The following is a 64629-nucleotide window of genomic DNA, read 5'->3' as shown; positions in this document are numbered from 1 at the left end:
ACCACCACCCCAGGTCCCCCTGCTGGTGTAAGCCAGGTACTGACATCTCTCCCGTTTTTACTTTATTGATGGGGGGGACACACACTGGGCCTGTCTTAGGTTGTGGCAGTCGTACTCACGTGCTTACCCGTCATAGCCACCCACTACCAGGATCCTAGGTAAGGTAGTGGAGCTGTCTTAGGTTGCTATGGGTACACCACCATCTTACCCGTCATTGGCCTACAGGTGGTCAAGGGCAATGTTTATCCACACCCTGGGATTTTCAGTGGGCTGTAATGGAGAAAAGCACACGTTTTGGAGAGCTACTTGCAGATTTTTCGTCTATTCCACTGGCACCACGTCTATTCCACTGGCACCACAGGATGTAGAAAATGATTTCCAGGCAGAAGAGGATTGTACCTAGGAGTGATATTGCTTCCCCCAAGGATTTTGTACTGAAGCACGGATCTTGTTAATGGTTAGAATTTGATTAGCCAATTGTGCAGTAAAATTGAGAAAGGTTTGGTTCCACGGGCCACGCAGGTTGGCATTAAGGGTATGAACTTGAAAGGAATAGTTGAAAAGGATGGCAGGTGTAACACACGTGAAGGCATAGGTAGGAATACAAGGAACATGAGCAGTTAAAGTCAATAAGTCAATTTCTTCCTGTATTAAGGAAACTTGTGGATTCAACTGGAGTAGTCCGACTGCGAGATGGTTGTTGATGGAATTTTGTAAGAGAAAGGTGCTGGAGACTCTGGAGTAGTCCAACTGCAAGATGGTTGTTGATGGAATTTTGTGTGAGAAAGGTGCTGGAGACTCTGGAGTAGTCCAACTGGAGATGGTTGTTGGTATCTGCGTTGAGTACGAAGTTGGATAGATCTAGGCCGCCGACCACTGCGGCCGCAGCTGCCAGAGTCGAGAAGACGGAGATCAAGGTGCCAACAACCAATGCCGGATCTGCTTGTTGATTTCAGATGATTACCTGAGAAGTAGACTCAGACACATTGACAGGCATAATAATGACCTTAGGGAAACGCATGACAACAAAAGAATTGCTGAGGGTTCTGGACCAACAAGAGGAAAGGTGACAGCTACAATTGAGGGAGGATTGATTGTTGAACGATAGATTGAAAGACACTATAGAAGGGAGTCCAGTGGTGGAATTGGTAGACAAGAATGACAGGAGAATACCCCCCTTTCTGGAAACCGGCAGAAGGAAAGGGGGATTATTAACTATTGTCCAATGAATCATGTTGCAAAGGAGGGGGGGTGCTGGGCTGATGGCTGCAGAGCTGCCGCCATGATGGTGCCTGTAACGGTAGCCCCGTCAATATCCTTACACAAGCGAATGTACCCAGAAATATCCTGTTTATCCTTCCATGGGCGAATGGCCTCCTGGCACCATTTGTTAGCATTTTCAAATGCCAATTGTTTGACTAGTATAGAGGTAGGCTCGCCCTCACCCATAATTCGAGAGGCTGCTGTTAGAAGGCGAGCTACAAAGTCAGCAAATGGCTCTGAGGGGCCCTGAAGGATTTTTGTAAGGGATTGGTGAGGCTGTCCCCTGGATCCCAGTGCCTTCCAAGCTGATTTTGCAGCCAAGGCTACTTGTGCAAAAACAACAGGATTATATAAACATTGTTGCTGATTAGTCCTATAATTGGGACCCTCCCCGGTTAACATTTCTTTAGTTTGTTGGGGAAAACCTCTTTGAATATTGGTTTAAGCATACTGGTCACAGAGTTCTGTAAACTGACCCTTCCACAAAAGATAATCCCCCGGGCTTAAAACCGCATGGAAAGTGTCCTTCCAGTCATTGGGTGTCATAATAAAGGTTTCAAAGGTGTCTAACATTTGGTGAACAAAAGGGCTCTGAAGTCCATAGTCTCTGATAGATTCTTTTAAGAGCTTGAGGTCTTGGAAAGGCAGTGCTGAATGTTGCCGGACCTGCTGGCCCTGATCATTTTGAACAACTGAGACCGGGCAGGCCAGAAGGGATTCCCGAGAATTTTCAGAGTTGGAGGGTACAAATCTTGAAAGAACAGAAGTTAACTGTATAAGCCCAGGAAGGTCTGGGTCAGAGCCATGGGAGTTGAGTGGAGGGGCAGAGGGGAGAGTGGTGGGTTGGTGGGGGGGATGCCGCCGATTTTTGGTTGATGGGGGTGGTCTATCATAGGGAGGTGGATAGTCTGTATTGTCCTCCACATTCCCCTCGTCTGAAGAGGAATCTCCCCCTGGATTTGAGGATTGAGAAGGGGGAGTTTCTGTGGCTGAGCTTGCTGCGGCCGAGTATGTGGCAGGCTTTTTGCTTTCGGACTGAGCTGCAGAGTGCAATACCTCAGCCACTAGTTCATAAGCAGCTGCTCCCCCATCACTAAGGGCATCATGGACTAGCTGCCACACAGAAAAAATACGGGGGGGAATAGTTTGGGGTCCATAAAAGTCCCTGTAAAGAAGGAAGTCTGCTTTGACCTTTTCCCAGTTTCTTACTGAGACAGTGTCCTGCTGAAAGAACCATTTGCTGGTATTTGCGAGGACTGAGACTAGATCATGAAGGGTCTGAACCTTAATGGGAGTTCCATAATGTTTAAGCAGAAGTTGTAGGGCTCTAACAAGTTGGCCCTTGGACATGGTATTGCCCATGATGCCGATCACTTACCTAATCCTTACCTTACTGATTGATCGGTCCCTCAGAGGATCCCTCGTACTCATGCCCCACGTTGGGCGCCACTTGCCGGTCCTGCCTGCAGGCCGACGGGGTTCAGGAACATGGCGGAGGGGCTGGGGATGAAAAGACGCGTGCACTCTCTTGGCTGGAAGCAGGAACTCTCTTTATTCGAGGGGAGAGGCTATATCTCAGAAAGCCTGCGCATGCTCTTTACGTGGATTTTCAACATCCGGTTACTCTTGCATCAGCCTCCGCTTTGGGCGGAAGTGACTCATCCTTGGGCAGAAGCGACCACCACCCCAGGTCCCCCTGCTGGTGTAAGCCTGGTACTGACAGGGAGGGAGTTAAGTGGCCTGCAATGTAGGGTTTTTGGGACTTTGGTGGTGGGTGAGGTTTGATTACACACACGAGGAGGTATGAACTTGTACTGGTAAAACATACACGTAAGCTTATGTTACCTCACTTTAAATTTAAATAAAGGTGTTTGCCTCAGAGGACTTGAAATGCTAAGGAGCTGTGGCTGTCAGTATACTTTTTAGGGGTGGCCATTCCAGGTGCCTAAAGAGTCAGCCAGGTGAGTGGGCCTCTAATGACACCAGATCCTCCATATCCAAGTCAGGAGTTTGTATATTTTGGGAGGTTCTAAAGTTTTCAACCGACTTTCATTTTCTTTTGCATATGGTTTATTTCTTGTTGACTCATATAGTAACTTTGTGTCAGGATTTAGTGTCCCAAAGGGTTTTTGATTGTGAAACTGGGTGGAGGGTGCCAGAAGCAGGAAACTGCTTTTAGCCAGAAACAGTAACACTTTTCATACTTTTTGCAGTAGGACGGATTTTTGAAAGATTTGCATTTTGACCTTTTTATCTCTTTATCAAAGGCACATGCTGACAGCAGCATCAGAGCTCAGGCAGGCACTGGAGCTCTGATGCTGACCTCCTGACTCTAGGGACGGTCAGTGCAAAAGAAACACTGAGTTAGGAATAGCTCTGGATTCTCCAAAATGTGTACGCGACAAAAACGGTACCCAGGCGTGTACTCCCCTTTTCCTTCCATACCTCCAGTGCTGATTGCTGAAAGTGGCAGGACTGGAGTTCCCTGAATCTTCATCCTGCCATTCCAGGAGGGTGATCAAGCCAAGACCAACGTGTCCTATATTTGTCCTTCTGAATGTGGCCACCTGAAGAACTCTGCCCAATTCCTTACTGCTAGGAGCTTTCTTTAATTAAAATTATGAGGGGAGTCTGGCAAGAGGGTGGCAGAGTGAAGGTGTTGGGCTTGCCTTCTTCAAATGAGGACAGCAAAACTGATGTAAAACGAACCCAGAAGACCTCTGAGAGAAAAACTGATTAGCATCATACATAATAAGAGCATCGGCCCAATGGAAAGGGGTAGGAAAAACCTCACGTGAGCCCTGTTTAGAGTGATAACAGGGCGGGACAATCCCCAAGAGATGAAAGTAGCTCCTGTGCAGCACTCTACAGTTGTTGATTCAGATACTTGCCAACATCAGGGCTCCTAAGGTCTGGTACTGCATTGAACAAGGGGGTGTGTGAGTGGTAGTCAGGATGGATGGTGCATTGCAGGAGAGCTGGGGATGAGGGAACAGAGTGAGGACTCCTGACTTGAGTCTAAGGCTCATACAGAGCGCTGTAGCCTGACTCAGGTCAGAGCACCTGCATTCCCTATGAAGAGGCTAATGATACACCGTTCTGGGGTAACTAGATCATCTGCGGCCCCCACAAAGGAAGGTGTCACCCCTGGAGGTGATCCTTTGATGCCTGTTGCCCTGCTGCTCTTCTGTACCTACTGCTCTTCACTGGTGCCAGTCCCCTGACTACCCTAGCAGTTGGAAAACAGCAGCGGAAAGTTTGTTCCTACTGAAACCCATACAAAATCAAAAATGAGGAGGCAGAAGAACACAGTCCAAATGCCAGAACAAAAGATCCCTGACAAGAGCCTTGATTCAGCAGAGTTGCTGAGCATGACAGAAAGCGAATTCAAGGTAAGAGTCCTGGCAATGCTGATGGGACTTTAAAAACAAACAAACAAACACCCAGAGTACAAAACAAGAACAGAATAAAGATAATGAAAATAGGAGGCAGCTCCATTCAGAAGTAATGGACTTAAGAAACACAATAGCTGATTTTTAAAATACAGAAATGGAAGGGATCATGCTCAGCAAAATAAGCCAGCAAGAAAAAGAAAAATACTGGATGGTCTCACTCGTAGCAGGAATCTAGAAAACTTAAATAAGGGACCAGGAAAAATAATAACTATAAGAAAGAAAATATCAAAATCAACAAACAGCTATGAACTGGAGACACTCTATGGGGGGTGGGGGGTGGGGAAAGGAGGGCTTGGGATCAAAATAAGGGGGTTGCAATTGTTAGGGGAATATAAAAATAAAATTTAAATAAAAAATACAATGCAGGGCCTCACCAGCCAACGGAAGCAACAGAAAGGATTGATGAGCTTGAAAACACAGTGTTGGAGGACACAAGAACTCGATAGAGTGAAAAAAGAGTGAGGAAATGAAAACAGTGTAAGCTTTCTGGGACAACTTAAAAAGAAATAGTATCTGTGTGCCAGGGCTCCCGGAAGGGGAAGTGAAAGAGAAAGGCATAGAAACCTGTCCCGAGAAGATGTGGTGCACACACCATGCAGTAGTGCATTGCCGTAAGAAAGGATGGTGGGAATTTGAGAGAGTTCTGTGCAGCATAGTAAATAAGAAGGGTGAAAACAAAATATTAGACATTCACAAAACAACGTTCAACTGTGAAATACTGAAAGAAATAATAGACATCAGTAAACCTTCTGAAGCTGAGAGGGAGGGAAAGGGACAAGAGGACACAAGGGACGGGGGGTGGAGGTGGTGGTAAAATCTTGAGGAAAAACTAGAGGGAAAAGAAGTCCACCTTAAGCATTCCATTCCAGTTTTCTGCAGGGATAGGTAGGCTTTCTTCTAAGTTGTCTCCAGAGAAGTCACGGTTGTGTTGTATCTTGCTCTTGTGACTCCATTCTTGACAGCTTGTCCTGTGCGAGTGCTCACTGCTGCACAGGGTGGGCCCCTGGGGAGGGGAGGGCCCCTGCGGGGTGGATGGTGGGCCTGCGCCCATGGCACCCCTGGGCCTCCACGTGGCGAAAATAAAGGCGTCAGCGGAGAGCAAGCAGCAGAGGAGGACCAGTGAGCACGGCCTCTGCAAACAAGATGGGGGATGTGGAGGGCCCCGGGGGAGAGGGTGGGGGGTGGGGGAAGGGTCCAGGGGGTAGAGGGTCCGGGGGGAGGGTCTGGGGGGAGGGATGAGTGGGTAGAGGGTCCAGGGGGTAGAGGGTCCAGGGAGGAGATGGTCGAGAGGGGGAGGGTCCAGTGGGGAGAGGGTCCAGGGGGCAGAGGGTCCAGTGGGTAGAGGGTCCGGGGGGGAGAGGGTCCAGGGAGAAGCGGCTCCAGTGGGGAGGGGTTCCAGGGGGGAGAAGTCCTCTGGGTAGAGGGTTCAGGGCATCCCCGTCAGAGGGCTTGGCCTGGGGGGATCTGGCGCCCCCTACCGAAGCTCCTGGCTTCTCAATTTCCGTTCCAGCAGGTGTTGACCATGGGGTGGGCAGGGTCAGCTGTTCCTGGGGCTGCACCTGGTGCTTCTCAGCTCTGCTCCATCAGGTGTGGGCTTTCCCCCCACAGGGAGGTGCCTCATTTGTGCTCTTTGGGTAGACCCCTCAGAGCGGAATTGCTCGGCCATTTGGACGACCCATTTTCAATCTCTTGAGGGGTGTCCATCCGCCTTTCCATAGTGTCTGGACTCATTCCCTTGCCCGCCAACACTGTAAGGGCGGCCTTTTCTCCATGTCTCCAGCATGTTCTCCTTTTTATTTATTTTTAAAGATTTGTTTATTTATACAAGCACTGGGTACAGTCAGAAGCATGGGAGGGTGAGAGAATTCACCAGAGCCAGAGAGGGGAACAGAACAGGCAGACTGATGAAGTACACTGCTGAGGGGATCAGTGGGTGGCAGGAGAGGTCTGTGCACCATGTGGGGCCCTCACAGTGGCTGGATATTGATCCAGCGCTGCAGAGGCTGAGGCCAGCTTTGCAGCCCAGCGCTCAACTGCTGTGCCACCAGGGAGGCCCCCTGTCTCGTATATTAATTGTCTATAAAGGTGTTTTTTCATCTGGGCTCTCCATTCCATTCCATTAGTCTGTGTGTCTGATTTTGTTCCATTGCCGTGCTGCTTTAACTACTCTGGCTTTATAGTATAGTGGAAATCAGGCATGTGATACCTTCATTTCCCCCCTTTGATATCAGGAAAGCTATGGCTATTTGGGGTCTTTTGTGATTTCTTATGAACTTCAGTAATCTTTATTCTATTTCTTTTTTTTTGTGGGACCCTCGCCAGTGACCAGGGATCTAACTGGCGCTGCAAAGTCTGTGGGCAGCCTCACAACCCAGCGCTCAACCGCTGTGCCACCAGGGGAGGCCCAGTAATCTTTACTCTATTTCTTTTAAGAATGCCATTGGGATTTTTATTGGGTTTGCACTGAATCTCAAAATTGCTTTAGGTTGGATGGCCATTTTGACAACGTTGATTCTTCCACCCATGAGCTGGGTATATATTTCTATTTATTTAAAGGAAGCAGGATGGAGTACAGATGTTCCAGGGTCTGTGGGCCAGGCTAAATTTCATTCTTTGTCCTTAGAGTAATGGATAGCAACATAATCCTTGTTGTTAACTTTCACAGCATTTACAGGATGACACTGAGAGTTTCTTTTGTTTTTTTAATAACTAAGAATGTCTCACCCCTTGCCCTACCCACCAAAAATCCTCTTTCCTCATATGAATTACCTCTGCATTCTGGCAGTAACTTTCATATTATGCATAGGAAGATAATAAAAATGAACATGAAACTCTGCCTGACAGGCATAAAATAAAAGAAAATATTTGGGAATGTAATTTATTTAATAAATGAGACAAACTGAATGTTGATGGAAGAACAGTTAATAGTTTAATGAAAAGTATATTATATAGGGCCTCCCCTGGTGGCGCAGGCAGTTGAGCACCGCGCTGTGAAGCTGTCCACAGCCTCTGCAGCACCAGTTTGATCCCGGCTGTCTGGCGAGAATCCCACATGGCACGCAGACCTCTCCTGTCTCACTTGCTGCTCCCCTCAGCAGTGTACTTCGTCAGTCTGCCTGTTCTGCTCCCCACTTTGGCTCTGGTGAATCCTCTCACCCTCTGGCCTGTACCCCAGTTCTTCCCAGTTCTTGTATGAATAAATTAATCTTTTTAAAAAAATTTATATTATATGAGTGTCTGTATGTATATGTGTGTGTGTGTGTATATATATATATATATAATATATATATATATATATATAGAGTCTGTTTTCTTCTGAATAACTTTTAAAGCATGCTGACCAATCTCATATATAAACATAATTATGACATTTATAAAAGAATCTGAGTGTAGTGTCATTCAGAATTCACAGTTCTTGAGTTCATGGGGTTATATCTTTCTAAGTCTATTAAAAATATCATGAATTGTGTACATCGTTTTGGTAAGGTCTTAGAGAAGTCATCACATAGATATCATTGAGCAAATCTGAATCTATTACAAACAGTATTTAGCAAGGCATTCATATTTCTGAAATGCCACATTAGATATAAGAAAATTATCAATATTTATATACAAAGAAAAGTGATAGAATTTGTGATTACTGAATAGTCTAAGTCGTCAAACTTATCCAGATACTTCTTTTAAGTCTGAGAGAGATGTGTGCTGTTATGGAGCATCAGACAAAACCCAGCTGTACTTCAGTCCCATTTCAATCTATTATCACAGAAAATATTGACTATTTCCTGCAGTCATGCAGCTGTCAGCTATACAAATGTGGGTCTATATTTGCATTATAGTTTTATTTCATACCTGTTCATTTTCATCTAAAACACTTTTTCCATGAAACAACTTTTGCTATCTGAACAAGGAAAGCATGAAGTGCGGTCTCATCAAACCTGTCAGTGAATGTTCATCGGCACAGCAAATAATATTGGCTAAATTTAAGGGGATGCAGTTCTACTTTTAAGAAGTGGTAAAATCACTACTTATCTACACACATTGTTGATGTCATGGTTATCATTCCAGTAACAATTTCGTTTTTTCCAATATATATGACCATCTGCCCACGTCCCCATTAAATTCTATTACACATCGAAATACCCACAATGTATGTGCACGCGATTGAAAATAAGTGAAGTTACAGAATTTCCTAGGGAGGTACGTAGACTGTGATCTCTGAAAATATTAAAGATTTGTAAGCAATAGCAGAAAGTATATACATTGTAAAGATTAATGAAGACCCACAAGATTGTGGTGATAATTAAATCCAAATGCAACAGTTCAACAGAATAAAAACATTCTTTCTTATAAAATGATTCTTTCTTAGAAACAATTGTGATGGAACCATTTTTTTCCTGTGTGGTCTTGCAAGAATACTATCTCCCTCCAGACCACAGATCGACTATCTAGAAAATATCATAGTATATAAAATCAATTCTTTGGGGGTGGACTAAGAGGTCATTGAGAAGCAACATGAGTTTCTTAACATGTCCAGAGATAACATGTCACATTCGTTCACTTTGTATTGGGTAGAACTAGTCACATGATCACTCAGAGCTCTGGGGGAACTGGGAAAGCTACTTTTTCCTCATTAATTTCTGGCTATCACTATATTATGGAGTTGAAAAATGATTTATAGGTAGCTTCTTGTCTTTAATATAGAGAAATGATGCTATGCAGTTGTTCTGAATATAAGAGGTTGTGTTTTGTTTTGTTTTGTTTTTTGTCTGTTTATATTTAGCCTGCTCATGTTTCTGGCCAACTAGGTACATATAAAGCCCAAAATACAAAGTAACTCTTCTTGGGAACTATAGTATGATATAAATCCACAAAAATGAGATCAGTATAGAGAGCTCATCTTACTAACAGAGGAAAGAATTGAGCTCAATATTTTGTATCCACGTAGAAAACACTCTAATTTCTGTGAATAAGGTAAATAGATTTTAGACTTTGAGATTAATGTAACATTCACAGTGATGATATACAAAAATATCCCTTTATATTTACTACATTATAAAGACCCATTTTATTTTTGTGTACAGTGAATAACATACTTTTTTCTCTCTCTTGGCTATATTACCTTTTATTTGTTCTCACCTTTATTTTACATATGTGGTTTTTTTATTTTTTAAATAAATTTTAATTTTATATTCCCCGTACAATTGCACTCCCCTTATTTGGACCCCAATCCCTCCCCTCCCGCCCCCTCCCCCAATAGAGTGTCTCTGGTTCACAGTTTTTTGTTGATTTTGATTTTCACTTTCTTATAGTTATTCATTTTTCTGGTCCCTTATTTAAGTTTTCTAGATTCCTGCCATGAGGGAGAACAGCCGGTATTTTTCTTTTTCTTTCTGGCTTATTTCGCGGAGCATGATCCCTTCCAGCACCATCCATGTTGCTGCAAATTGCATGTGTTTATCTTTTTTGAATGCTGAGTAATATTCCATGGCATATATGTACCACATCTTCTTGACCCAGTCATATATTTTTGGGCATTTGGGTTGTTTCCAAAGCTTAGCTATTGTAAACAGCGCTGCTATAAACATAGGGGTGCAGGTGCTCTTTGGAATTGATGTTTCTGTGTCCTTTGGGTAAATACCTAGGAGTGGAATTGCTGGATCCTATGGAAGCTCTATGTTTAGTAGGTCCAGAAATCTCCACACAGCTCTCCATAGTGGTTGGACCAGTTTGCACTCTCACCAGAAGTGCAGGAGAGTTCCTTTTTCTCCACATCCTCGCCAACATTTGTTGTTGCTAGTTTTTTTTTAATATGTGCCATTCTCACTGGTGTAAGATGGTATCTCATGGTAGTTTTGATTTGCATTTCCCTGATTGCAAGTGATGTTGAACATTTTTTCATATGCCTGTTGGCCATTTGCATTTCCTCTTCAGAGAAGTTTCTTTTTAGCTCTTCTGCCCATTTTTGACAGGATTATTTTCTTTTTTGTTGTTGAGTCTCATCAGCTCTTTGCAGATTTTTGTGATCAGTCCTTTATCATTAGTGTTATATGCAAAAATGTTCTCCCAATCAGTGGGGTTTCTCTTTGTTCTTGTAGTCCCAGCTGTTTATCTTTGCCTTCACTATCACTGCTTTGGGTGATGTGTCTGTAAAGATGTCTTTGATGTGCATATCATGTAGTGTTTTGCCTATATTTCCTTCTATGTATTTTATGGTTTCAGTTCTTATGTCTAGTTCTTTAATCCATTTTGATTTGATTTTTTGTATGGTGTGAGGTAGTGGTCAAGCTTCATTCTTTTGCATTTAGCGACCCAGTTTTCCTAGCACCATTTATTGAACAAACTTTCTTTGCTCCAATGCATGGTCTTTGCTCCTTTGTCTACAGTGAATAATATTCTATACTGTAAATCGTATAGGAACTTCCAGGGAAATGAAATAATGCCCCAAGCAAACATGCATGAAATGAATTAGCTTCATAGAGTAAATGCCACATTTGGCCTTTTATGTAGCAGCCCTGTATGAGTCTCTGAAATGGCCTTAAAATTGGCAATGTTTGCTGGTAGCCCCTGATCTATTCTTTTCATCTTTTTCTCCCAGCAGAAATACTCCGTGAGTACAAATTAGATTACTTTATAATTTTATTTCACAAACTAAAAGGAAAGTAAGAGGGCTCATTTGCATGTCTGGACCTAGGATTTCTTGTTTAACACTCAACGATATGCATGGCTCTTGCCAGGTCCCATACCAAAAGCTTTCCCTGTGATCCTTGTGCTCCAGAAAATTGTGATCTTGGCTGTCTTTTCCTTATATGATATTTTTTTCTTTTCTGTATTTATTGGCCTGCTTTCTATTTAAATTTTCATCTTTCTCAAATCTCTCTCTCTGGTCTATAGGTAGAGTGTACTGATGATGAGCCGATGATGGTTTTCATGGAAAGCCTTGTAGATTATATCTATGGCTCTAGTTTTCTGAGTTATCCTTTCAGAACCCTCAGGTAACCACTCCAGGATGAGGTCCATCAGCACCTCTTAACATGTTACTGTTATGGCCGTGGGTATGTGGGGATGGACCCACCTTACATTCCTGGAGGACAGTCCAGCACATACTTCAGCTTCAGGTGGGGGAACTTGTCTCCTGGCCCCATTTTTGTGGTACTTAGGAGATTCCCATTACACAGCTCAGGATCAAAGAACAAATTGATTAGTGATTTGAGCAGTTTATATTCCATATATCTCTATACTTGCACTCCCCTAGAATAAACCTAAAATTTCATTAAGATTTTCACGTGAAATAATTAATTCAGGGCCTGCAAATATCCTCTAGGCTGATTGTAAGATAAGGTTTGTCTTTAAGAATAAATGGAAAATGTGTAAATCAGAGTATTCTATGTATATTAATTATCATTATATGGAACATTTATTTAATCATAAATTAAAATGATAGAATTTCATCCTTCTTTGTAAATCAAAGAGATCATTGCCATCATTTCTTTTTTAATGTCCAGCAGTTCTTAGTGATGAAAAATGTGGTCATCCCAATAGCTAAAGTTCAAATTTAAATTTTAGGTTACTTGCTTATTTACTATAAAGTCTTGGGAAAATTAGTTTTTCTTAGGATACGAAGTTCAAAATGCAGCATTACAAATGAAACAAATTCATATACAAGAGGTTTTTATGGTTATTTTTTTTTCTAGGACAAGGGGAGGAGAAATCAATGAAGGTGCTCACCAGTGCTTTAATTAAACCATTGCATTTTGAACTCGTTTATGTGGTGGACTCCCTGGTGGTGCAAGGGGTTAAGCACCACACTGTGAAGCAATCTACAGCCTCTGCAGCACGAGTTCGATCCCCAGCCGGCCAGGGAGAAACCCACATGGCGAGGCAGATCTCTCCTGTCTCACCTGCTGCTCCCCTCAGCAGTGTATTTCAGTCGATCTACCTGTTCTGCTCCCTGCTCTGTGTCTGGTGAATCCTCTCACTCCCCGCATCTCTGGCCTGTATGCCAGCTCTTGTATGCATAAATGAATAAATCTTAGAATATATAATGGCACCATTTTAACCTGGCAAACTTCTGGAGACAAAAGACACAAAGGTGAAAACAGACACAGAGATCTCTCATTTAGAATTTGGGCCATTTGCACTAATATTTAGAGATAGTTATTTTACCAGTATTTGTGACAACAATTATTAATTTACTTAATTTTTTTTTTTTGGTGGGACTCTTGCTGGTGGCCTGGGAATGAACCGGCACTGCAGAGGCTGCGGGCAGCCTCGCAGCCCAGCGCTCAACCGCTGTGCCACCAGGGGAGGTCCTTAAATAATTTTCAAGTAACTCCTTCAGATAAGAAAACATTTCTCAAGTTTTATTTGTAAGAATGCCCTTAGGTTCTAAAGAAAGTGGGGCATATTCCCTATGAGTTTTTTTAAGGCCACTTTTTCCTTAAATTCCTAGAAGAGATTTTGGATGGGTTGTCAGTTTCACCAAACTATATACCTTTTCAAGACAAAGCTAGAGTAATTCCTAAAACAACTTAAGTTTTTCAAGTTAAGTCGATATAGCCATTTAAGTTTTTTTTTTCATACAATTGCAAACCCCCCATTCTGACCCCAATCCCTCCCCTCCCGCCCCCCACCCCCAAAAAGTGTCTCTGGTTCATAGTTTTTTGTTGATTTTGATTTTCACTTTCTTATATTCATTTCCTGGTCCCTTATTTAAGTTTTCTAGATTCCTGCTATGAGTGAGACCATCCAGTATTTTTCTTTTTCTTTTTGGCTTATTTCGCTGAGCATGATCCCTTCCAACGCCATCCATGTTGCTGCAAATTGCATGTGTTTATCTTTTTTGAATGCTGAGTAATATTCCATGGTATATATGTACCACATCTTCTTGATCCATTCATCTATTTTTGGGCATTTGGGCTGTTTCCAAAGCTTAGCTATTGTAAATAGTGCTGCTATAAACATAGGGGTGCAGGTGTTCTTTGGAATTGATCATTTAAGTTTTTTTTTTGTTTGTTTGTTTGCTTTTTGGTAATCAAGGAGGTTTCTAATTCACAATGGAAACTGAAGTTCTTACATGTTCTAATAAGTGTCCCATTTTAATCATTTTAAAACCTCTAGAGCCCACAATTGGAACCATTTTAAAGACAAGCAATAAAAATTCAAATTGTTATATAAAGTGCTGGTTTCTATTTGACCTCACAGATAAGGCCTGCTCCTAGGAAAGATAAAAGAAACCTTCTAGCTGGGCCATGAAAAGAGCAGGAATAGAGATAGATTGGGCCTCCCTGATGGCCCAAGGATTTAAGCACAACACTGTGAAGCTGTCCGCAGCCTCCACAACACAGGTTTGCTCCCCAGCCAGCCAAGGAGTTACCTACATGGTGCAGTGGACTGCTCCTGACTTGCCCGCTGCTCCCCTTGGCAGTGTATTTCCGTCAGTCTGCCATTTCTGTTCCCCACTCTGTGTCTGGAGAATCTTCTCACCCCCTCACCTCTGGCCTGTCTCCTAGTTCTTGTATGCATAAATAACTAAATCTTTTTTAAAAAGAGATAGATTAATATCTGTGCTTTGCAGTTTGTCTGTTCTTAGATTCTTATCAGAAATTTGACAAAGAGGGCCTCCCTGTTGGTGCAAGGGGTTAAGACAAAACCTAAGAAGATGTCCGCCGCCACTGCAGCACGAGTTCGATCCCTGTCCAGGGAGCTGCCCACATGGCACAGCAGACTTCTCCTGACTCACCCGCTGCTCCCCTCAGCAGTGTATTTCTTCAGTTTGCCTGTTTTATTCCCTGCTCTATCTCTGGTGAATAATCTCACTGCCCCGCATCTCTGGTGTGTACCCCCGTTCTTGTATGCATAAATAAATAAATCTTTTAAGAAAAAAAAATGACAAGGAATATCTATTACAGAAACCTACTGTGTAGTTTTTGATGACTAAATTGATTATTTTAAATAAAACTTGGATTTTTAAAGAAATCTGTGATTTTTTTTAAATAGAGGCATGTTTTTATTTATTTATTTGTTTGTTTGTTTGTTTGTTGTTTATACATGCACTGGGTACAGTCAGAAGTGTGGAAAGGGTGAGAGAATTCACCAGAGCCAGAGCGGGGAGCAGAGCAGGCAGAAGGACCAAAGTACACTGCTGAGGGGAGCAGCGGGCGGAAGGAGAGGTCTGCGCGCCATGGAGGACCCTCCTCCGGTGGCCGGGGAGCAGCCAGGGATCGAACCGGCACCGCAGAGGCTGTGGGCAGTTTGGTAACCCAGCGCTCAACCGCTGCGCCACTGGGAAGGCCCCGAAATCTGTGATTTTTAATGGTCAATAAGAAGTTTAGACATTTTCCAACCAGCTGGCAAGCTTCCTTTATAGTTGACTAGAAATTCTAAAGTAATTTTGACAAAAACAATTGAGCCTGATCCCCGAAGTGTGATCCTGAGTGTGATTAGAAGAGGCCAGCTAACTCAGAGTAAGAAAAGGCCTCCTTCAAGTAGAGAACACTCTCTTCAGCCTACTTTCCATCCCATTTTCACAGTGACAGGTGGATACTGAATTGGCTGTCTGACTAAACACATAAAATAAGAAAAATACCAGATTTTTAAATAACCAAGATCTGATTCAGGAGACTTGCTTGAATTCCTTACACAGACACAATGTTCAGATTCACAAAACTATTTGCACAAAGTGAGGACTAAGTAAGGTAAGTACAAGCCCCAGTCCAGGCCCACTGCTCTCATGGGGACAATCCAGCCCTCCCAGCCATCTGCCAGTGTCCAGAGAGTCAGGGTTGTCCTAGGTTGCCCACAGCCAAAGTTCCTGAGCTTACCCTGGATGTCAGGGTGACACTGCAGAAGAGGAGAGTCACTTGGAACTCATGCCTGAGCCAGCCAGTGTGGACAAAGAGCACACGCTGCCTGGATTTTGTGTTAGGAAAGCGTCAGTCTGTCCCCCACTGTCAGCTGCTCCTGGGCTCCTGCAGGGAAACAGTGACAAGAGCTGCTTCTTAGAAATGGGTTGGCAACTACAGGTCCCCAACTAATACCATCCCCAAGGGGCTTTCAGATGAAACAAATATGGCACCTCACCATTTTAACCACATCCCTGGCTTCCAGAAAAAAAAAGGGAAACTCCAAATACCAGACACCAAATAAAAATACCACATATTCCCCAGTTCCCACTCAACGGGGCCTGACACAGGAAAGGCGCCCCAACTGGGGGAGACTCATAGACTGCCTCCCAAACTGAGGGGAACTGGACTCCCTCTCCGAGGGAGACTCCGATTCCTCCCAAATGTGTTCAGGGCAGGGGATTGGCGTGCACCCCTGGGGTCCACAGTCTTCACCAGGTTCCATCTCCTGCACGGTGAATCCAGGGGGCAGAGAATGCTGTGCTTCTCCCAGGGAGACCTTGGGAGGTTGCCTGGAGGAAAAACCCCACAGCTGCTGGGACTCTCCCTCCCCCTGGAGAGAGGGCACTCCCTCTGAACACAGGGGTCAAGATGCCACCCTGGATGCCCAGGCCCCCGCTCTGATGCAGATGTGGAAGGCCTGGCGCACTGCTATGGGCTACTGCTCCCTCCCCGGGAGTCAGAGTTGGGGCTGGCAGAGCCTGTCCCGACCCGCGGGATTCGGAGGCACGAAAAGAGAAGGGCTGAGGATTGAAATGAGGGGCTTGACAAATTGACGCTAGCGTTTGCTTCTTTTTCCTTTTGCCTTTTCCTACTTTTACATGTTTTTTCCTTTCCCTGTCCTACTACCTTCCCTGGCCTTCTCTATGCTCCTCTCTCAGTGCGTTTCTCAGTGTCCTCTCTCAAAGTCTCTACACAGTATCCTTTCCACAGTCTCCCTCTCGAGGTCTCCTCGACTCATCCTCTACACAGTCTCTCTCCTTCTCCTCTATGCAGTCTCTCTCCTTCTCCTCTACGCAGTCTCTCTCCTTCTCCTCTACGCACTCTCTCTCTCCTTCTCCTCCACGCAGTCTCTCTCCCTATCCTCCACGCAGTCTCTCCAGTCTCTCCCGTTGTTCCCTTCTTATCCCCCTTCGCTCCTCCCCTCGTACCTCTCAGTCCCACGTGATTTTCCGGAAAACGCAGTGGTTTCTCCGAAGGCAAAACAGAAACCGAAACTTAACTTGGGAGCATGCGCAACACGGCGCATGCTCCATGCGGCTCTGGACATTTGCGAGCATGCGCAACACGGCGCATGCTCCATGCGGCTCCGGACATCTCCCCCTTTTTTCTTTTAAATGAGACACCTGGCCTGTCTTAGGTTGGCATATCCCATAACCAGCCTTACCCGTCTTTGCTAATCCGGCGCACTTGGTCTGGACCGCTGTCTTAGGTTGGTCTGGACGGGCTACGCTCTTACCCGTCTTTGGCTCACAGGTTCTCTAGGGCTAAGTTGACCCATCCGGATGCCACTGGGGAGTCCTGGTCAAGTACCATGGCGCCAAGTACTTGCCTGACCACAATAGCACGTTTTTTGTTTCGCTTCCGTAGCCGACGGAGAAACCATATGCCGAATGCAAAAACAGCAACTCTGGGAGGAGTCCTCTAAACCAGGCAATGAGACCCTTACTCGAAACAGGGTAACCCGAGTGTTGTTAACAGTTATGAGCTGTCTCGCCAGTTGAGAGGTCAGGTTCAGGAGCTGGTGGTTCTAAGGTCCTCTGATTACACTATTTAACCTATTTTATTCCATAAACATATTTTTCACCATAATAGGAATTACACAAATATAACTGTACAAAAAGTTACAATGCATGTGAGTGGTTAACAAAAGTGTGTCCATCTCTTCTTACATGAGCTAACTGCTGACTAAGCATAAAAAGTCCATTCTGCAAATGTCCATGCATATATTACTGTGTTGACAATGCAGAAGCAACACCGGCAGCTAAATTGTCCATAGTGTCCGTATTTACAGCAGCTTAAGTGACAGCAACGGCGGCAGCAGCCGCACCCGCGGCCTCTGCTATTGAAGTGGCAATAATAGCTGCAGTGATGCTAAAATCACGTCTCCTCCTAGGTAGAACAGGGGAAAGGTGTGCAGAAACATCCACGGGCATGACTAAAATAGAAGGTAGACAATGATCATCGCTCTCTCCGCACTCCGGGCCCAGGAGGCAGAGAGGGGGCAAGTCTCCGCTGAACAGCTCAACCCAGTGGCATCTCCTGCATTATTGGGGAGGACAAAAAAGAAAGGAGGGGACAGACAGACAGCAGCAGACAAACTCTATAATCTATTATTCTGAATACTAACAAATTATTCAATGGTAGAACTAATGTTTACAGAATAAATGCCATTAAATAATTTCACCTCACCCTGGCCCAACGGGGCACTATCCAATGGCTTGGAAGCCAGACCAATAGTAAGATTAGTGGCAAATACTTGCGGAAAAGTGGAATCATGATGATCAATGAGGAGCAAAAACGGCAGCTGATGCACAATCGCCCATCGTACTAACATCTGGGACGCTTGTGTCATCAATGTTAGCAGGGTCAGGTATATTGACAAACTGAACCAATCGAGCAGGAACCCATCGGGGTGCTTCTGCATCCTGTGGGAAAAGACAAATGCTGCCTGGCAGCTGTATTAATACTGGCGCGGGTGGTTTCCACTCATTATTAACTGGGTCCTTCCATCTTGCTTGCAGCATCGTGACCTGCCGAGGGTCTGGCAACCAGTGCCGATCAGCAGCTGACCGCCCCTGAGTATCTAGGGTCAAAAAATTAAGGGTAAAGAGAGCTGTAGTCAAATGGTCCCTGGGGGAGTGTTCTCGGAGGTGGCGCAGGAGGTGGCTCCCCAGGTGTTTTCCATCTCCTTTTACGCTTCCTTGGCTTATAACAACTGAGGCCTTTCTCATCCTGTTCCTCGTCTCCTCCCGACTCATCAGTAGAATCATCTGGAGAAGGGGCTGTTGTTATTTTTTGAGTAGAGGAAGGGGGACTTACCGATGTAGAACTCTTAATGGAACTTCTATCTTCTTCCTCCGTTTGTCTCGCTGTCCTGACGGCCTCAGTGGCTAACTGAGTGGCAGCAGTGCCACCGGCATTAAGAGCATCTCCCAGCACTCTCCAGACCGTCAAAGTAGTGCCAGGAAGAGACTCAAGGCCATATAATTGCTGATGCAAGACAATATCTCCTTTCACCTTATTCCAATTGTCACTATCAACCCGATCCTGCTTCAGAAACCATTTACTAGTAATACTAAGGGTCTCTACAAATCCTTTAAGAATTTTTCTACTGAGAGGAACCCCAAACTCTTTTAGAAGAGCTTCCAGGGAAATAACTAACTGCCCCTTGGACATTGAATTGCCCATGATCCCAGCTACCTTACCTTACTTTACTTTACTTGCCAGCTCACCACAGCTGGTCCTTCAGCGGTTCCTTCGTTCTTTTTCGTGCCCCGCGCTGGGCGCCACCTGTCCCGACCCGCGGGATTCGGAGGCACGAAAAGAGAAGGGCTGAGGATTGAAATGAGGGGCTTGACAAATTGACGCTAGCGTTTGCTTCTTTATTTTTCCTTTTTCCTTTTCCTACTTTTACATGTTTTTTCCTTTCCTGTCCTACTACCTTCCCTGGCTTTCTCTATGCTCCTCTCTCAGTACGTTTCTCAGTATCCTCTCTCAAAGTCTCTACACAGTATCCTTTCCACAGTCTCCCTCTCGAGGTCTCCTCGCCTCATCCTCTACACAGTCTCTCTCCTTCTCCTCTACGCAGTCTCTCTCCTATCCTCCACGCAGTCTCTCCAGTCTCTCCCGTGGTTCCCTTCTTATCCCCCCTCGCTCCTCCCCTCGTACCTCTCAGTCCCACGTGATTTTCCGGAAAACGCAGTGGTTTCTCCGAAGGCAAAACAGAAACCGAAACTTAACTTGCGAGCATGCGCAACACGGCACATGCTCCATGCGGCTCCGGACAAGAGCCCAAGTGGCATCCAGCTCCCGGCTCTGGCCCTCTCAATTGTGAGTGAACGCTGGCCTCAAATACAAGGAATGTGGTTGAATTTGTCGAGAAGCGAGGAGGGCAGCAGACTCATGTCTGAAAGACACAGTCCTGCTCTTGGGCAGTGGGCAGGGTTGTTTCTACCAGGGGACAGAGGGGAAGACGGGTGAGGGGCTGCAAAGGGGAGGAGGAAGGGCCACCCTGAGTCAGGTGGGCACCAGCTTGCTTTTCTCAGCTCCTTGGAACGCAAGAAGCGAACCTGTCAAACAAGGGCGGAATGGGAAGAAATATGGGAGAGGCCACCTTGTTATCGCTTATGGGAGAAACCCCGTCATTCGCGACTGCCTCGTCGTTTCTCTGACCCGGGAAAGACGTTCTTGATCTGCGCGTGGGCCGGTCTTCCGACCCGTCCCAGTCTCCAGCCACGGCCTGGGTGTGTTCCTTGTCTCGGCACTTCATGCCTCAGGGGTCGTCAACATGTGCTGACCTCATGTATCAACTAGATCACAAACCTGCGCGCACACAGAGAATTTGTTATTGTATCCCCTCGCTAGACACCCTCACACACCCTAGGCCCCGCTGCACACCAGCCAGGCGTGCAAGGGGACGATGTTGGGCCTCGCCTGCTCCCCGTGCCCGGCTTCTTCTCACTCCCCACCTGATCCCCCTGATGCCCAACGTCACTTTTCTCCCCAGCTGCTCTCACCCGCACGCGTGTCACCGCCCTCGGCACCCGATCGCTGCGCTCACACTCGCACTTGCACACTCGCACACGCACACGCACACACACGTACACACTCTCACATGCACATGCACACATTCTCACATGCACACACACACATTCTCACATGCACATGCATACACTCTCACATGCACACCACACGCACTCTCACACACAGATGCACACGCACACACATGCACACTCACATGCACTCTCACACGCACATGCACACACACACGCACATTCTCACATGCTCACACACACGCACACACTCACATGCACTCTCTCACACACACATGTGCACACACACGCACACACACATGCACACAGGACGCAGGTGGCGTGCAGAGGCGACCACGGCCCACACACACTCCCCGTCCTCCTGAACGCGGTCCCGGGGTGTGTCTGTGAGGGGGTGTTCCTGGCTGGTCGCTGAGGCGGTTCCCACCACTGGTGACTGACTAATGTGCTGGGGACGGCCTCGCCCATTGAGGGGTTGGAGTGTCTTCCACGCGCCCCCAAACCCCGCCAATGCCGGCCCCGAGGCCGGACTCTCTGCTCCGCCCCACAGGAGGGCGCTATGATGCTCTCGGGACAGGGGCGCTGGGTCAGTGCCTCCTCGCGGCACATCCCCCTCCAGCTGCATCTTCGGGTTCCACACGACCTGTTCACCCGCCCCACCCCCCGCCCCAACCCCCCCCCCCCACCCCCCTACCCCCCTCCCGCCCCCCACCCCCTCCCGCCCCCCTCCCCTCCGCCCCCCACCCCCCTCCCCTCCTCCCCCCACCCCCCTCCCCCATCCCCCACCCCCCTCCCCCATCCCCCACCCCCCCCTCTCCGCGCCAGCGCCCTCGGGTCCGTCCTGCAGGCCCGTCAGCTACTGGGGTGGGGCGGGGTGTCCAGGGGGCACGTCTAGTGCCCCCAGGCCTCACTCTCCGCATTGGCCCCGTTGCACATCCGAGCCCCCACGCCTCCCCTGGTAGCTCCCCCCTCGCCGCTCCCCCCACGGCTTCTCTCTGGGCCCTTGGGTCCCCGCCCCGCCCACCCCGACAACGCCCTCGGGTCCCCCCACGGCCGCCCCATCTCCGTGACATGCCGCGGGCACGGCCGGTGGGGACGCCCGAGAGGGGAAGGCCCGGATGGGAGCCGCGGCCTAGTTGGGGGCAGCGCCGCCTGGCAGCGACGTAGGGGGCGGCGGGAGGGGGGGGCGGGGCCCGTGCTGGGGGAGGGGCAGCGCCCCCTGGCGGCGACGGAGGGGAGGAGTGGGGGGCGGGGGGGGAGGAGGAGGGGGGCGGTGGGAGGGGGGAGGAGTGGGGGGCGGTGGGAGGGGGAGTGGGGGCGGTGGGAGGGGGGAGGAGTGGGGGCGGTGGGAGGGGGAGGAGTGGGGGGCGGTGGGAGGGGGAGGAGTGGGGGGCGGTGGGAGGGGGGAGTGGGGGCGGTGGGAGGGAGGAGTGGGGGGCGGTGGGAGGGGGGAGGAGTGGGGGGCGGTGGGAGGGGGGAGGAGTGGGGGGCGGTGGGAGGGGGGAGGGGAGGGTCTGAGGTGGGAGACCAAGCTCCACCCGCTTCCCCAATTTGCGGGGCACAGGCAGGTGCCGCAGCCACTGCGGTCGCTGCTCAGATACCCCGGGACCCCCACATCGGCTGCCCCGGGCCCACTGGATGCCTCAGACCGTCGCGGACACGGCGGGCCGGACCCCGGACCCTGCTGGGTCTGCGCGGGGGTCTCTGGCCCGTCCCCCGGGGGGCCGTTGCGGCGGGGCTAGAGTCCGGGAGCAGCGGGCGTGGGCGCGACCCCGTCCTGATGCCCTGGGGATGCCCGTGCCATCCCAGGAATATTCTCTCTCCGCCTAGTGTGCAGGAGGCAGACTTGTCAGAGGCAAGAGATCGGGGTGCTCCTCTGGGGGGGCGCCAGGAAAGACCTGTCCCTGCCCCTGTCCGCCTCTCTGCAGGTGGCTGCCCTGTGCGTGGACAGTGTCCGCGTCTCCAGGGTCCATCCACAATGTCACGTGTGGTCTTTTATTCCCGTCCGCGTTTTCACTGACATTTTTTAAAAACAGCAAATACACGTCTGTGTGTAAACACTATAAGCTCTTCATGAAATACAGCCCCTCCCCACATTCTAGAGAGGCCGTGACCTGAGAAGGTCAGAGTGAATGCCCTTCACTGTGGAGCACTCCCTGGGACACCCCGCGGGGCATCCGACAGGATTCGGGTTGGGCGGGGCAGCACTCAGGTGAGAGTAGCTTTAGATTTCCTGTGGGGGAGCCTCTGCTCTGTGCAGCAGGGTGGGGGTACACACTGGACAGCGAGCAGGAGCGCCTGGAGACCCAGGATTGTGAAAACTAATGAGGAAGAGCAGCTGGGACACTGCTCACTAAGCACTAACTGAAGAACTAGAGAGTCGATCACAGAACTTGGGAAAACAGGTGCCTTCAATGCAAATAAACTATGTTTTCTCCCGAGTAGATTTGCACCTTAACGTACCATGAACTGGCAGACATCCCAGCTCGGGTGTGTGTCCTCTGTTCGGATCAGGCCCTGCTGTCCCTTTGTCCCAATGTGGCCCAAGTGACCCTCGTCCCTAGTTCCAGTGCACATGTGGAGGCTCCCAGCAACATCAGGAATTTCCCACTTACCACTGATCCGGGCTGAGGACTGACACCTTGGGAGGTGTGACAAAACCATCAGGCTAGATCTGGAAAAAATTACTTTTTGGTTTCCCAGTCAATTTAAAAAATGTAGGCTCGGCCCTCCCTGGTGGTGCAAGGAGTTAAGCATCAGCACTATGATGTAATCCGTAGGTATACATCAGGTATTCAATCCCCCGCCAGGGAGTTGACCCACATGGTGGAGCAGACCTCCCCTCTCCCCCATTGTCCCCCTCAGCAGTGAATTTCAGTCAGTCGCCTATTCTGCTCCCTGCTCTCTCTGCTGAATCCTCTCAGCCCACCACCTCTGGCCTGTACCCCAGTACTTGCATGCACAAATAAATAAGAATTAAAAAAAAAATAAAAAAGTAAGATCTTTGCCTTTTGATAGGAGACAGTGGCTCTGCAAGTGGATATTGGAATCAATCAACCCTGTGTGTATAAACAATTATTCCCCACATATAACCTTGTTTATTCCTTTCCGTAATTTCAGAAAAAGAAAAGAGAGCCATTAATGTATCTTCAAATTTCTGAAGATTACAAATTATAGGGCCCCCCTGGTGACGCAGGGGTTAAGTCTCAGCACTATAAAGCTAGCCACAGCCACTGCAGGACGAGTTTGACCCTGTCCAGGGAGCTGACCCACATGGCTCAGCATCTCTCTCCTGTCTTCCCAATGGTGCCCTCAGCAGTGTATTTCAGTGGATCTGCCTGTTCTGCTCCCAGCTCTGTCTCTGCTGAATTTTTCTCACTCCCTGTAATGCTGGCCTACATCCCAGTTCTTGTAGCACAAATAAATAAAATAAATCTTTAAAAAATTATAAATTATAGTTTAGCACAAAGGATAAATAAAATATAATTTGCCGGGGACCAGCCTCCGGCAAAATGTGGTGTCAGGGTTCCTGAAAGGATGAGACAGCGTCGGCGAATACGAATGATCTGAAACTTAGGGACTGAGGGGAAGGGAATGAGGAGACACCGACACTTTGTGAGGTGTTAGTATCTTCTGCCGAAAGGCTCAGCAGGTTCTTTATTTATACATTTTTTGCAAGCATTGAGATTACATTATCAGGTTCACAGAAACAAAGCAAAAACAATTAGTGCATCTCCTTTTCCGTGCTCTCAGCAAGAAGGCAACCTTCAAGGTTAATAAAAAACTAAGTCTTAAACACTAAAATTCATTGTTTCAGCTAAACAATAGCTTAACACAATTGATAGCCACCGGAACATTCCCATCAGCTAAAGCCTAAGCAAAGAAAGAACTTTTCTTATTTTCTTGGCCTTCACACCAGGGGCTGGCTGCTACTCAGCTATCAGAACTTCCTCTACCTAGAAACTCCTTAACTCAAATAGCTTCATTTAAAAACTTTCCCAAGAAACTTCAAGGGAAGGCAAAAAAGAACTTACAATAATAGTATTGTAATGCTTGTCAGGCATGTTTAATAAACCATCTCCCATTGTCAAGTGGGCCAAATTGTTTAATAATTAGTTTTTAAGAGATAATTTTCCATGCCGTTTATTTACTGTATATTGATGCATATAATGTAGCGCCTAATGTACTTTTTGGGAAATTTTTCTCCTTTTATGACCAAGAACAAAAAGTGAAGGGATGTTAGATCTTCAGCCCCACGGTGTGAGGCACAAGGAATCTTCAGCCCCATGGTGTGAGGCCCTTTAACTTCGGCCCCACGGTGTGAGGCCCTTTGAGCTTCGCTGCTTGCCAGTAGTTTATCTGGCTGGGGCTACAAGGCCTCCTGCAGCATTTCCCCCTTTTTTGTTTTTGGCCATCATTTGCATAAATCGTAACTCAAGTCGTACCTGATTGATAGCACGGAAAAGCTATTTAGTAAACAATGGGAAGAGAATCAAAACAATCATGGCAACAAGCAAAACAATACCCAATGTAATAAATGATGGGAACCAGGCGGCCTTAGTAGTATAATTTTGCAAGGAAGCCAGGAATGAAGCAGCAACTTCTGCAGGGGTGGAGGAAGGGACATGAGCTAAGCTAATTGCCTTAATATCTTTCTGCAGAGCAATAAGGTCCAGGGAAACATTTGTGTTATTCCATACACCCAGTAAATGATTTTTGACATTATTCCAAGAAACTGAAGAAGAGTTATATACATGTGGAGTGACACAAATCCATTTGTAATTAGAATGACATTCGGTAGTCAAATGTGTTTTTATGTGTTGAATTTGATTGTCAATATGTAGAAGTGATTCCTCAAGAACGTTTAAACGAGCTTCAAATTTGTTATTAATATGGTCTTGGATGATCAAAGCGTGTGTGATGTTACGAGACAAGTTATTAACATGGGAGGCAGTGTGAACTTGTTGCACGAGAGCAGTAGTAGAAACAGCAACAGAACTAATAATAGCAATAAGCGCCGTAATACCCAATATAAGTGCTGCTACAAATCTTTTGGAGCGACGCAGACCTTGTTCTACAAGCTGAAGCGCATACAGTCCAATGTCATCATACCACGGCTGTTGTAAGCTTACAGGGAGCATGACATAAGGAGGTTGATGTAAGATAACAAAAGTCACTTTAAACAATGAGCTAACAGAGGTAATACAGTTGGTGAGAATGCAGTCAGTACAATTAATATGAAAAACATGGTGATGATAAGTGATGGTTAAATGTCCAGGGCCCTCAATGAGGATGGCATGAGGGGGGCCCACACAAGCCCGTATGGTGAAAGCATGAACAGAATGTTCAGGTTGGCGAAAAAGCACAGGTGAAGTGGCAGCAAGGATGCGAAACAAGTCCGGGTATGCACGGGAACCATTTGAAGTGTTGGTGAGATAGGTGGGAGTAATCCATCCAGTTGAATACCACCGAGTGATGGGTTCCAGAGGTGGGATGAGGCGATTTGACTGGTTGTAGATGAGAGCATTGTGCAGGAGAAACCTATAATCTTTGGGGACATTAGTGGCAGATGTAACTGCTCCAAGAACTGAAAAATCATAAATAGAAAGATTAGTCTGATAAGGCTGGTAGCGAATTCCTGCAGAGGGAAACCTGCAATTATGCCAAGTGGGAAATCCACGATCCGTGTCAATAGAATTTTGGGAATCATCTGAGTTATAAAGTGAACAGGCTGGAAGAGTGGAGGATATTGGAGCTCGAGCTATGTTTTCATTAGTGCTGCGAGGACCAAGGAGAGATAAAAGCAGTACCCATAAATCACGGTTGGATCCGAAGGAGGAAGGCTTTGAAGATTCTGTTAAGAAATATTTGTCGTTAATAGGTAGGCAGCCAGGTAGTTGAGACTTTATATAGGCAGGATCAGATGTAAAACACATAGGAGGAGAATCCATGCGTCCCTGAAAAGAAAAGTTATTAGTGCTTTTAAACAAAACAAAAGAGTCTGAATCACCACCTAGTAAATCAGAAAAATTAGTGAACACACGGAGTGAGGGAAATCCCCAAGGAGTGGGGTGGAAAAAAGGAGGATCCGGGATGTAAGTCCAATAGGAAACAGAAGGCGTGAGAGGAGCAGGAGAAGCTGGTGATACTTTGCATGATAAGATTGTTAGCATGGCAAGGAACATAGTTTCTGGGGTGATGTGTGTGTCTTGCTGTACAAGTAGTTGTCGAGCATTGGAGGCCAGGTTTCTGAGCAGATCCCAATTGTCATGATGAGACGTCTCACGAACCCGAAGATGGTGCAGGGAAGAAGACAATCTTCCAACAGGGGATCTGGAGCGATGACTTCTTGGTGATGAGGTATAGGGTCCCAGAGGACTGCTCCTATTCATTCTAGGGCGACGGTTGCTCGACCGGGGGCGTGTCCGTGAAGGCTTTTGGGACATGATGTCGGATCAGTCTGTCAGGAATCCAAATCGGGCTGTCCGAATCCTGTGGAAAGATACAAGCATAGCCTCTCCCATTTGCTAATAACACATCAGGGCCTTTCCATGTTCCGGAAAGGAGATCTTTCCACATAACTTGAGGTTTAGGGGCCAGTTGGTCAGGGTCCCAATGTCTATTAACTGGAGACAATCCTTGAGAATCGCAATTTAAATAATTGATGACAAACATTGCATGAGTTAAAATATGATGAGCTGAACTATGTTTAAAATCAGATTGTTGTAGTTTATATATCTGAGACTTTAAAGTTTGATGGGCTCTTTCAACAATAGCTTGCCCTTGTGGATTATACGGAATTCCTGTAGAATGAAATTTGAAACGAAGCAATTTGTAGCAATTTGAAACGAAGCATAAAATTTTTTAAAGGCAGATGATGTATATACAGGAGCATTGTCAGTTTTAATAGCACGAGGTTTGCCAGCGTAGGCAAAACAAAACATTAGGTGTTGAGAGACATCTTTAAAAGCTTCTCCAGTTCGGGCAGTAGCCATAATAACATGAGAAAATGTGTCTATGGAGACGTGAACGAAACTGAGTCTCCCAAAACTAGTAACATGAGTGACATCCATCTGCCAGAGGTCATTTGGTCTAAGTCCTCGTGGGTTCACTCCCATTGGAAGTGAAGGGTGAACAGTGGGGCAAACTGAACATTTGCAAACAATTTCTCGGGCTGTTTCTCGAGTCAGATGAAATTATTTTCGGAGTGAAGCGGCATTTTGGTGATGAAGGGCATGATCATTAATTGCCTCTTGTACTGTGAATACCGTTGCTCGAGTCAACAAATCAGCCAGCTCATTCCCACGAGTTAGAGGACCTGGTAATTTAGAATGACCACGAATATGGCCAACATACACTCTATAAGTCCTGGATCTTATCAAAGTCTGTAGCTCCAATAGCTGTGGAGCAATGGTAGTTTTAGCATCAGCAATTACAGCAGTTTCAATGTCAGGAAATAATCTGGTTACATGTTGGGAATCAGTAAAAAGGTTAAATGGCTGATTTTGCAAAATTTTGAAAACTGTGAGAACTGCAAATAATTCAGTTTTTTGAGCTGAGGTTTCAGTTGTCTGGATGGACTCTGGTTTATCATTGATAACGAAAGCAGCTCTACCATTGGAAGAGTCATCCGTAAACACAAGTGCAGCAGGTTCTGGCAAAGGCACAGCACTAACAATGGTTGGAAATATAAAAGCCTGCTTCTTAAAGAAATGAAGTACAGGGTCGGGAGGCAAATGAAACTTTATCTCACCCGAAAAAGATTGCAGGGCTATTTGCCAGTCATCACTTAAACTAAGTAAGTCATTAAGTTGTTCTTTTTTGTAAGGTAAAACAAGAACAGAAAATTCTCGGCCAAAAAGCTCAATACTCCTATGCCTTCCCTTAACAATTAATGCAGCTACTTGGGAAGCATAGGGACAAACAACCTTCTTTGCAGTAACCAGTAAATGTAACCATTCTAGTGGTCCCTTTTGCCACATTTTGTGCTGATCCCAATCCAACCAAAGTAGAAGGTGTAGCTTTTGTGGGCCAGGCAATCAAGCCCTGCTATGCAAGTAACATCAGCACCAGTATCCAACAATCCTTCAATTGCTTTTCCTTGAATTTTTATAACTTTGGTCGGTCTATTATCTTTAATTTGTTGAACCCAAAAAGCCATATCACTGGATTCAAAACTGGAATTACTCTGTGGTTCATTGGATGCAATTTTATTGCCAACTGACATCAGAGGCAGTAAAAGCAATTGAGCAATTTTTTGTCCTAGATGAATTTGTATAGTTTATATAGGAGGCTCCAGCATAACTTTTATTTCACCAGTAAAATTAGAATCAACAACAACCGGTATTACTTTTATGCCTTGCAGAGACGCAGAACCTCAGCCAAAAACAAGTCCCATTGTGCCAGGTGTGGGAGGCCCATACACCCCCGTTGCCAGCATAGTGTAAAATTGATCAGAAGTTAATATTGCGGCGGAGGTGGAATGCAAGTCCAAGTCCGCACCGCCTGTGGCCCTGCGGACGAGATCAGAGATTGTTCGCCGCTCTGGTTGCTCAGATCCCCAATTTTTTGAGGGGCCTGGGTTGGGCCCCTTACCCAGTTTCCCAACTGTGAAGTGCTTTTTGGAAAAACAGCCGGATTGGTGCCCGCAGTAAACTTTTCATTAGGTGGCAACAATGTACCATTTCTATGATATTTAGACCGACAGTCCTTCATCCAATGAAATCCTTTGTTACAACGCGGGCAGATAGTTTTTGGAAGTATCATTTGAAAAGGAATTATACTATTATTTGTTGTAACAGGCAACTGTTGAGACAAGGCTGGAGGCGGCGTAGAGATTACTTTGCTTGGGCAATTCCTACTATAATGCCCTGGCTGTCCACAAGAAAAACAATTTCCAAAATTTTTGGTTATTTTCTTTTCCTTCTGTTGATCAAGGGAAGCGAACCATTGGCTGCTGGTCTGTCCCTTTAAGGCAGCCGCAATAGCCACACCCTGAAGGTACGAGGGTGTCACCTCCAAACAGGCTCGAACATATTCATTAAGATCGCCTGTTCGCACAATAGGTCTTAACAATGTCTGACATGGTATGGTAGCATTTTCAAAGGCCAATTGTTTAGTTATAATGCGAGCCGCCTCAGCATTAGGTATAGTTTTCTGGACAGCATCCATTAAGCGTGACAAAAAGTCTTGATAAGATTCCTCAGGCCCTTGTTTAATGTTAGCAAGGCCAGAGGTTTTCATTTCACCAGCCGGCAACCGACTCCATGCAGCAACTGCAGCTTCACGCACGAGACGAAAGGCCGGAGGTGGGATACGTATCCGCACATTGTTTTCACACCAATCATCCTGACCTAAAACCATTTCGAGCGGAATCTTATCATCTTTCATTCTTATTCCTCTATCATTATATTTCTTTACCATCCTCCGTGCCTCTTCCTCATAATTTGCCTTCCACAACAAATAAGCTCCACCAGACAGACTAGATCTACCCGTCATCTGCCAATCAAGGGGTGTAAGGAAGCGACTGGCCACTGATTCTACGAGTTGCAAGGTATAAGGAGATGTAGCCCCGTAATCGGCAGTTGCTCTTTTCAATTCCTTTAAAAGCTCAAAGGGAAGGGGTTCCCACTGAGGCTGCTCATGGTCATTGTCTACATTGAGCACAGGATAACACCGAAAGGTAAAATCACCCTTCTCTTCTGCTTGCTTCACTGCACCAGCAAAAACAGCTCTAGACATACGAACCGAATCACAAGACAACATTCTCAACACAGGCTGTGCGTTTTCAAAAGGGTCTGATTGTTTGCAGAAGGAGGCTTGAGATCAGTTTTAGCTCTAGCCAAATCACTGATATATTTTTTAACAATTTCAGTCAAGTCCGGGCTGGAGTTTGAATCAGATTTAGGAATAAATTCTTGAAAAGGAGCTGACGCTTCAATAAAGAAGTCAACCTTGGCTCTAGAATCAATTTTTGGCTTTTGAAAAACAATTTCATCTTCCGAAAAATCCGAATCACTTTCTCTAATGCTGCCAGCCAATTTCTGTTTAACTTTCGGTTTAGCATTTTTCCTTTGCCTCCAGCCTGGCTAAAGTGATCTATTTGTTCAGGCAATTGTTTTGTTAATGACGGACTGTCAGCCAAGGACCCGTTGATGTCCTCCAAGGATAAAGAGACAGCAGGCTCAGGCACCCGTAATTCTCTGTGTTTTTTATCTAATTTTTCTAATTCAGATCCTTGATCTAGCATGTCTTGTAGCAGACCCCACAATGAAAAGGCATCAACGGGGACCTTCTCAGGTCCATGGAGAGTATAATAGGTTGTCATATCCTCTCCTACTCTGGCCCAAGTTCTTATATCCAGAGTACCGTCCCTTGGAAACCAAGGACAACACATTTCAACAAAATTTAGGAAACTAGCCAATTGTGCATGAGAGGTCTTCAGGCCTCTCTTTGCGAGAGTATACTTAATTATATCAATAAAGAGTCCTCTTTCCTTAGACTCAGTATGGCCCATCGCTTCTCAACGATAAGACACTCACTCGCCTTATCACATAATAAGACACCCACTAGCCTTATTACGGTTCTGACTTACTGCTCCCCCAAACCTGCTTCCTCTACAGGCGGGTATGCGCTCTACCCTATGGAGCAGATCCTAGCCATCCCCGCACGGGAATGAAATCTTACCTTTCAAGTCTCTGCTTCGGGTGCCACTTGCCGGGGACCAGCCTCCGGCAAAATGTGGTGTCAGGGTTCCTGAAAGGATGAGACAGCGTCGGCGAATACGAATGATCTGAAACTTAGGGACTGAGGGGAAGGGAATGAGGAGACACCGACACTTTGTGAGGTGTTAGTATCTTCTGCCGAAAGGCTCAGCAGGTTCTTTATTTATACATTTTTTGCAAGCATTGAGATTACATTATCAGGTTCACAGAAACAAAGCAAAAACAATTAGTGCATCTCCTTTTCCGTGCTCTCAGCAAGAAGGCAACCTTCAAGGTTAATAAAAAACTAAGTCTTAAACACTAAAATTCATTGTTTCAGCTAAACAATAGCTTAACACAATTGATAGCCACCGGAACATTCCCATCAGCTAAAGCCTAAGCAAAGAAAGAACTTTTCTTATTTTCTTGGCCTTCACACCAACTCCTTAACTCAAATAGCTTCATTTAAAAACTTTCCCAAGAAACTTCAAGGGAAGGCAAAAAAGAACTTACAATAATAGTTGTATTGTAATGCTTGTCAGGCATGTTTAATAAACCATCTCCCATTGTCAAGTGGGCCAAATTGTTTAATAATTAGTTTTTAAGAGATAATTTTCCATGCCGTTTATTTACTGTATATTGATGCATATAATGTAGCGCCTAATGTACTTTTTGGGAAATTTTTCTCCTTTTATGACCAAGAACAAAAAGTGAAGGGATGTTAGATCTTCAGCCCCACGGTGTGAGGCACAAGGAATCTTCGGCCCCATGGTGTGAGGCCCTTGGAGCTTTGCTGCTTGCCAGTAGTTTATCTGGCTGGGGCTACAAGGCCTCCTGCAGCAATAATTTTTATAACAAAATAAACTCCAAAATCCAGCTAGCTCTCTCTTTTGTTAAATCATATTTTAGAGTGTGTTTAGGGAAAAAGAAATCACCAGAAAGGATCTATAATCATAACACACTTGGACATAACCTGATTCCAGTAAGGTAGTAACAGGCCATCTGTCACTTTCTGTGTTTCTGTAGCATCCCTATTTGTGGGTGTCTGTGTCAAATGTGGTAATATCCTCTATTCCTATGGGGTGATCACAAGATTTCCATGGAACAGGGGCAGGTGGTTGATACCAGTGAAGAAGGGGACACATTTTCTAGGTTTGCTCTGGGTGCTGTATATTTTGCGTGCAACTGGGTAAATAGCACATTAAACAGGATGTCACTGATGGCCGAGAGTCACTCAGAAAGTTGAGGTAACGAGAGTAATTAGAAGAGGTGAGCTGCCCTTCCTGGGTTAAGGGAAGACTCACTGTTGAAACACCTGTGTGCAAGGGTCCTGGATAGTATAAATGTGAAATTTCAGAATGACCAAATGACTCCATTAACTGGGTGAAGAAACACAAGGTCACACTATCATAATCTTCTTCTCCGAGTAAGCACAAATATGTGGCTGTCATTACAAGTATAACCTCTGCCTTTCATGACAATTCAACACCTACGTGTGTCACTTAGGTGTGATTAATCATGTGACACACATGATTAACACATGATTTCAATTTTGTCTGGTATCTAAAATTTAAATCAGTCATAATATGTTCATTTTATATCTTGACCCTTTCACTCAACAACATGCAGGCAAAGTGACCCACATATTGGATTTAGCTAGTCTCTCTATTTTCACTGTTTCATAACATTCCACTGAATGCAAAGTAACTTCTCCCTTCTGTTCTACATGTACAGTATATTATTTCCATGCTGGAATAACACTATATTTGCAATTTTATATCATTTCTCTTTCATTTAATGTTGTAACATAAGTGTTTTGCAAGTCATTGATAACTATTCAGAATGACTGTACCTGATTGCTACATTTACTGTCACATATTTGACTGTTTCCTGGAGTTCTGATGGAGATTGTTTCCTGTATGTGTTAGTACAAGAAAGTGCTGGTTAGCATTTTTACGGATATACATTTTTATTTGTGTTCACAGCATTTCCTTAGGTCATTTCTCAAACACTGCATTACTATTTCTTTTAATGCACATGCATATATATAATATTCCAAATTCTAATAGCTGAAGTCAAAGTTCCCCACAGAAGGGCGATACAAAATTTTTCTGAATGAGCGAAAACCCCTATTTCAGCGGGTTCTTGCCTCCACGTCATTCTGTCTGCCCATCTTGAAGGCTCTGAAGTCACACACTCCCTCTTCCTAACCCCCCTCTGCGCGAGCCTCCCCCCTCCACGACTCTCGCGGCTGCATCTCCCTTGGCCGGTCTGACCCGCCCCTCAGCCCCGGCTCCATACCCCCTGCGCCCCCAGTCCTGGCCTGGGGCCTCCGCCCCCCATTATCCCGCTTGGGCGGCCCCGCCCCCTCACCCCCCAGCGACCAGGAGGCGAGCACCATGTACCCGCGCCTGGCTCCCCCTCGAGCCTGTCCTTCCTCGGCCTCGCCCCGCCCCCAGCGTGTTGACATCACGTCCCTGCGCGCTGACGCGGGAGCGGAAGTGGCGGAGACGCGGGGCCGGGAGCGCCCGACCTGGCTGAATGGGCCTGCGGACCAAGGAGGGAGCAGCCCCGGGGGCAGCGCGCAGGCGGGGAACTTGCCGGCTGGTGGCGGGGCGGGGAGAGCCAGGGAATAATGGGGGGGCGGGACGCCCCGTCTCTCCCTCTGGGGGACAGCGGGTTTCGGGCCCTGTGTGGTCGCGGGTGAACAATCCTCGCGTGTTTTCAGTCACGTGGGCGCGACTTGCTGTGGAAGTCGTGTGGAAACTCTATGTTAACGGTGTCGTCGGAGACGCGGGGTGTTAGCCTCCGTTTAGTTTGGTTTTCCGAACTTCAGCGCAGCAGGACGGGTGGGGGCGCCCCGTGAGCACCAGGGGCTCTCCCCTCCCTCTCCTCTCCTGCAGCCCCCCCATCCACCTGCAGCCCCTCCGCACGCCTCACCTGCAGCCGCGCCCCTGTGCCCGCTCCTGCCTCCCCAGCTGCCAGACTCGCCTTGGCACTCGCTTCCCGGGACTCGGGGGTGAAGCTCTTGCCTGCGGGAGCCCAGTTTCTTCAGGAACCACCCGGAGCAAGAGGGAGGTGAGGACAAGTCGCTGCCGGTGGCTGATGCAGAGCAGGCCAGTCAGGGGACCCAGGATGGGGCGGGCTGGGGGTGCAGAGCTCTGCTCCGGTCATTTTGGGTCCTGGAGGAACATGGGGGTCAGGTCGTTCCTGAGTGTGGCCAGCACCCCTAACGGAAAGTGCATCCCCCGTGTTTGCTCCCAGTGCCTCCCTGCTGCACTGATTACCCCTGGGGTGGGTTTGCTTGGCTCCCCGCTGTGCTCCACTGATTTGTGTGTTTAATTTCTGTGTGCTTGGAATATAATTTGGGGAATTATAAGTTTACATGTTGTAATCTTCTCTGGGGCTGACACTGCCTCTCCACCCCAGGTCCAGCAGGCAGGAGGGCAGAGTCGTGTCCCAGTCTCCTGGGGGCACAAGTTCTGACCCAGGGGGTTGTTGGTGCCTGGGGCTCTGCATTTCTCACAAAGGGTCTGAGATGCTGCCCCTGCTGGTCTTGGGCCCACATGTGAGGGCTGCAGCGCTGCTTCCCTATTGTGCAGCTGACGTTGTCATTCAGAGCTTGGAAGAGGGACCTTGGACCCCTGGACACTGCCTCAGGAGGGGACTTTACACTCTCCCTTGAAGAGAATCCAGGCTTCCCGGAGACTTGAGTGACCAGGAGCCACACAGCCTGCCACACGTGACTACAAGTGTTTGGTTTTCTAAAATGGGTTATTATTAACCGACTCCTGCAGTGAAAGCAGTGGCCCTCTCTGCGTCACTAAAGGACACACCCAACAAACCTTTCAGCAGGGTCAGCTGGGTGCTGTCACAAACAGGGAAGGAAACTTTCTAAATGGGGATCATCTTTTACACTGAAGGGTGCTTTCCTAAGCTCTTGAGATCTTTTCTCTATAGATGGTGCTAAAAGTATCCCTCCTATTTCAGGGATTGAGTAAACCACAATGACTCATGGGAACTGGATATTTTGGAGAAAACCCCCTTTATCTGTCTTTTTAAAAGGTTTTTTAAAAGATACTTATTTATGCAAGCACTGGGGTACAGTCAGAAGCGTGGGAGGGTGAGAGAGTTCACCAGAGCCAGAGCGGGAAACAGAACAGGCAGACTGACGAAATACACTGCTGAGGGGAGCAGCAGGCGTGGCATGAGAGTTCTGTTGCACCATGTGGGACCCTCGCCAGTGGCCAGGGATCAAACTGGCGCTGCAGAGGCTGCAGGCAGCTTCGCAGCCCAGTGCTCAACTGCTGTCCCACTTTTTTAAAGCTTTTTTAAAGTTTTTTTAAAAAAAAATTTGCATAGAAACTGCTGTCCCACTTTTTTAAAGCTTTTTAAAAAAATTTTGCATAGAAAAACTTGGGTGCAGGCCAGATGTGTGGGAGGTTGAGAGGATTTACCAGAGACAGAGTAGGGAGCAGAACAGGAGGATCTTCTGAGATACACTGCTGAGGGGAGCAGCAGGTGAGACAGGAGAGGTCTGCTGCACCTAGTGGGTCAACTCCCGGCTGAGGATTGAACTCAGGCAAGTCATGGTGACAGCACTGGGATTTAACCCCTACCCCACCGGCGGGGGGGTGGGGGGAGAAACGCTGCACTTTACTTTTAAATGTCTTGCCACTTCCTCTGTTATGCTTGCTTTGGAGAGAAGTTGAATTTCTCTAGAAAGGAGAAAGGAATTGGCCTTTATTGAGCATCTGATGGAGATTACCTGACCCTGTGCAACAAGTTCATTGCTTTAGTTCTGTGATCTCCATTAATGACGCTATAGATATATTATTCCTACACTGTAGTTGTGGACCCTGTGGTCCAAAAGGGATCAGTAACTTCTCTGAGATGAAAAAATAAGCACAAGGGCCAGATATTTTTGGACTCCCAAATTTTCGTATTTTGTACTGAACCAGAGGATTTATAATGATGGTAAATTATAACCCTCTTGGAGGCCGGGGGAGGGAAGGAGTTTGTGTCCATCCTCAGAACAGGTCTATGGGTGCTGGGCGTCCTCCTCCATAAGGAAGGAGCTTGGGCTAAAATGAGACAGAAGAAAACTTTCAGGTATCATTGTAGCATGTGAGGATGCTGTCATTAATATTGAACATGAATTACTTAATAGTTTTAGAATGGCTCTCATCCCAAACATGATTGCTAGTCATAAGAGACTACAGTTAAAAACAACCCTTTCGGTGGGCCTCCCGGTGGCGCAGCATTTGAGCGTTGGGCTGCAAAGCTGCCAGCAGCCTCGGCAGTGCCGATTCCATCCCCGGCCGCAGGCAAAGTCCCACAGGGCTCATAGACCTCTCCTGCCGCGCCTGTTGCTCCCCTCAGCAGTGTCCTTCATCAATCTGCCTGTTCTGTTTACCACTCTGGCTCTGGTGAATTCTCTCACCCACCCACGCTTCTGACTGTACCCAGTGCTTGTAAAAATAAATAAATCTTAAAAAAAAAATAGCCCTTTTGGGCCTCCGCAGTGGCACAGCGGGTTTAGCACAGTGCTGTGAAGCTGTCCACAGCCTCTGAAGTGCGGGTTCAATTCCCAGCCGGCCAGGGAGATACCCACATGGCACGGCAGACCTCTCCCCTGTCCTTAAAGACCATCTCTTTTTTTCTTCTTTTCTTACATCCTTGTCTAGTTACTGGTTTCTCCCCCAGGGGTGGTCCCAATAATGCTCCCATCACCATAGCAGCTGTGACCCATCACCACAATCCCTTGTGCTCTTCCCTCCCCTCTGTTGAGCCCCCTCCCTCCTGCTCCAGGCTGGATGCCTTAGCTCTTGGTCAGCCTGCTAGGGTTGTCTTTTTCTTTACATTTTGTTCAGTTTCTCTGTATTTCACATCTCATATTTCTTCTCCTGATTTATTGTGGCCAGCATAATCCTTTCCAGCTCCATCCATATCACCAACAGTGGCATGAATGTGCCACAAATGTCTGTTTTCATTGCTGAGTAATATTGCCTTGTGTATCTACACCACACCATTTTGATCCATTCATCTGTTTTGTGGCATTTGAGTTGTTTCCATGGCATGGCTTTTGAAAATAGTTCTGCAGTAAACAAAGGAGTTCAGGTTTCCTGGGGTTTTTTTGTCCGTTGGGTAGATTCCTAGGAGTGGACTCACTGGATCATATGTAGACCCATTTTCAGTGTTCTGAGGAACCTCCACACAACCGTCCATAGTGGCTGGACCAGTTTGCCTTCCCACCAGCAGGGTAGGAGGCTCCCTTTTCTCCACTGCTTCTCCAGCATTTGTTGTTTCCAGGTTTTGTTTTTTTTTTTTTTTAATGTGGAGCATTCTTACTGGAGTGAGGTGTCATTTCTGTGGTTTTGATTTGCATTTCCTTGATACTAGTGATGCTGAACCTTTTTTCTGTGCCTGTTGGCCATTTACATTTCTTCTTTCGAGAAGCATCCTTTAACTTCTGCTCATTTTTTGGACTGGATTGTTTGTTTTTTTGAGATGTGTAAGCTCTTTGTAGATCTTTGATATCAGTCCCTCATCTGTCATCTGGTTTGCAAATATTTTCTCCCATTCAGCGGAGTGTCTCTTTGTTTTGATCATTGTCTCTTGCTGTTCTGAAGATTTTTGTTTATGGAGCCCCAACTGTTTACATTCTCCTTTGTTTTCTTTGCTTCTGGAGAAGAATCCTCAAAGACGTCCTGAGGATTGTGTCATGGAGTGTTGGATTGTGTTCCCTTCTGTGTATTCTATGGTGCCAGGTCCACATGCAAGTCTTTCATCCACTTGAGTTGGTTTGTGTATAGTGTGAGGTAGTGGTCTAGTTCCATTCTTTTGCATGTTGCAATCCAGTTTCCCCAGCACCGTTTATGGAAGAGGCAATTCTTTTTCCAATGTATATTATTTGCTCCTGTGTCATAGGTTAGTTCCTCATTGTTCTCTGTGTCTGTTTATGTTCCAATAAAGATTTCATTATAACAGCTTTGTAATATTGTTTGATGTATGGGAGTGTAATACCTCCTTTCTCCCCCACCCCTTTCAGTAAGAACTATCGCTACTAGAGGTTTTTGTGATCCCATGTGAATTTGAACCATTTTGGTTCCATTTCATTGAAGAACACCACTGTAATTTGTATTGGAATTGCATTGAATTTGTAAATTTCATACAAATAGGAAGTCCCACCTAGGTTTGTTACATTTTTCCAATTATGGAACATTCATAAAACAGAGTGTTAATAAAAAAGTAGGTGTCATTTTCTATAATCTAAAAAGGTGTTATTTTCTATAAATTCTAAAACAGACAAAGTAGGTCTGTTCTCTAGAGATGAAGAATATTTCAGATTGAACGGCAAAGGCATTTTATCATATAATAGATGACAAGTTACTGATTGTATAATATTAGGCTATTCTTCCACTTTTCCGCTGATGGAACTTTAAGTAAGTTCGTCCTTTTCTCATCTGCTTTATGTGCCACCAGAGAAAATGTTGCACTCACGTGCCATAATTGCAGGATAGTGCCAGTGTGATTTATAAAGGAATCAAAGAGAGGAATTAATTCAGGAAATTCAAAACATGAAACTGGAAAACAGGAAATTGATAATGAAGTTAGAGCCATGTCTCTGGTCACCTGTGTCTGTGAAATCCACGATCCTCGATTGCAGGCTGGTCACCAGCCGCTGGACAAGGCAGGGCCAGACCCACTCATCCGTGGACTGTCCTTTCTGAAGCTGGGCCTGGGGTCTGAATTTGTACCTGGAAAGAAAGGGCATGTCGCTGCTGTCCTGGGTGGGCTGGTTCATGTCCTCCTTTCTTTGCCTCCTGGGGAGAGAAAAGGGAGGAACCAGATGTTTCCAGAGGACTGTCTGTAGTCCTTCCCATGGTCCTCGCTCCCTCACAAAAGACAACCTGTTGTGTCACGTCATTTATTTACAGCCTCAAAAAGCTCTTCAGTGGCTCCCACTGTCCGCACTCAGGCTAAAGTCCAAGCCTCCAGACAAGCTTGCAAGAGTCTTGCCATCAGCTCCTGCTGTCTCAGGCCTGCGGCCCCTCTCTGACAACCTCCTGTGTCAGGTGCCCCTTCCAGGGAAAACTGTGGCATCTCAAGCTCCCTATCATAACTCTTGCAGCATCTGTTAAAGTTCCCTGTGTCCCTGATGCCTCCTGAGGGTGCTCTGAGCTGTGGGTTCAGCTCAGCTCGTGTCCTTGGCATCTAGCAGACAGTGGGTGCTTGGCAACAACAGGTGAAGGGGTCGTGTCTACCTGTTGAGTCCAGGGGATACTGGAAACCGAGGCTCAGGTATAGGAGTAAAAATCTATATCCTCCACCCCGGGCCTACCTGAGCCTAGAACCTTCTATTTTGGCAGAGAAGGTCGTCTCAGTGCTCTTGCCAGTCAGCTCCTATCACTCCTTATTCAATGCAGGTGGAAGCACAAACCTGGGGGGGAAGTGCTGGTGCAGCCCTGCCCACCTCTCTCTCAATTGTCAGGGTCCTTGATGCCAGGAATGACCCTGTCAGGCAGGCACTAATCCCTTATGGACAGAGGGGAGGGTGCAGTTGTCGCATCCCCATGGTGGGGCTTCTGTCCATGGGGAGGACGAAGGTGCTCAGAGAGTCTGTGCGGCTTCCATCCCAGGCAGCGACCAGCTCCAGTAGGACCCGGGGTGTGGTGGACACAGCTGCAGGGAAAGGCTCCTGGGTGGACCACGGTGCATTTTTACCTTGTTCCATTGTGTCCTCTGCTCAGAGCACTCAGAGCACAGCAGTGATCAGACCTTCCCATGCCCGTGGGTCTCCTGGGGATCCACTCACAGTGTGGGTTCTGACCCAGTGGGGTGCTCAGGAATGAATCCGGACCTCTGTGCTCCTCCGTGCCCAAAACGCAAACTGCCAGAGCCTGGTGGTTTTCCACATCCAGCCCTCCCTCCCCTGGGTCCTCCTGACCGTTGCCCCCCACCCCCCCGCTCCTCCTTCAGCTACCCACAGGGAGATGCTCCTCACCCTCCCTCTGGGCTCACCTTCTGCCCAGATGAAAGCACAGTGGGTGCTGCCCCACTGGGTTCTGCAGGACCAGGTCCCTCCCCTCCTCCACTACAGGTCCACAGCCCTGACTACGACTTCATTCCAAGTCTTGGGGGAGCCCTGACAGGGGATGACGGGACTCACACACAGTGGTGACACCCATGCACAGTCCTGCTGCATCAAGGCGGTATGGACGTTCCAAGTGAAGTGGAGACAAGTAGCCCACATTTCCTCCACAGATGGTGACAGTCTCAACGCTCTAAGATCCATGAGGAAGGCTCAAGTGTCCTTGGGTGGAAATGTGGGTGAGGATGCCCATTTTATGGCATCTGTACACAGTTCCATTTCAATTTTGCTCAGATGGTTTGAGCTTTAGACTAGAACATTCACTGCCTTTGTTGAAAATCTCCATGTCAAATACAATACAGGGCATGGGCAGACATCACCCAAGTCTTCTGGCACAGACATTGCCAGTGTCTTTGTGATGTTCTTTCGAGGACGGCTGACATCAGTTTGTTTAGAGTTAAATATTTTCAGGTAAAAATAAAATTCCTTTTTTAAAAAAGGGACTTTAGATATTGTTGGTGCGCTTATGGTCCCTTGACATGGCTCTGCTCATTTGCAGAGGTTTTTTTTTTTCCTTCCTCAGTTCCTCATTGGCGTCTTAGCACCCAAATAATTGATGGTACTTATGGCCTCGTAGGGTGGCAAGCCTTCCCGGAAGTCAGCCTACTGCTGCACTTCAGCATAGTGGAGCTCTCTGTTCTGCTGCCACCGTCTTTGTTGTTGACTGGAACCTCTGCTGCCCTCAGGATCTTAGCTCTAGGGGGAGGCAGAAAATGGCAGGGTGCCATCTGGCAGGGCACTGGGATGGCTTTCAACGTGGAACGAGTTCATTGGGAACACAGGAATTTCATTCTATTCTGTCCTATTTTTCTGGTTTGTGTTTTGGTAAAGGCGATGAACTAGTCAGAGCAAGGATCTTCCCGTCATTTCAAATTTTGTGTTATGAAACGTCGTGGCTCCACTCACCATTTTGCCTTGTACCTTTACACTGGCTTGTGCATGCACAGCTTTTACAGAGCTTGTGTCTGAAAGCTGGACATGTCTGGATTTTGAAAGAGTGTCTTATTTCACTTTTTTTAAACCAAATCAAATCAATATGAAGCTTCTGGGTGAAACAATAAACTTAAAATTTTAGAAATTAAAAAAAAAGGCAAAATGTGTTTATTGGTATTAACAGATGAGCAGGAGTCTAGGTTCGGGCCAGAAACACAAACCCCTTCACTGAAATAGTTGAGATGAGCTTGACTCTCTCTCTACATGAAGCCACTCTGCCCGTGCCTGCATGACTAGCAGGAAGGCCGCATTTTCATCCGTGTGAAAAGTTCTTGTATGACCACAATGGAATGATTTACTTCAATCGTCATGTTACTGCTTCCTTTCCCCCTGCCAAGGATCGGGGATGTGAGTGCCCTGATGATGTGTTCATCCTAAGAGAGAGCTGTGTACCTTCTAGAAAACTTGAAGGGTAGAATAAAACCAAAGTGATCAAGGGTCAGCTATGATTTTTCATCCGAAGAGAAATGCTTTTATGAGCTTGCTGACTTTCACCCTCGTCATTTTCAGTACCTTGAATTGTGAACAGTAATACCCATGTATCAGGGCAGGTAGGATACATGTAGAATTTCAGAATCACAAAATGAACTCCACTGGATGAAGAAACACAAAATCACATACTATCCTCTGCGTCACTGAGTCTGCACAGTAGGTGACCCTCTCAATCACTGTTTCCTTTGCTCACCATGACACGTTCCCACACAATCATATATTATTGAATGTATAATAAAATCATGCTTTTTATTTTGCCTGGTGTTTAAAATATAAATAAATCATATTATGTACATTTTCCACTCTAGGCTCTTTCACCCAACAGTATGTGAGTGAGGCGATCCACAGACTTGGCTGTGGCCAGAGGCTGGTGTTTCCACTGCATAGAATATTCTACTCAGTGCCAAGTAAGTGTCCCTTTCTATGGCACAGGCATGCTGGATCATTCCATTCATATTTTCTATCCAAGCTGGAATAGCACCACCTCACGAACCATGCACGCCCATTTCTTCAGGGATCACGGTGGCAGTTTATGTATACGGAACTCTTGGACTGCTCCTGGGGTTTTCACTGAGGTTATTTCCCAGCATTTGTTCCTGTAGATAAATGAAGTGCCAGGGACATCTCCACAAGTACATATTTTTCGTTTTCCAAAGTCCTTTCCCAAACACTGAACAGCTCTTTCTCCATGGCTGATTCTCAGGCCCCAGCACCACGGGAGGACAGCAGGCACTGCTCTCAGGAGTGAGAGGAGCCCTGCACCCGTGCTTCCCAGCACCGCTTCATCCTCGCCCTTAAGGCTTTGGCACCATCTGTCCCCCATCTGTCCCCCACCGCCAGTCCTGCCCTTCTCCCTGGGTCCCGCCTCTCCTTGCTGGGCCTCCGGGCGCTCCCTGCTCACGGTAGGCCTTGGACACCGTGCGTTTTGGGTCTGGGTCCTCTCCTTCTCCGACAGCTGTGGGGGGATGGCGAGGGTGGATTTCAGCTCCTCGGAGCCCTGTTCTTGTCCACTTTGGCACCGAGCCCTTGGGCAGGGGCAGCTCAGTGCACCCTCTCCCCGCTGGCTCCGTCCACGCTGCTCCCTGTGTTCCTCGGCCTGTCAGGCCAGAGGAAGTTCCCTGAAGATGTGGGGGATGTCTTCCCCGCACCCCCATCGCCGCTCAGGGCCTGGTGGTCCTGGTGGGAATGTCTGGGCCAGGAAAGGGTTGGGTGGGCAGCACCACCCACTGGTTGCCGTGGGCAGTGCCCCGGGAGGAGACAAGGGGGCACAGGAGAAGGCTGAGGGTCTCAGGGCAGCCCCGCTCTAAAGCGGCTTGCTGCACTGTGGTCCTCACCCACCCGCTTCAAAGGGACTCACACTGCAGGCACCCACATAAGGTTAACAAAGGTTTATTTACAAGGGAAGGGGAATGAGGAAATGAATGACTCAGGGAGAAAAGGGAGATAAAGTCTTTAATGCGCCCTACCCGTTCCTCCAACATGGAATCCCAATGACCCTCTGAGACCAAACCTGCCTGGACGAGAGCACGAGCCAAGTCCCCGAGACCCCCTAACAGGGCTGGTTTTATTTACAAACAGAGAAGATGGCCGCTTAACACTTAACCTTAGGTCCTCGCAACTTCCCTTTGGGGATCATGGGACTTGTAGTTCCCAGTGACTTGACGGAGTGGGGTTGGCATCCACAAAGCCCGTATGGAGTTTGCTCAGGACATCCTTTCCCCCTGTAGGGGCAGGAAGGGCACAGAACAGGTTTTCTATGATCCGAACAGACCAGGTAAAGGAGAGCCCTGGAGCCCTCAGTGGGTTTCTCAGGCTTTTATTGAGCATTTACATGTAGTGCAGCTACCAGATAGATACACGGCAGGCAGGGGTGCCATAGGCCTCCAAGCCCCTGGCAAATCTTCACTCTGGCAGGGTTCTCTGGTGTTCTTTTTCCCCTTTTCTCTCCTGCTTCTCTCCTTCTTCCTCCTGCCTCTGCTTCTGCTTCCCTTGGTGACTATCTCTTTACTCCTCCCATGGCCCACAGAAGTAAACAACACAACAATGTAACAACTGGAGGTGCCCTTCAGGCAGGGCAATCCTAATGGTGGGATGGCAGAAAAGCCTGAAAACCATTTACCCTACACCCCCCAATGAGGGGAGTGGGGAGCCAAGCGAGGACTTGAGCCCAACACTGCTTCCCTCTTCTGCAGGGTGCGGGGATGGTGCCCTCAGCCTGCTGGGGTGGCTGCCCAGGAGCCAGCAAAGGCGGCCCCCCTGCAGCTTTAGGCCCCCCCAGGAATGGAGGCCCAATCAACACAAGTGGCCCTGGGCATGCAGGACAATTGAGCCAGATCCCAAGGCTGGCGTCCCCTGGGTCCTGCTGCTTTTCCACCCTATTCTGTCATGTCTTTTATTTCTCAATTCTCTCAGAGTCCTCTCCCCATCCCCGCTCCCTCAGCCAGTCTCAGGCAATTGACACCCAAACAGGGGCCTGAGGGGAGGACAGGCTCCTGCCCCCACAGTGGGGGATATAAGGGCGAAAAAGCCTCAAAGGTTGATAGGCACAGGCCTGAGGCCCGGCTGGGTGGGAAGGACTGGGGGCTCCTGGGGAGCAGATGGGACAAACTGATAGTGAGAAGCCTGAGTCTGTGAAGCTTCTTGGAAGTTTGCTGAGCACCTCGCCTGGTGGTGCGGTGCTTCAGCACTGGGCTGCAAAGCTGCCCACAGCCTCTGCAGCGCCGGTTCGATCCCCGGCTACAAGGGAGGGTCCCACATGTTGCACAGACATCTCTTGCTATGCCCGCTGCTCCCCTCAGCAGTGTACTTTGATGGTCTGTCTGTTCTGCTCTCCGCTCTGGCTCTGGTGAATTCTCTCTGGTTTCTGTTCAGGTAATCTAAAAATCATGATGCTCTTTTACCCTCAGGGTACTTGCTGAGCCTTGTCAGAGGAAGAGAGCTATTCTTAAATCACTCTGAATTTCATCCATTGACAGACTGATGCTGACCACACTGCTGCCAAAAGACTGCATTCAGGGGCGGCTGCGGTCAGAGCACCAGTTTGGTGCATCACATAACTCTACCGGGTTTTTCTTCCCTGTGTGGTTGCCATTTCTCCTGAGTGTGGGGAGGGGTCATCTGTACTTTGATGTAGAATTTGCTCTTTGAGCTGCTGTCCAGGGCACTCCAGGACTGACTTCTAACACGAAGGCTTGATCACGATCAACCCTAAAGTGATACTCCTTTGTAAGTCACACTCTGTGTGACTCCTTTGTAATTGCTCTCACTAAACTTACCCTGTTTTCAAAGCCTTAGGCTTGTAGGGTGACGACTGGAACCTGTGATTTCTGCCAACAACACTCCGCATTTTTGGAGTTTGAGATTTTTTTTTCTCCTACGCCTATGGAGAAAAAACTGTAGTTGTGCAAAATATTCCTCCTGGCATAACTAAGAAAATGGCCTGTGTCTGCATGTTGTGTCTGCAGGGCCTTTCCTCGTGCCTGTCTTGGCCTCTAAAAGGCTGTTGACATTCTGAACGGAGAAATGTGATAAAACTAGCACAAGTGGTATGTTCCTTAATCCCCTTCCTCCCTGACAGGTCTGCGCCTGGACACCCCACAGCAGCTGCCCCCCCCCACCCCCTGGCCTGGAGCCTGTGACCTAGGCATTGGGGCCTGAGGACCCGTTTTCTGCCACTGGGTTCTAGCATGTGGGTCCCACGACCCACTCCTGAGAGACAGGCACCTGTTTTCTTTTGTTGTTCTCGGGGGCCTCTGGCCTTCAACGCCTTCATCACTCTGAGCGCATTCCCCCCACCCTGCCCGTGGTCCCCCGTGTCCACCCCCGTCCTCGCCCTGTGCCGTCCCCTTTCCAGCTGGGGTCCTCAGGCTGTGCTATGGGCAGGTCTGGGCGCCTCCCCAGCATATCTCTCGTGCCCAGGCTCCCGCCAGCAGGCCCCCCGTCCGGCCGGGCCAGGCCAGGCCATCTTTCTCCGGCCCAGAGCCCGGGCGCAGTTGGGGCCAGGCTTCCTCTCCGGGGCCTGTGTCCCCGGCACCATGTCCTGGGTGCCTCTCCAGCGAGGCCCGTGGGCAGCGGTGACGGGCCCTCCCCTCCAGGCAGGCGATGCCCTGTGCGTCTGCAGACCCATCTGAGTCCACGAGGTCAGGCTGCCAGTCAGTCTCAGGCGCCGACCCCGAGGGGCCTTCCAAGTCAGCTGGGAACCCCGGCTGGGTGGCCGGGCAAGGCGGGCATCAGGGGCGAGGAGGCCCTGGAGCTGCGCAGTGGACGCCTGGGATAAGATGGGAGCCAGGCGCGCTGGGTGCGGCTTTGGTCACGGCAGCGAGGCCTCAAGAGGAGCCGATGGGGCTGGGGCCGGCACTCCCGATGAGCGCCCGGTCTCCCTCCCTCTTTCCTGCCTCCTCCCTCGCGCCGCGGGGACTGTCCTGCCCGCGAAGGGCCAGGCCTCGCGCCTCAGCGCCTCCCGCGTCCTGCAGTCAGGGTCACCAAGCAGCAAGGCCCGAGGCTTCTGTGCATTGGGTCTTCCCGAGGCCCGTGGGGATGGGGGGGCCGAAGACCCCAGCAGTGGGGAGCCGGGCAGGACACGGGTGGACACAGGGAAGGACGCGGGGACACGGGGTGGGCCGGGCGGCTCCGCCCCATGGAGCCCCCCAGGCACTCGGGAGGCCCGGCCTAAACAGTGCCCTCCCGGCACCCCAGGCGGCGGTGGCCAGCCCTGTCCGGCTCCGGCCGGCCCGCCGAGGCCACCTGGCAGCTGGACGGGGTGGCTGGCTGGGGGTGGAACTCATGCTGCCATGGCTGTGACTGGCTTCGTAGTTCTGCATCTTAACCCCTTGGGCCACCACGGAAGCCCTGATGATGATGTAAACTTTTATGACATGGACAGTACATGACATTTATATTTTAAGCACTTTAAAATATTGCTTAAAACAAGTGAAAGCTTCCCTAATCAAAACTGTTGTAATCAGTTTCCTGATGGAGAATGAGAAAAAGTTCACATGTGAAATCAACAGGACATGCAAAATGTACTGCTTTTTGGAATGTTTTTGTCTTAGGAATGGTTTTGGTCAGCCAGCAGCCTTCCTGCCATAAACAAAACAGTTTCAGGAACTTAGGATACAAGTGGGAAATTCCATTCTAAAGTAAAACTCTGAGGACATGTTCATATGATTTAGGTGCAGATGCTACTGGGAGGATAGAAGAGAATGTGGTTCAGAAACTAAATGTGCCACATTGGCCTGTATGCTATCAGAAATGACATGTGGGACGGGACCAAAGCAAGGTCATAGTGCTAGTTAGAACAGACACTGGGGGAGGAGGGATTCTGCAAGAACAAGAGCAAAGGCCCCATGTGGCAACAGGATGTGGCAGAAAGAAGGGCAGCTCATTTGGGGTGGCAGGAAACAGGGAGAGGTTAGCAATAGACAGGGCTCAGACATGTGAGGGCAATGAAAACGTTAAGAAGGGGCTTAGGTTCAGTTCCAAGCATAGCACTGGAAGGTTTTAGGCAACAGAATGATGATCTGATTTATGCTTTCACTCTTTGTTTTTAGGATGGTTGATGATTAAGGGAGGACAGAAGAAACCAGTTAGGAAACAACAGTCCTGATGAGCAGGACTCACAGTAGGGCTGTAATTGGGGAGCTGTGGAGACTAAGAAATGACTGGTGGCTTTTGAAATGTAGCCAAAAGGTAATGATGGCTTGGATGTGGGAGATGAGGAAGAAAGGAACCAAGGCAGACATATAGGAACTGGCCTGAGCAACTGGAACATGATGGGGAATAATGAGATGGGCTCTGGGGTAATGAGCTGGAGGAGCTGGTAGGCAGTGGACATTTGTGGTTTCATAGTACCCATGTGATGCTCGACATGCTGATTGAAACACCCAAGTGGAGGTGATGACTAGGCAAGTGGTTCTTCAGAGCTGGGGTTCTAGGGAGTGGTGGGTCAGACATTTTGGAGTCATTGGTTTCTAGAGGATGTTGGAAGCCAAGGAAAGGATTAGTTCAGTTAAGGACAACAAAGGAAATGACACATGCAAGCATGTTTGAAAGAAAAACTGGAATAAGCATTGGAATCAGCAACTGAAACAGAAGAAGTGGCCAGTGACACAGCTCTGTGCAGCAGCTCAGGAAACAGAAGAGTATTTGCAAGAGGGAGGAGCAGAACTTCTCAAAGCTACTGATAGATCAGGTTCTCTATAAGGAGACATGCAGCAGGAAGCCTGCCCTGTGCATCTTCACCCCCTAAGACAAATCATCACCCTCCACTCTTCATACCTATGAAATGAGGCCACTGGAGCAATACTCTTCCAGTTCTGACTTTTCAGTCCTGACACCCCTGAGCCAATGCTTCTGAAAGTTGGGGATTCTGGCTGTGCTCCAGGGTCCTGGCTTTGGCTGCTCAGGTGAGACACAGTCCTCACCTGATACTGTGAGTGAATGATCAGGGTAGGCCTGGGAGGTGAAAGGGAAGTCTGCAGCTTGAGTAGCAGTAGAACCCCTACTGTTCACATGTACCCACCATTTGCAGATCACAGGGCAAGTTCCTGGAGGGCTCAGGGTCACAACATCTAAACCTGTCCTTTGCCAACCAACTGGCCCAGTTTGTGCAAGAGGGAGGTATTTCTAAGCCAGAAACCTGTAGTGGTGGCTGACCACCCCCAGCTGTACCAGCCCCATCTATGTCAGCTTAGAGGGTGTCCCACAGCATGGGGCGTCCATGGAAGGCAGCACACCATGACAGGCACACACCCCATGTTGAGCTGGCTGGTGACAACTCTTGACAGTGTGAGAAGGGCCTCTGCACTTGCACTAGCAGGTAAGACAGGAATTTAGCAGACGTGGGGAAAAGGAAATCTACAGGCTGTGAATTAAAGCACCTGCCAACCTGCCAGAGTTGCCCCTGCCTCTGGCCCTGCCAGGTGGCTGAGAAACGTGCTCAGCTCATTGGCAAAAAAAGGAGGAAAACTATGTCCTAGATAGTTTTAAATGTTAGGATGCGAAGAACAGACTTTGTTGCATCTTATGCTCACAATATTCTACAGTTTATAAATGTCAGTTGATTTTGTAGCATCACTTCTGAGATGCATCAGAGTTTAAGGGAGTGACTGTATTGAGATCTTTAAAAGCCAAACTCTATTGCGGTTTTCTCACCAGAAATGAAACAGCCTCTGAAGCATTATATGGGTTTTAATTAACTTGGTAAATTTCAATCTCTAATAAGTCATATAAACAAACCTCTTAGCAGTAGCTTATTTGTTAGGACTGAAAACCACTGGGGTTTCCCTCTGACTGTGGCTGTTGCCTCTGGCTCTGACCTTGTAAGGAGCCACTGTGATGGCACCAACAAAGCCTATATAAGCCCTGCCTGGACCCAGGCTGTGTCCTTAAGAGCTGAGAAGCTTTGCATGGTGACATGTGGACTCAGAGGTAGCAAGCGTGCGATCTCTTCTGCTTTGGCTTTTTTTTTTTTTCCCTTTTGGTTTATTTATTTATTTATTTATTTATTTATAGTTATTTTATTTCTTTGCTTTTTTTCGCTTTTTAGCATTTACCTTTGTTTTCTTATTTTTTTCTTTTTTAATCATTTTCATTTTGGGGGTTGTCTTTTCCTTTACTTTTAAATTTTCTTAATTTTTCTTCTTAATTTTTTAATTATTCTCATTTTTCCTTCTTAGCCATGTATTTTTCCCAATTTCTCCTTTGTATTTTTTTTAAAAGATTTATTTATTTATTTATTATTTATTTATGCAAACACTGGGTACAGTCAGTAGCGTGGGAGGGTGAGAGAATTCACTAGAGCCAGAGCGGGGAGCAGAGCAGGCAGAAGGACCGAAGTACACTGCTGAGGGGAGCAGCGGGCGGCAGGAGAGGTCTGCGTGCCATGTGGGACCCTCCTCCGGTGGCCGGGGAGCAGCCGGGGATCAAACTGGTGCTGCAGAGGCTGCGGGCAGCTTCACAATCCAGCGCTCAACCGCTGCGCCACTGAGAAGGCCCTCCTTCGTATGTTGTTTGTCCTTTTTCCTCATGCCTGTTTTTCTACCTTTTTATTTTAGTTGTTAGTTTCTAATTGTTTTCTTTTCTTTTGTCATTTGTTCTTTGTTTTTTTCTTCTTTTTTTTAATTTCAGTGGTTAGTTTTTAATTTTTTCCATTTTAAAATTTTTGTTTATCTCATTTTAAATTTTTTGATTGTGATTTTCATTTAGTTTTTTGTGTTTTTAGTTAGTATTTAGTTGTGTATTTAGTTGTGTTTTAGTTAGCATTTTGTGTAGTTAGTTAGTATTACTAGTAAGTTTAGTATTGTTAGTATTGTTGGTATAGTTAAGCTAGCACTGTTAGCATTTTGTTTAGTTAGCTTAGTGAGTACTTTTTATTAGCATATAATAAACAAAGCATCCTGGCACAGTTAGTACTGGTTAAATACTTAACTTAGTGGCAGTTAGCATAGTCAGGCTGCTGGTCAGGATAGTGAGTGCAGTAGGCGGTCAGTATGCTGGGCACCCTAGGTTCTAACGACACTATAATGGGAAGTTACCAGATGCTCCAGACCCTGGGTGAGGGCTCCTACACCAAGATGAAGCTTTCCTGACACACGCTAACTGGCACTGAGGTGGCCATAAAGATCATCCAAAAGTCACAGAAGAGAACAGAGGTTCCCTGGCCCAGGAGGTATGCTTCAGAGCCACCTGCACATTGTCCAGCTCTTCCAGGTCCTGGACACCAAGGGCGAGCTCCTCCTGGTGAAGGAGCACATGGAGAACTGGTGCACATGGAGCACATGGAGAGCTACTCGACTACCTGCAGGACCATGGGAGCCTGATAGAGAGCAAGGTCTGCAGTAAATTCCAGCAGATCCTCTCTGCCCTAAGCTGCTGCTACTACTAAGGAATTATGTCCTGGGACTTGAATCCTGAGAACCTCTTGATGGACCTTCAAAAGAACATCAAGCTGGTGGACTTCAGCCTGAACATGCAGTGCTCCAACACTCAGCTGAGTACGTCCTGTGGCAGCCCCAAGTATGCCGCCCCTAAGATCTACCCTCTGCAACACTGTGATGGGGGACATCTGGAGCCTGGGAGTGGTGCTGTACTTGATGGTGACTGGGTCGCTACCCTTTGTGGGGGACAAGCTTTGGGAGCTCAGGCGGCATATCTTCAGCGGCTCTTTCCATGTGCCCGACTACCTGTCGCACCAGTGCTGGGAACTGATGAGCAAGTTGATGGCACTGAACCCCTGGAGAACAAGAACAAAACCATCCTTCAACACCCCCAGGTACAAGTGACAGAGGAAATCCTGGCCTTCAGGGAGCGGTCCTATGTCCACCACAACCCGGCCATTACTAAGGCCTTGGTCACCATGGGGTTAAACAGAGACCATATCCACAGCTCGGTGTCACAGAGTAAGTACGACTTCATCATGAGTACATACCTTATGCTCCACTGAGGACAAAAAAGTCCCAGGGAAGTGAGCAGCTGATTTTTGTTTTGTTTTGTTTTTCCTAACAGTGGTATGGAGCTGTAGAAGGCCTGTTCTGTGGTCAGCAGGAGCTGCAGGCTCCTCTAGGCTCCCTGAGGAGTCAAACTTCTGGGAATCCAGAGGAGGAAGATTGATGGTGAGAGCAGCAGCCTGCGGGGAAGGGAATGGAGGAAAGATGGGTTTTCCAAGGTAAATGGCTGAAGGTCGCATTTCCATTCTGAGTTTGTTCTTAAATCAGAAGGGATTCAACAAAAAAGAATGCAATGTACAAAAATAATTCATCACTTTTTAAAATTTACCAAGTTCTAGATTATGACATCATCAGCCTGTGTTGTGTGTCCACCCAGCTGATGGTGGAGTAAAGTGGAGCTGGTGAAGGGCCAGGAAGGCAGCAGAACTGGTGAATGGGTGGAGCCTCTGGAGGCCCCAGGGACAAAGGCCTCCAAATTCAGGGCCTCACTTCCCTATCTTAGGCTCTGTCTGGGCAGACTGGCTGGGCATATTGCAATGATGTAAGAGAACACAGTGAAGCTCTTATATCTGAGTGGTGTTTTCATTGACTTACATCAAAGGAAGCAAGTCTCCTTGGCTTTGGACCATTTTAAAAACTCAAATTCAATCTTGGAAAATAGCTCACCTGTGTAGATAATGGGGGTCCAGAAAGGGCCTCCTGGGTTCCAAACTGGGCACAAATGTCATGGAGAAGCCCTGGAAGCATCCTCATGGAGCCTGAAATGGCTGCTCTCCCTCTACCCATAACCAGAAAACACCATGTGAGGATTCAGAGGGGAAAGCTGCTGTTTGATTGTTGACTTCTTACTAAGACTTTATGAATGCAGGTCACAGAGGATGGCTGCGACTGAGGTGGCTCCTGATGAAATGATGGGCTCCCATCACTGCTGGACTGAACTTTCAGATTACCTGCTCTTCCTGTGGGAGCTCTGGAGGCTTGGAGGCATCTGAATGCTGTTTTTCCACTTGATGAAGACAGTTGGAAATGGATCTTTTTGTTAAAATTTCTATCCAATGAAACATTAAATCAGTGTTTGAAATAGACTGCATATACTTGTATGTATGAATGCACACACAATTCTAATACATGGTAATCACATACTTAAATTTTCTTTAAAATCCCTGTGATCAGCAGTGAAAATTTTAGAAATTGTAGAAAGTCACATCCATAATAGGGTGATATGAAATGGCCTTGTAAATTCATACCTGTGAAACAGACTGACCTGGGAAACAGACCTGCCAATGTCTATGTAATTAGGTATTTGGGCTCTTCTATTTAGGATCATGTGCATGTCCTTGCACTGTGACTGTGCATGTGTGTGCACCTGAGGATATGTGTGCATGTGTCTATGCATGTATGTGCCTGTGTGTGTGGATGTGTGAATGTGCATATGTGCATATGTGTGCTTACATGTATGTGTTCAGTTTTCATTTTTCTTCTGTCATCTGAAAGACATGTAGAAAGCTGTAGAGAATTGGTATAATTTCTTTAAAAGTTTCATAGAATTCACCCATGAACTCCTGGTGCTCTCCATTTTAGAATTATATTATTCAATTTGGCATCTATTTAAATGCTCAATATTCAGAACAAGATAGCCTTATTTTGAAATAGAACATCTGTTTTTTTTTTTACTATATTTGAATATTTAATAGAAGCAAAGTAACCTTGAACTATTTTTTAGTTTGGGACCAACAAATGCTTACATTGATGTTGATGAAGTTTTCAGATAATTACATTAATGTTGATGAAGTTTTCAAATAATTAGAAAAAAATTAGAGTAAAAGGGGTATTTTTGATATTAATATCATAAATTGCTTATTTAAAATCTTTGATAAAAATAAGACAGAGATTGTTATATATGTTATTACAAATTCATTGCAGATTTGTCTATTAGTAGGTTAGCATATTTTAAAATGGTATCCTGTACAAATCACAGACTCTATTTTTTAAAGACTTATAAAATCATTTATACCTTAGACAATATCTCAACATTTAAAAATTAAGGATATTTATTAATAACATCCCATATAAAATTCAATAATATTGTATATCTCCCCACTTTTCTCCATTTACTACCATATAATGTGGCATATACCATATAATATGTGCTTATCCCATATAATATCTACTATCTGTGTAATACATGCATCCTACTATATAAGCAATACTGAGGGGTTTTTTTTGCATCAAAATGATATTTTATAGGGCCTCCCCGGTGGCGCAGCGGTTGAGCGCTGGGTTGCGAAGCTGCCCGCAGCCTCTGCAGCACCGGTTCAATTCCCGGCTGCTCCCCGGCCACCGGAGGAGGGTCCCACATGGCGCGCAGACCTCTCCTGCCGCCCGCTGCTCCCCTCAGCAGTGTACTTCGGTCCTTCTGCCTGCTCTGCTCCCCGCTCTGGCTCTGGTGAATTCTCTCACCCTCCCGTGCTTCTGACTGTACCCAGTGCTTGTATAAATAAATAAAACAAAATAAATCTTAAAAAAAAAAATGATATTTTATAAAGTGGGTATAATAATTTACTATATTCAATTAGATTAAATGATACATAGATATAAACAGAAAAAATAGAGTACATGCAGATACTTTTAACTTGCTTCATGTGATTATCCAGACTAACTTTTGAATACTGATCAAAATGAATTTATTTCCATAGACTAGACTTAGTCTGTCTTGAGAATATTGCTGTCATTTTTCATGTTGTATAATTTACAGATACACTTCAATAAAAATGTTAAATGGACATTATGCAATGCTTAAAGACCTAACCTTGTACTGCACTTGCCTTGGATTTCAAACAGAATTTTATGTCACAGAACATTAATTTCTATTCTGAATTTTTGTACTTTGTTGTTTACTCACTTTCATTATTGCAATAAACTAAACTAAATATGGTGTTAGCTGTTTGGCTCTAGGCTACAGTAATTTCACCAAACATCTGCAAGACATACAAATGAATGCAGCAGACTATTGTTTCATTATATTTATTGACTTGAGTGTTTTAAAATTCTGATTTATTTTTGAACAATAATGTATTTGCCTATAAATTGATTAATGGATTATAATCCTAATAATGAAATAGTGGAATCTACAGCTAGCTAAGAAATATGGTTCTTTCAAATTATTTCAATTACAGAAGCCAAGTATTCTGCATTCCCCACTTAACAGTAAGTGTTTTGCCAAGAGGTTCTTTAATCATTAACTTGTACAACACTGGTAGAGCTGTTGGAAGTGTGACTACCCATGTCCAACATGTCACATCCCCAAATGCAATTGCCAAATATATAGTGTATCTGCACAATTATTCCAAGCCAGGAACTATAGCTGAAAAAGTTAGCATGTATTTATACTGAATCATTTGCATGTTTAACATGCTTTTGAATAATAGAAAAGGCCTGTACTGAATAGCAACTAGAACATTAAATTACTGTAGGATTTTATTTTTTTTTCTTAAAGATTTGTTTATGTGTACAAGAACTGGGGTAAAGGCCAGAGGTGTGGGGGTAAGAAGGTCACCAGAGACAGAGTGGATAACAGAACAGGCAGATTGACTGAAACACACTGCTGAGGGGAGCAGCAGGCGAGTCAGGAGAGGTCTGCTCTGCCATGTGGGTATCTCCTTGGCCAGGGATCGAACTCGTGCTGCAGTTGCTGTGGGTAGCTTTATAGATTGTGTCTTAACCCCTTGCACCACCAGGGAGGCCCTTGAAACTTATTTTTAAAAAGATATATCACCATGAGGTGTTGGGAAGTGAGCTAGCTCCTTTTTTCTGATACAAAATCCCTTAATATTATCTTCTTGACCACCAAAACCCTACTTCCCATAATTCTACTTAATTTGAGTACCGGCTTATGCTGTCTCATGTGGGTAGCTCCCTGGCCTGCAGGGGATGGAACTCATGCTGCCATGGCTGCTGATAGTTTCACAGTGCTGTGCTTAACCCCTTGCACCACCAAGGATGATAGGATTTTATTGTGTGAAGTTATTCAAGTTAAAACCACATGCAGCAGGGAAAGGGGAGGGAGAAGGATCAAAACGGGGAAGGGGAAAACCCAAGAGACTATGGTGAGGGTTCAAGGTGACTTGGTGGTGGGGATTTTATGGACATTACAGAGAGGGGAAATCAAACATTGTATAAAAATGAACAATGATGAACAAAATCTATACATTTAAACAAATATATTTAACAAAAATAATAAATGCAGTGAGAGCAGAAAAAAAATCATCTGGTCTTTCTTTATTGTCAATTTATGTTATTTTAAAATTTAGATAATAATGATCAGATTTTTATGATCTTATATCTGTAAATAGGATAATTATTAAGTTTTGATCTGTTTTATAATTATAATGCAGAAATTTATTTTCATCTTACAGTAATTTTTAAAGAAAGAATGGATGATAGGTAACTTTCTTTCATATATAGATATATATTATATATATACACTTATATACATATAAAATTCTTAGATAGATAGATAGATAGATAGCTAATAGCTAGATAGTCATATTCTGGTAGTGGGTGAAAGCATTAAAGTCACTGATTTACTAGTAGAAGGAAAAGTTTGTCTATAATTTTAATTTTTAATTATTTTTTTATTTTTACATCATTGTTCATTTTTAAACAATATTTGCTTTACTTCACCCCCTCAGGTGTAGTCCCCATAGAGTTTCCTTCACCAATGCACCTGTGCACCATCACCTCAGTCCCCTGTGCTCCTCCCTTCCTCCCTCTGATCCCTCTCCCTCCTCCTCCCCTGCAGGATGTCTCTGATTTATAATTATCTGGTTTTGCTTTGTTGTGTTTTGTATTGTTAATATTCTTTTACACTTATGTCTTACTTGGTTCCCCTGTATTCCTGCTATAAGTGAAACCATCCAATATTTTTCTTTTTCCTTCTGGTTTATTTCACTGAGCATAATTCCTTCCAGCTCCATCCATGCTGCTGAGAATGGCATGAGTTTATCTTTTTGATTGCTGAATAATATTCCACTGTATATATATGCCACATCTTCTTCATCCAGTCATCTATTTTTGGACCTTTGGGTTGTTGTTTCCAGGTTTTATCTATTGTAAATAATGCTGCAATAAACATAGATGTACAGGTATTCTTTTGAATCAATATGTTTGTATCCTTTGGGTAAATCCCTAGGAGTAGAATTGCTGGGTCATGTGGTTGCTCCATTTTTAGTAGACTAAGGAACCTCCCAACAGTTTTCCATACTGGTTGCACCAGTTTTCACTCCCACCAGCAATGTAGGAGAGTTCCTTTTTCACCTTTTCTTAAGGTAGTATCTCAATGTGGTTTTGATTTGCATTTCCCTGATTATAAAGGATGTTGAACATTTTTTTATATGCCTGTTGGCCATTTGCATTTCCACTTTGTAGAAATGTCTTTTAAATTCTTTTGCCCAAGCACTATTTACAATAGCTAAGCTATGGAAACAACCCAAATGCCCAAAAATAGATGACTGGCTCAAGAAGATGTGGTACATATACACAATGGAATATTACTCAGCAATCAAAAAAGATAAATGCATGCAGTTTGCAGCAACATGGATGGAACTAGAAGGGATCATGCTCAGAGAAATAAGTCAGAAAGAAAAAGAAAAATACCAGATGGTCTCACTCATAGCAGGAATTTAGGAAACCCAACTAAGGGACCAGGAAAAAGACTAATTAATACAACATAAAAATCAAAATCAACAAGCAACTATAAACCAGAGGTACACCCCGGAAGGAGGGGAAGAGAAGAGGAAGGACTAGGGTCAAAATAAGGGAGGGTGCAATTGTATGGGGAATATAACTAAAATGATAATGCATACATTGTGCAAAAATGAAAAATGATGTAAGAATTATATAAAATAAAATATTAATTTAAACTAAATAAATAAATAAATAATTCTTTTGCCCATTTCTTGACTGGATTGTTTGCTTTGTTTTTGTTGAGTCATGTGAGTTCTTTGTATATCTTTGTGATCAGTTGATTATCAGTCATATGGAGTGCAAAATTTTTTTCCCAATCAGTGGGGTGTCTCTTTGTTTTGGTTAATGTCTCTTTCACTGCACAGAAGTTATTCAGTTTGATGTAAACCCAGGTGTTTATCTATTCCTTGACTTTCCTTACTTTGGGTGATGAGTTTTAAAGATGTCACTGAGATGTATGCCTTGTAGTGTTTTACCTATATTTTCTTCTATATATTTTATGGTTTCAGGTCTTATGTCCAGTTCTTTTAACCATTTTGAGTTGATTTTTGTGCATGGTGAGAGGCAGTGGTCTAGTTTCATTTTTTCACATGTGGACATCCAGTTTTCCCAGCGCCATTTATTGAACAAACTGTCCATGTTCCATTTCACAGTTTTTGCTCCTTTGTCAAAGATTAGTTGTCCATATAAGTGTAGTTTTATTTCTGGGCTCTCTATTCAGGTCCATTTGTCTGTGTGTCTGTTTTTGTTCCAGTACCAAACTATTTTAATTATTATGGCTTTGTAGTATAGCTTGAAGTTTGGAAGTGTGATACCTCCTTTCTTCTTTGTTTTCATCAGTAGGGCTTTGGCTATTGGCAGTTTCTTTTTTTTGTGGTTCTATATAAATTTCATCAGCATTTGTTCTATTTCTTTGAAGAATGTCATTGAGATTTAATAATGGTAATTCTTCCAATCCATGAGCAGGGTATGTCTTTCCATTTCTTTGTGTCTATATGCGTCCCCTTTTTCATGCTTGGGAAGTTTTCTTCAATAATTTCTCAGATCCTTTGTCTGTCTCCTCACCTTCTCGAATGCCTATAACGCTTATATTTCCTTTCTTCATGGAGTCTGATAATTGTCTAAGGGTATCCTCATTTTTCTTCCTTTGCACTTCCCTTTTTCTCTTTTGGTTATTTTTATTTCTGTATCTTCAAGAGAACTGCTCCATTCTTCCATTTCCTCGATTCTGTTTTCAATGCTTTCCCAAGAGCTCTTTGTCTCCTCCAGTAATCTTTTAGTCCCCTCCTTTTCTTTCATTTCCTTTCTTAAGGTCTCATTTTCATTCTCTACTTCATTGATTATTTGTCTCATATCATTATACTTTTAAATCATGGTGATTCTTAATTCTCTATCTGACAGGCAGAGAAGTTCTACCATGTCATTGTTGTGGATTTTTGGTGACTGATTTTCTTTTTGTTGTATGGTCTTCTGCAGGTTTTCTTGGTTATTTATATTTTTTCCTTCCTGCTGTTTGCATTCTAATTAGTTCTATGAGTTGAGACCCGAGGAGTCCTCATCTTCCTCTAATAATGCCTGGAGCCGTTCACTCACCCCTGGGTGATTCCTGCACAGTTCTCTATAGTTCCTGCTCACAGGGTGCAGTGCCTACAGTAGTTCCTTTCCACTCACTGTTTGGCTTTATCTCTAGTTTGTTCTTGGGTTTTTTTTTCCTTCTCCTTTCTTTTTGTCAGAGTGTGCTGGCTTTATGGGTGGGGGTGGGTAGCAGGGTTCTGAGCTTTCCTCTCTTCTCATGCTGTTTTATTGCACTTTCCTCTTTGGACAGTTTGCCAGAGTTGCCCATTTATCTTCTGTGTCCTGGTTCTTGCAGAGACCTGCCACCTTTCCTCCCTATTAATCGTTTTTATGGGAGAAGTGACTTGTAGTATTTCTCTGCTGCCATGTTGATCAAAGCCCCACCATTTCTTTCTAAATTTTTCTTTGACATCTTGGGAGGTTTTGATTCAATCTCCTTTCATATTATAAGTCTTTCTATTCTTCATAACTCATGTATGTTTTATATCTTCAGGATTCTATCCATTTCTTCTTTGTTAGCCAATTTATTGATTATTACTCTTACTAGTCTCTTTTGATGTGTGTGGTATCAGTTGTAATGCTGCCTCTTTCATTCTGATTGTGAGTCTTTCTCATTCAGTCTAATTAAAGATTTGCCAATTTTGTTTTATCTCTTAAAAACATTTCTTTTATTAATTTTTTTCAACCCATTTTTCTCTATTTCATTTATTTTTAACTAAATATCTTCCCTTCCCCCAGCATTTCATATAATATTTGTGGAACCAAACTCTGTGATTTAAAAAAATACACAAATACCACCTTCTTCTCAAAGCATTGTGTTAATGATTACTTTTGTGAGTTACAAGTATAAATTTCAATGGTAACTAATTCACTGGGATTCATCCCGATGGGGTTTTTGTAGAGTGCTGGGTCCTTGGGTTCACTCTGGGAAAGGTTTCACCAGAGCGCCCAATTCGGCGGCATGTGACAAGTTTCCCAGGCAAGTTTCTCCATGAGACAGAGACATTAGTGATATTTAAAGGGAAGGTTTATTAGGGAAGGGATAAAACAGTTAAAGGCACTTGAATTGCCACAAGCAGGCAAGAAGAGCTGCCCCAGAAGGCAGCTTGAGAGGCTTACATGGTTGCAGGTAGGCAGCCTTGACAGGTCATGGGCAGGCAGGAAGGCTGCTGCCTTACAGGGGGAGAGAGTTGGTGAAAAAAGGCACCTGCATAGTCACAGGTGGGCAGTGGGAGGGCTGTCCTGAGCCTGTGCAGAGACTGCATTGATAAAGTCTTTTTCTCTTTGGGAGGGGTCACTGCTCCATGGAATGGCCTGCTTGTTGCTGATGTTGGGTAATAGGCAAAACTGAAAAGTACCAGAGATTCCAGAATGGGCCCAATCTTCATATCTTTACCCTCAGGTCTATGCTCTACTCCCTACAGCAGTCTAATCCTGCTTGGATCTTCTGCCTTGTGATAAGGCACTGGTGCCTAAGGGTCTGACCTCCACAGCTGGTTTAATGGTCATGTTATTCCCCTTGAACCACACCTCCTTGTGTGAGTCAGGTTTTAGTCTTGTGAGACCTACTTTCCAGTTTTTCTATTCTTGACCTCTATCAATCCCACACAGCTACAGATAAAATTTATGTTTTGTAGTAACATGTAATTTTGGAAAGTTCAATCATAGTAGAATCCACTCATTCACTCACCACATCAATACACAAGGATAGATGATTTTCCAATATTGGTTCTTGTTATTCCCACATCTTATTCAAAATAATATGGCAAATGCAACATTTATATATTGCATACCTTTTAAAGTTATAAAACAATCACCAAACATTAATTTAAAGACTGTCTTTAATTTCAGAGTTCAGAAGATAGAAAGCGGTTATTTTTTGTCATGTAGCCATACTCCCTTAGGCGACAGCATTTGATTCCCCACTTTGCTGGAAGGCAGAACCAAGGGAAGGAAGAGAGATAGCTAAAGGAATTTCTACTGTTTATAACTGCCTATGGTCATTTAGATATTTTGAAAGATTTATTTATTTATGCATACAAGAGCAGAGGTGTGTGGTGGGGGGAGGTGGTGAGAGGATTCACCAGAGAGAGTGGAGAGCAGAACAGGCAGATCTACTGAAATACACTGCTGAGGGAAGCAGCTGGCAAGACAGGAGAGGTCTGCTGTGCCATGTAGGTTGTTCCCTGGCTGGCTGGGGATGGAACTAAGTGCTGCAGTGGCTGGAGATAGCTTGATAACACTGTGTCTTTAACCCCTGTGCTACCAGGGAGGCCCTCATTTAAATATTTTTAATGTAACCAAAAGGGAGTGGTGTTAGCTGCTGTTAGATTGCTACTTTTGTTTCATTGAAAAATTTTCCACTAGTTTTCATGGAAGATTGACTGGGAATAACTTGTCTTTTTTTGGAGGTTTTCAATTACACTCAACTATTTACCTGGCATTTTCTGTGGATCCGGAATTTTTTTCTTCAAAAATAAAAAAGGAGCATTTTCAGATCTCAAAATGTTAGCTTGTTGTTAGGTACATTTATATTGAAGAATTAACCCCTTTATCATTTTGTTTATCCCTCTTTTTCACTGACTATATTCCTTTTCCTGATGTTTGTCTAAAATTTTAATAATTGCTCCAGCTTTCTTTAGTATTTAGTTTTGTTTAGTGTTCACATGATGTATAATTTTCTATGATTATACTTTGAAGTTTTATGCTTGAGTAGGTTTGCAGTAGATAGCATATTGTTGGGTTAAGTTTATTTATCCAACCTGACATTTAATGAGTTGTTTAGATCATTCATATTTAAAGTGTTGCTTGATATATTTGGATTAAACTATACCATCTTACTAGGTGTTTAGTGGCCATTTTCTTTACCTCCTTTATCCTTTTATTCTGCTTTCTCTGATTTTAATTGAGCACTTTTCAAGGATTATATTCTATTTTGGACTATTCTATTTTATTTTCTCTATTGAACTACCATTTACACCTATTACTTTTCAATGCTTGTCATAGAGTGTACAAAGTAGCTCTTAAAATAACCTGCATCCGTTGTTGCTAGATTTTTTTTAATATGTGCCATTCTCACTGGTGTAAGATGGTATCTCATGGTAGTTTTGATTTGCATTTCCCTGATTACAAGTGATGTTGAACATTTTTTCATATGCCTGTTGGCCATTTGCATTTCCTCTTCAGAGAAGTTTCTTTTTAGCTCTTCTGCCCATTTTTTGACTGGATTATTTTCTTTGTTTGTGCTGAGTCTCATCAGCTCTTTGCAGATTTTTGTGATCAGTCCTTTATCATTAGTGTTGTGTGCAAAAATGTTCTCCCAGTTGGTGGGGTTTCTCTTTGTTTTTGTTATTGTCTCTTTTGCTGTGCAGAAGCTCTTTAATTTGATGTAGTCCCAGCTGTTTATCTTTGCCTTCACTATCACTGCTTTGGGTGATGTGTCTGTAAAGATGTCTTTGATGTGAATATCACATAGTGTTTCGCCTATATTTCCTTCTATGTATTTTACAATAGCTAAGCTTTGGAAACAGCCCAAATGCCCAAAAATAGATGACTGGATCAAGAAGATGTGGTACATATATACCATGGAATATTACTCAGCATTCAAAAAAGATAAACACATGCAATTTGCAGCAACATGGATGGCGCTGGAAGGGATCATGCTCAGCGAAATAAGCCAGAAAGAAAAAGAAAAATACCAGATGGTCTCACTCATAGCAGGAATCTAGAAAACTTAAATAAAGGACCAGGAAAATGAATAACTATAAGAAAGTGAAAATCAAAATGAACAAAAAACTATGAACCAGAGACACTTTTTGTGGGGAGGGGAGGGATTGGGGTCAGAATGGGGGAGTTGCAATTGTATGGGGAATATAAAAATAAAATTTATTATTTAAAAAAAACAAATAAAATAACCTGCATTCCCCTCAAATAGCATTATAATACTTCATGTGCAATGAAAGGACTATATAACAGTATATTCCCAATTCTTCCTCCCATCCCTTGTGAATGTGTATGTTTCATTTTCCCAAATACTATAAACTCAAATGTTTGTATTATTGTTGCTTTAAAGGATTGATGAAATTTTAAAACAATTAAAAATAAGAAAAAAATTCACTTTACCTTCATTTGTTCTTTTTCCAACACTCTTAATTTTTTATGTGAAGATCTAAGTTTGAGACATATCATATGTTCCTTCTATTGAAAACCTTCCTTGAACATTTTATCATTCATTTTTCTTTTCTAGTCTTTTATTATTCAATCTTTGGGTTCATAAGCCTTTCCTCAAGCCTACCAATTAGATGATCAATTTTGTTACTATGTGTATGTCCTCTATATAGTAAATTTTGTCACAAGTGCCAAGTATCCCTTCATTTTATGGCTGAATTGTATTATACACACACACATATATAATCATACACATTTATTCCATCTTCTATATGCATTTATTCATTGATGAATATTTAGGTTGTTTTCATATCTTGACTATTGTAAATAATTCTATAATGAATATGGGGTGCTTATATCCTTTCACACTAGCGTTTTTATTTTTGACAAATATATTTAAAGTTGTTGAATTGCTAGACCTTATGCACGTTCTATTTTTAATTTTTTTGAGGAATGACCTGCTGTTCTCCATAAGGGTTGCACCAATTTACATTTCCATTACCAGCACACATTCCCACTTCCTATTCTTCATATCTTCACTAACAGTTTTTTGATAACCACTATCCTAACAAGTTGAGGTGATATCTCATTGTTGTTTTGATATGCACCTCCCTGATGATTAGTGACATTAAATATTTTTTCATATACTTGTTGGCCATCTGCATGTCTGTTCAAATCTTCCCATTTTTATTTTATTTTTAAAGATTTATTTATTTATTTATGCATACAAGAACTGGGGTACAGGCCAGAGGTTTTGGGGGTGAAAGGATTCACCAGAGACAGAGTGGGGAACAGAACAGGCAGATTGACTGAAGTACACTGCTGAGGGGACCAGCAGGCAAGTCAGGAGACATCTGCTGCGCCAGGGTATCTCCTTGGCCAGGGATCAAACTCATGCTGCAGTGGCTACAAATGGCTTCATAGGTTGCATCTTAACCCCTTGTGCCACCAGGGAGGCCCAATTCTTCCCATTTTAAAATTGGATTATTTAATATTTTGCTATTGAATAGTATGTTTTTTGTTGTATATTTTGGAAATTAGCACCCTTATTAAATGCATGATTTGCAAACATTCTCTCCCATTCAGCAGGTTGCCTTTTAATTTTGTTGATGGTCTCCTTTGCTTTGTAGTGGCTTTTTTAGTTTTATGAAGGCTCACTTACTTATTTTTGTTTTTATTGCTTTTGCTTTTGGTGTCAGATCCAAAAAAGCACTACCAAGATATTTGTCAAGGAACTTACTTCTCAGTGTTTTCTTGTAAGTCTTTAATGATGACCCTAGAAATAGAGATAATTTTTACATGGATTTTTAAAATTATTTCACTCTTTGTAACATTACTTTTATAATTATTCTCAAATATTGCCTGATATCACTTATTTTATGCAGAATAAAGCATCTGTGTAGACAAAAAACTTATGGTTTCAGGTCTTGTCTTCAAGTTTTTAATCCATTGTGAGTTAATTTTTATTTATCATGTGTGCATTAATTAAATTCCTGTCCCTCAAGTAAGATTTTAGTAAAAGCCGATAAGCCTCTTTCACTTTAAGTCTGAGCTCCATCAGATGCCTCTGAACTGGGACCTGGGACAAGTATGAGCACTTTAAGATCTATTTCTCAGATCACTACAGTCTTGTGGAAATGAGTTTTGTTAGTTGCTAAAGCTAGATGTTTTGGGGTCTTGTCTCTAAAGTACAATCTTAAAGGTTGGGTGTGGCCAATGTCATGCTTAAACTTTTCACTACTTGGAGAATTTCTGGGTTTTGAATTTCATCTTGTTTGGAGTTACAGTGCTGGGAGTGGAGTTTATAACGACATTGTGTCCGGCCTTTAGTTGTTTCTTCTTGTTTTTTGAGTCTGATGGAGAGAAAGGAGAGGGGGGAGTATTATCTTTGCACAGTTGTCATTCTTTTCATTTCCCATCACTCTCATTTTAATAAGACCTTTGAATCTAGACAATATTT

General features: G+C 45.2%; 2 protein-coding genes across 9 annotated transcripts; one reads left to right on the top strand and one right to left on the bottom strand.

Moving 5' to 3' along the window:
- Positions 1-24421: 24421 nt before the first annotated feature.
- Positions 24422-31513, bottom strand: LOC129145150 (uncharacterized). 2 transcript variants are annotated; one of them, XM_054691328.1, is made up of 2 exons: positions 31081-31513; positions 24422-27197 (listed from the first exon to the last, which is right to left on the bottom strand). In XM_054691328.1, the coding sequence occupies exon 2, from the start codon at positions 26838-26840 to the stop codon at positions 24861-24863; it is 1980 nt and encodes a 659-aa protein (XP_054547303.1). In that variant the 5' UTR covers positions 26841-27197; positions 31081-31513; the 3' UTR covers positions 24422-24860. The 2 variants fall into 2 exon arrangements, with proteins under 2 accessions (XP_054547303.1, XP_054547304.1); XM_054691329.1 differs by having other exon boundaries at positions 24422-26886.
- A 2239-nt stretch (positions 31514-33752) lies between these two features.
- LOC119236270 (uncharacterized) lies at positions 33753-52517 on the top strand. Of its 7 annotated transcripts, none has more exons than XM_054691331.1 (6): positions 33753-34175; positions 34700-34839; positions 42045-42143; positions 50437-51134; positions 51241-51400; positions 52051-52517. In XM_054691331.1, exons 4-6 carry the CDS (start codon positions 50627-50629, stop codon positions 52172-52174), a joined length of 792 nt encoding a protein of 263 aa, XP_054547306.1. In that variant the 5' UTR covers positions 33753-34175; positions 34700-34839; positions 42045-42143; positions 50437-50626; the 3' UTR covers positions 52175-52517. The 7 variants fall into 7 exon arrangements, with proteins under 7 accessions (XP_054547306.1, XP_054547305.1, XP_037355913.1 ...); XM_054691330.1 differs by having other exon boundaries at positions 50267-51134; XM_037500016.2 differs by lacking the exon at positions 34700-34839 and having other exon boundaries at positions 50267-51134.
- Positions 52518-64629: the final 12112 nt, after the last annotated feature.

The sequence above is a fragment of the Talpa occidentalis genome, unplaced genomic scaffold, assembly GCF_014898055.3.
Source record: "Talpa occidentalis isolate TD23 unplaced genomic scaffold, MPIMG_talOcc4v2.1 talOcc4.9, whole genome shotgun sequence".
In the NCBI taxonomy this organism is placed as follows: domain Eukaryota; kingdom Metazoa; phylum Chordata; class Mammalia; order Eulipotyphla; family Talpidae; genus Talpa; species Talpa occidentalis.
The sequence above is the reverse complement of the archived record's forward strand: the minus strand, read 5'-3'. Positions and strand labels throughout refer to the sequence as shown.

Bases quoted from the DNA above. Each gene is read 5' to 3' on its own strand.
- LOC129145150 (XM_054691328.1), bottom strand. From the start codon at position 26,840: ATGTCCCAAAAGCCTTCACGGACACGCCCCCGGTCGAGCAACCGTCGC.
- LOC119236270 (XM_037500016.2), top strand. From the start codon at position 50,627: ATGTCCTGGGACTTGAATCCTGAGAACCTCTTGATGGACCTTCAAAAG. The intron at 51,135-51,240 runs GTAAGTACGACT...TTTTCCTAACAG, and splicing joins CCACAGCTCGGTGTCACAGA to TGGTATGGAGCTGTAGAAGG. The intron at 51,401-52,050 runs GTAAATGGCTGA...TTATGAATGCAG, and splicing joins GGAAAGATGGGTTTTCCAAG to GTCACAGAGGATGGCTGCGA.